This window comes from Corylus avellana, chromosome 9, assembly GCF_965113065.1.
Source record: "Corylus avellana chromosome 9, dhCorAvel1.hap1.2, whole genome shotgun sequence".
In the NCBI taxonomy this organism is placed as follows: domain Eukaryota; kingdom Viridiplantae; phylum Streptophyta; class Magnoliopsida; order Fagales; family Betulaceae; genus Corylus; species Corylus avellana.
The window spans coordinates 11419216-11491304 of NC_142498.1; the positions used below are offsets into that span (position 1 = coordinate 11419216).

The 72089-nt window shown below is 36.9% G+C and overlaps 3 protein-coding genes and 1 long non-coding RNA gene across 4 annotated transcripts; all 4 read left to right on the forward strand.

The window, feature by feature from the left end:
• The first annotated feature begins 2228 nt into the window (after positions 1-2228).
• Positions 2229-13436, forward strand: LOC132190443 (Thioredoxin superfamily protein). The gene is made up of 10 exons (XM_059605434.2): positions 2229-2523; positions 2679-2723; positions 3280-3336; positions 3661-3730; positions 4099-4140; positions 9149-9222; positions 11759-11829; positions 12011-12096; positions 12208-12317; positions 13140-13436. The coding sequence occupies exons 1-10, from the start codon at positions 2368-2370 to the stop codon at positions 13200-13202; spliced, it is 774 nt and encodes a 257-aa protein (XP_059461417.2). The 5' UTR covers positions 2229-2367; the 3' UTR covers positions 13203-13436.
• LOC132190444 (uncharacterized) lies at positions 9235-11189 on the forward strand. Its single transcript, XR_009441134.2, has 3 exons — positions 9235-9902; positions 10204-10275; positions 10393-11189. It is a non-coding gene; the product is annotated as an uncharacterized LOC132190444 (long non-coding RNA).
• Positions 13437-31892: 18456 nt separating the features above from the next.
• HB-8 (homeobox-leucine zipper protein ATHB-8) lies at positions 31893-41194 on the forward strand. Its single transcript, XM_059604052.2, has 19 exons — positions 31893-32251; positions 32357-32584; positions 32680-32839; positions 33200-33300; positions 33398-33488; positions 33932-34027; positions 34104-34217; positions 34311-34394; positions 34513-34668; positions 34759-34833; positions 34950-35056; positions 35142-35334; positions 35999-36184; positions 36370-36450; positions 36964-37098; positions 37200-37525; positions 38198-38297; positions 40135-40284; positions 40838-41194. The coding sequence occupies exons 2-19, from the start codon at positions 32367-32369 to the stop codon at positions 40982-40984; spliced, it is 2520 nt and encodes an 839-aa protein (XP_059460035.2). The 5' UTR covers positions 31893-32251; positions 32357-32366; the 3' UTR covers positions 40985-41194.
• Positions 41195-61629: 20435 nt separating this feature from the next.
• LOC132190901 (uncharacterized) lies at positions 61630-65455 on the forward strand. The gene is made up of 2 exons (XM_059605924.2): positions 61630-61804; positions 64926-65455. Exons 1-2 carry the CDS (start codon positions 61630-61632, stop codon positions 65453-65455), a joined length of 705 nt encoding a protein of 234 aa, XP_059461907.2.
• The last annotated feature ends 6634 nt before the right edge of the window (positions 65456-72089 follow it).

Genomic DNA, 72089 nt, shown 5'->3' on the forward strand with positions numbered 1-72089 from the left:
TTAAAAGAAAAAAAATACAAGTCAGACGAGTCAATCCGCGGGTCAAATGTGTTGACCCAGTTATGCTAAACCTTAACCCTATAATTTCGTGTCAAATTCGCGGATCATGTAAAAAATTGTCAGACCTATTTACAAGGTATGTGGGATAGCGTTGGTGACACATGTAGCTAGATGATCGAGATTCTTTATTTGATCTATCTTATTAAGACTCGACCTTGACATGAAACACTTTTATGGAATATTTATTTATCTTGGAGTTATTTTAACTATAGTTGATTTGAGGTTATTTTGTGAACTGTAATGTTTATTAATTTTGGAGACCTAGTTTTGCTTTGAATATTCATTGAATTATGAAATTCTTTAGCTATGCTATCTTGTAGTAAGTTTCAATTATTTCAATGTTTGTTTTATACAGAATTAAATAGTTAGATAGATTCCTTGGGACTTATTTAAGTTGTAAATGTGTATGTGGAAGGCACTCCGACTTAATTACATATGCCCACACCCATCTTCTTTCTTGTTTTATCATCTTACGCATACCAATTAGTTTTGATCACACCACAGTGAGAAACCATCCATTTTGGTACAGTTGTGTTTCGGCTACGCTCCACATTAATTTTCGCCTTTTGTTCCGCTACATAAAATTTCACCATTGATTCTATCACACTTCATACAAGTTGGGCAAGATGGGATAAATCTCCACAAAAACCATTGAATTTATGCGAAGTCATATTCTTATAGGAATTGTAGCCATTAATTCAAACTCATCTCTTCTCTAGCCTTTCTGAAAGCTCACATGCAGTTTGTAAAAAATATCCCCACCGCTGGAACACTTTAGAAAGTTTTATGCTACACTCTCCCTACATCATTAGAAGAAATCGCCAATCCAAAGTAATTGATAATTTTTGCTATTGTGATTGATTGCCATACTTGTAACCCCCTCAACATTAATTAATTTAGAGTGATACTCATAATGTCTCCTAATTAGTAATTAACCAACTTTATTACATTTAACACTAACTACTAGAGTACATTATAACAGAAAACAGAAAATAGTGAACAAGAAGAGTGATACTCATAGTGTCTCCTAATTAGTAATTAGAGTAAAATCCACTTAAACCCCTTAAACTACTACCCCAATGACAATTTATCTTCAAAACTATCAATTGTGATAATTTACTCCCCAAACTATCAAAACAATGACACTGTATCCTTAATTTTAACAAAATGACAAAATTACCCTTACTAAAATAAAAACAAAATACTTAAAATTTTTTTTTTTCAAAATTTTAAAGGTATTTTTGTCTTATTGAAAATTTTATATGGGTAATTTCTTTATTACTAGTATTGGGGGGTATATTGTCATTGTTTTGGTAGTTTGAGGGGTAATTATAGCAATTAATAGTTTGAGGGGTAATTGTCATTGTGATGATAGTTTGAAGGGTTAAGTGGACTTTACCTTAATAATTAACCAAATTTATTACACTTAACACTAGTAGCTAGAGTACATTATAACAAAAAGCAGAAAATAGTGAAGAAGAATTATATCTAGAGAGTAACACATCGACTAACTATTATAATCAACTGACTAAATGAGTTTTCTACTTGGCATCTTCATCATAGTGAAATGCTTGATCCAACACTTAGAGGTGATAAAATGAGTCGGTGGATCGACCCGTAATGACTCGTGACCTGTTTAGGATAAACCCAAACACGACCCGTTTAGCTAACGGGTCAGCCCCACCAAACCCGGACACGACACGACAATTTCATGGGTCACCCGACACAACCTGCTTAACCCGTTTAGCTAAGAAAGTGATTTTTTTTTTTTTTTTTCAATGAAAGTGATGAGTCGAGTCATAAACAGGTAATTGAACTGCTTATGACCCAAACCCGTTAAAGGTAAACAAAAAATAAATAAATAAACGGGTGTAACAGGTTACTCACAGGTGACCCGCGGGTTGACCCGTTAAGAGCAAAATAAATAGGTCAACCCGTTTATGACCCAAACCCGATAATTTCGTGTCGAGTTGTCGGGTCGTATCAAAATTGCCAACTCTACCAGCAATAGCCGTCTACCAAACTTGCTAACCTATAAAATACTGAAATGTTTTATAGTAAAAAAAAAATAACAGTGTAAATCCACGACTTATAAGTAAATTGTCAAGAAATTTATTATGCAATAAGCTTTCAAGTAGTAAAAACATATTTAATACTGGGCTTAGCTCTACACTATTCTAACCCTTATGTGCAGCCTATTTTCTCTTAGAACACAATTCTGAAGCAATTTTAGAAGAAACCATGGGACCAATGTGATCGAAACCCTAACAAAGCCAGCGTTAGAAAGCGAACCAAGATCCAGAGAAAATGGAGGAGCAGCATGGTCCGATCAAATGGCTGAACCTAATGGTCTCTGAGCCCTATTTTCTCTTCCATTTTCTCGCTTTCTTCTCCTACTTTGTCGTCCGCTGCTCCGCAACCCCCATCCTCTTTCCTCACCTCACCCATAATCTCCTTCATCGGGTACTCTCTCTCTCTCTCTCTCTCTCTCTCTCTCTCTCTCTCTCTCTCTCTCTCGCTTTAATTGAAAATTTTAGTATTTTTTTGTTAAGTTCTTTGCATTGGATTTTTGTTGATTTCGTGATGTTCCTTGTTTACTGTTCCTTTTATTTGTATAGGAAATCCAAGCGATTCTGGCATTTTCTGTGTTGACTCTTATCAAGGTATGGTTTTTCCACTGCTTTCTCTAAGAGTTTTTATATATTAATATGTAATGTAGCATTTGGTAAATTTTCAAAAATTCCCCATTTTAGTAGTTTGCTTTCTTCGAAGCCGAGCATATAGGATCCATTGTAGCATTATCTTTCGTGTGCATATACATTGACTATCATATATTGTTGAATGTAAGATTCAAGATAGGATCCTTCAAGAAATTCTATAAGGAAATAGTTCTCGTTCTTCGAATTTATTTGTTCTGAAAGGCAGTCTAGCCAATTGTGGAAAAGCGTTTTGTTAAGGAGAGAGAGTAAGGAGTGCTAATTTTACCTTTACTTCTACAGAAATTGTATGATGCACTTTGAAATGCTTTCTAAAAATTATGAGGCTGTTAAGAAAACAGATTTTGGAGGTACTGAACAAAATTTTGCATTGTGATTGGTTGAAGTAGCTAGGATTTTAGGAAAGTTTATGTGTCTGTTTTCTTTGATATATGGATTATGGAACTTTCATGTATTTTCTATTATAGGTTGTTAATTCTAGCTTTCTCTATGTTTACAACAGATGGTTAGACAAGAAACGTGGGAGGCCTTTACTGCTGATATGCTGTTTTTGGCAAAGGTGGTCATCTCACTGCCATTTCCTGGTTTTGCTATATAAGCAAGGAGATTCAATTGTTATTAGTCTGCAAGATACCTATTAGAAAAGAAAAAAGTTATTGGTTTACAAGAATGATTGTGAGTTATCTATTAAACCATGCATAATACATGCTTCTGCAGGAAGGATGAATAGTTTTTAAATGTCTGTTACCAGAAGTTAGATAAATATATATTTTTTATATAAAGTTCCTCTTTTCTTTGTATCACCTTCTTCTATTCTTATGTTTTTTGTTTCAATGTGGTGTCTTATGTTGTATTTTCTGACCTGAGATGCATTTTCTATCAGGTTTTTCTTGTCACTCTTGCGTTAGTATTGGATTACCATGTGGCTTTTTGGTACTTAGTGGTATTTGGTGGTATGTACCCTATTTCATGTCTTTTATACGATCTGTAAACTGGGAAAGTAGAATTGGAAATACTAATATTCTGATTTTCTTTGTTTATTTAAATTTATGGTTTGGCCCCTAGCCTTTCTTAAGTTTATAAAAATGTTTGAATTTAATATGATAGCAGCCTGCCTACGTTGCTTTATGATATTAATTTACTTCTCTCATTTGATAGCATGCCATTGAAAAAATTATGATGTTATTTGTTTTTCACTTAATTCTACTGAAAAACATAGCTGAATGTAGAGCTGAATATATGACGAGTCAAGGATTCTTATATATTAATAGATTTGATTGTTTGATCTTAATGCGTATCTACTGTGGTGTTCTTTATGCAGTTATATATGTTCTAACTCAACAGCCTGCCTACCAAGGACTAGGTAAGAATGAATTTGGGTTTTCCCCTCATATCATCATGATAATAATAATAAAAATAAGGTTGTAAATGAACCGAGTTGTTTATGAACAGTTGGAACTCCACTCATATAAACTCTGCTTGTGTTTGGTTTGTTTAATAGACAAACTGAGTTTGAACAAACAATTAACGAGCCTAGCTCATATAAGCATAACTTGGCCCATTTAAGCTTGTGAATTGGAGCATATACAAACTTGACTTGAGACGTTTTGAGCTTGTTGAAAGTTCGTTTTTGTACCCACACACACATAATATGCATGGTAAGCACGCTTGGGATGGCACTCTTTTGACTTGTTCATCCTAAAATACCATATATATCCCCTCGAAAACCAAAATCATCTCTCCCAAAATCCAAAGAATCCCCATTTTGTCTTCGGTTTTGTGATCGAACTTTGGTTTCCGTGAATATACTTTCCCCTTGTCATTCAATTCACCCAAACATCCTTTTACTCTACATCATCACTCCACTTTATTAATCTTATCCTTCACACCACCTGTCCACTTAAGCACATTTCTGTGCTGTGTACCTCAAGTCCTTTGACCCCTGACCCTACTTTTTCAGGTGTATAACTTGTTATGCTCTATTATCCGCCCACATCTAGTCACTGTATCTTAACTGCACACTTTTACTCTCTTTCAATCCTTGTTCTGTTTTAGAGGCGAGTTAAAATTGAAAACACTGCTCTATCCGCATTTTTTCATTTGGTCTTTTCCTTCTTTATCTTTCATTTCTTTCCCTCAGCATTTTGTATTGATTGATTGGTGCATGATAGAAACCGTGTTTTTTCTTTTTGTAAGTGAAATATTTCAAGGAAGCAAAATTGTTAAGGGAGGCGAAGAAATTGTTGTGCAAGATCAGCTTGGCTGTTGTTTGTGATTCCATCATAAATCCTAAAGACCCTCCTGCCTCCTCATTATTATTTTTTTTTTTGGTTTTCCCTATTCTCATTTTCTGTACGGTTTCCATTTATATGCCTCAAATTTGTCTTTATTCGTCTGTATAAACTGCAATTTAAAAAATTGTGTGGTCCATCTATGGATCACAAATTACTATTTTTTCTATTCCCTCCCTCTTGTCGGCGCGTGCTGACTGTATTATTTTTTTGTGTATTCTCGGTTGCTAGTGTGGTTGTAGACCACGGTGGTTGGTTATATGTGATGGGGTTCTTGAGCTGGTTTTGTGTAGATACCAACGTTTTTGAGCTTTCAGTTGCAGAAGGGGCTTCATTCTTTCGCTTGGTTGAAAAAATCTAAGGGGTTTCTCGAGCAATGCACATGGGCAAGGTGAATGTTGTATGGATGTTAACTACGGTGGAGAAGTTGGTCCAGGGAGAAGTGTCAACGAGTTTTTGAAGTTGTAGAGGGATGGGAACAAGGCCTACTTAGCATAATGATGTTCGAATAGGTCTGGCTGATATTTGGCGGCGGTGGAGTACGAGGGTGGTGGTCAGCAAGGGTTCACTACAATCCTGAAGGAGCTGAAGGATGGGATTGGAGGAGATGTGCCACCGAGGTGAGAAAGTTGGTGGCTTTTTTGGAAATGCCTTTCGGCAAGGGGAGTGGAGCTCCATGTTGACCCAATGGTGGGTTGTTATATGGTGTGGGTAGCTCTCCTTGGTGTCAATGGGGAAGACGTGAGAGAAAGGTATGTTTAGTAGGACCTATGCAGAGGTGTTAGGTATGGTAGGGCTGACTCAGGCAGGTACATCAACGCTGGCATGACAGCGATCCTAGGTCGTCAAGGGAATAGCACGGCAGGCTTTTCATCTAGCAAGGAAGGCCATGATAGGATCGTTGCAGCCGTACCACCTCAGGTACAGAAGGACACGCTAGTGGAGGTTATGCAGAGTAGAAACTGGTCCCCGTATTCATGCTGCAGCAGGAGACATGGCAGTACGAGGGAATGATTCAGGTATCAATGGGTCCCTCCGTAACTTTAAAAGACAGTTGGAGGATCTAATCGGGGAAGTGGACCGGGTTTTAGCTAAGGTGGATGAGGCCCAGATTTCTAAGGGGTTGAAGGAGTTATATAAAGTGGATTAGGCTGAAAACTGTGAAGGAAAAGCCCAATTGAACAGTGTGAACCCATTCAATTTTAAATTCAAATCCAGATTTGGATTGGGCTTTAGTTAAGGCAGATAAGGGTATGAGTTCAAAGCAGGCTCATATTGATTTAAAACCAGCTGTAGGTGTTCAAAGCCCAAATACGCAGATAAGAGCCTGCCAAGCTAGAAATAAAAAAGGCATGTATCCAAGTCAGCTGAAGCCTTCACTCCAACTTAAGCCCATGTTGAAGTGGGTGAGAAAGACGCGGGTGGGGAGATGTTTTCTTTGGGCAAAGGCCCGGGTTCAGGAGCCGGTTAGGTGGTCGAGTGCTTCACTTAGATAAGCAGTGTGCCAGTGGTTCTGCTGGCAATCCTTGATGGTGCGGCAGTTTCCTAGAATCTTTTGGAGGGCTCTGTTGGTGTGTCATTGTATGCTGGAGATCATCCGTTCACGGAGATTTGCCTCTCAACTTTCTCTCAGACTTTGCTGGTAAGAGGTTGCATTAGTTTCTCTATAAACTCTGGGCTCGTCAAGTTCGACGTTGGTGGCAAAGTGTGCAAGTTACCGGAGTTGCCTTGTTTATTTCGACAAGATGGACCTACCCAAGATAATGTGGTTGATGTTTTTTTGAGAAATGACGTGATGAGGGCCAAGTTAACTTCTGCACTGTCAGAAAACATCCATGCCCTCAGTATAGGTTCGTTAGGAGTCATCTTAGCTCCTAGTTCTGAATGGGTTATTGTTGTTAAAGAGGAGAAGTAGATTCCTTTGCCTGATTTTTCTCCTCTGCCATCCTCTCCTGAGTAGGTTCGAAGGGTAATATTAGTATAGATAAGGGGAAAGTTGTTGTATCCTTTGAGATGGATGGATGTGGGGTCTAAGTAAAATGCTAACAGCTACAGTAGATGGGGACTTTCTTTTAGGCTTTTCTATGGGGTCTAGGAACATTGGTGTGCTTCACATTTCCCATCTTCTGTTTGTGGATGACACTCCGATATTTTGTGGGGCAAACACAAAAACATGCGTTATCTACGTCCATTATTCTTATGATTTGAAGCTGAATTTGGTTTGAAGATTAATCTAGCTATGTCAAAATTGGTTCTTGTGGTTAATGTTAGTAATGTTGATGAGTTGGCCCGTATTATGTGTTGTGGGGTGTCTTCTTTGCCTTTGAAGTATATTGTCTTCCACTTGGAGCTTCTTTTAAGGTCAAATCTATTTGGAATGGTGTTATTGAAAAGATTGAGTGCCTTTTGGCGGGATGGAAGAGGATGTACTTGTTTAAGGGTGGAAGGATTACCTTAATTAAGAGCACCTTTTCCAATTTGTATACGTATTTCATGTCTCTTTTTTCTCTTCCTACTCGTGTTGGTAATCGCATAGAGAAGATATAACAAGACTTCTTATGGGGTGGGCTAGGTGATGAGTTCAAATTTCACCTGGTTAGGTGGTTCAATGTTTGTTCTCCGATTTCTAAGGGAGGGTTTGGGGTCCAAAAATTGCTTTTGTTCAACCGTGCTCTTTTGGGGAAGTGGCTTTGGTGCTATTTGCATGAGAGGCATTGTGGAGAGCCATAATTGGACACTAAATATAGTAGCTAGTAGGGCTGGTGGTATTCTAATGAGGTCCATGGGTTGTATGGGGTGGGGTGGGGTTATGGAAAAATATAAGGAACGGCTGAGGGGATTTTCTAGTCATACCAGGTTTGAGATGGGAAATGGTTCCAAGATTAGATTTTGGCATGACATATATAGTGTGGGGATTAGGTCTTTATGGAAAATTTCTTGGATTTGTATAGTGTCGCTCGCGTAAAGGTTCTTTTGTGGTAGATTACTTGTAGTTATCTAGTGATTCCCAGCGGTGGAATGTAAGCTTTATCAAAGTGGCTTACGATTGGGAAGTTGACATTTGCTTCGCTTTTTAATTTGTTGTATTCCTTTAGATTGAGACACGGAGATGAAGACAATCTATGCTAGGCCCCTTCCAATAGAGGGATGTTTAATGTTAGATCTTTCTATAACGTCCTTGCACCTCATTATAACACTCATTTTCCATGTAAATGTATTTGGAGACAAAAGGTCCCCTTGAGAGCAATGTTTTTTGCTTGGACAGCCGCCCTAGAGATCTCACCATGGATAACCTAAGGAAAAAGCACGTCTTTGTGGTTGATTGGTGTTGTATGTGTAAGAGAAGTGGGAAATTTTGTGAAGTGCTATTTTTAGTTGTGTTAAGTTAGCCTTGGGTTTTGCATAGAAGAATAGGAGGACTTTTTGCTTGTTGGAGAGGGTTGGGAGGCAGTCTTCTGAGTGCAGCTGTGTGGAAGATAGTTTTGTCCTGTTATTTGTGATGGCTTTGGAAGGAAAGAAATGGTAGAAGTTTTGAAAATTGTGAGAGGACGGTGGTGGAACTCTAAAGCCTTTCTTTTAAAAACTCTTTACCAGCGGACAACTGCTTTAGATCTTAATTTGATTAGTTTTCATGATTTTCTTGACTTGTTTTCTCTTTATAGCTAGGTGTATCTCTTATATACTCCATGTATACTTGGGTTTTTTTGCGCTTTCCAATTAAATTTCAATTACTTATAAAAAAAATTAAAATAAAAATAAAAACTGCAATTTGACTAAAACTCTAGCTTGAGCTCGATTTGTTTGGTTTATTTGGGTCAAGCTATTTTATTTAAGTTATGCTTCAACACGTTGTTAGAGCTTTGCTTGTGTTCGAGCTAAGATATAGTTTGTCGAGTCATGTTTGAGTGGCCACTATCCAACTTGACTAGGCTCAATTACATCCCAAAGTTTTTAATTATTATTTCTCTAAGGCAAGCTTCTTGTTCCTCATATGCACATCATGAATTCAAGAATCCTTTCCTCTACAATGTTATTAACTCAAAATGTTTGTTTTTTTTTTGTATTTAATTGATTCTTTAGGTAATTCAAGTAAGTTAACACCGTTGCAGTTGGAAACCTTGCTGACAGAGGGGAACACATCAAGATTCTGGCTGGTTGGTTCTAAGGACTTTTTTTCAGAATTCTTTATGTTTAATAATTTCAACTATGTTTACTTTCATCCTGATAGATGAATGCACTTGTAACCTTACAAAAAAAGGTTGATTCTCAGAGGCATCTTTGTCTGGAGAGTGATTCCAGCAAGTTTGTGATTGATTTTCTCTATAATGGTAATATTAATCGATAATATTGTGAAGTACATGAAGAATCAGTTAAATAAAAAAAGAAAACAAACATATGGAGTTAATCACATTGTAAAACAGAACATTCATGAATTCATGAAGTGCGTCTGATCAGCAAGAAGCTTGCCGATAAAAATTATAACACCAATAACAATGACAATTTCAACAACAGGTGAGTTAATCAATAATACTGTGAAATATCTAAAGAATCAATTAAATATAAAAAAAATTGTGAGTTAATCCAATTGTAAAGCAGAGGATTCTTGAATTCATGAAGTGCATTTGATCAACAAGAAAGCTTGCCCCAGAAAAAAATATAATAATGATGACAACAACGTTATGGATTGAAGAATGTTTTGCTTTACAATGTAATTAACTCAAAATGTTGTTTTTTCTAATATTTAATTGATTCTTTAGGTACTTTAAGTAGGTTTAAGAATCAATTCAGCAGCTGAAACCTTGCTGATAGAGGGAACACCTCAAGATTCTGGCTGGTTGGTTCTAAGGACTTTTTCTCAGAATTCATCAAGTTTTACAATTTCAACTATGTTTGCTTTCATCTTGTTAAATGAACAGCACTTTGTTGATTCCCTGAGGCATCTTCAGCTGGAGTGATTCCAACATTGTGAAGTACCTAATCAATCCATTAAATAGAAAAAAAATAAAAAATAAAAAAATTGAGTTAATCACATTGTAAAGCAAGCATTCTTGAATTCATGTTGTCGTTATTATTGTTATATTTTTTTCCGAAAGCTGGCTAGTTAGCATCCTGTAGTAAGAGTATTTATGGACCAGGTACTTCAAGTAAGTTAACACCGTTGCAGCTGGAAACTTTGCTGACAGGGGAACACATCAAGATTCTGGCCGGTTGGTTCTAAGGACTTTTTCTCAGAATTCATTCTGTTTAACAATTTCAACTATATCTGCTTTCATCCTGATAAATGAATGGGGATGTAGCTTTACAAAAATGTTGTTGATTCCCAGAGGCAACTTTGTCTGGAGTGATTCCAGCACTCTGTAATTGATTTTCTCTCATCAGCTAAGAGCTGATATGGTTGTTTGCCAGATCTGAAGGACATGCTCCTTTCTTGTAAGTTAATGGAGAGAAAGGGATTCTAATTCATTTCATCATCAGTTGCCACTAGTTATCCAATAACTGTATGATAAAAAAATGTTATAAAACCTTCGTGAGGAGATTGCAAAGGAGTTAACTCCAATTGAGAGTGTGGGGAAGGACTACCCCAGGTATAAGAAGGGTATATATCGGTTCTGAATATTTACCTGTTAAGAGATGAACTACATTAGGTACATGTGCGGTATATTCTTGATTTTTCTAGCTCTGGATGTTCACCCGGCTAGTGTTTGCTTGATCTAAAGAAAAACTTTAGCTTTATTCTGTTCTCTCCACACAAGGCTTGTCACCAAGCTAACTATGGACATACCCATTCTGTTACCAGCGGGCCTTTTTTCCTTGCAATTGTTTTGCAGATCTCCTAGGTGTTTGGTTGATGTGGTAAATTGTTGAAGGTAGGAATATAGTACTAGATAAATGCTTGCTTGGCCATTGAGGTACTGGCCAAGGCCATTAAATGCTTGCTTGCTACTGCTTTTTTGATATGCTTGCCCTTATGATAAGGGTGAGTACTTTCTTTTCAATTTTGAAGCAAGCAAGGTGTGTATTGTTTCTTTTGTTTTAGCATGTGTTTTGTGGTTCCCCCATTGTAACTGTTGTTGTTGCCTGGGGTGCGCCTCAGTGTAGTTATGTTCCAATGTGGTGATATTCATTTATATTCTTAATTATAAAAATGGTGTTATGTTATTTGTTATTCTTAATTATAAAAGAGGTGTTATTTATTTTCTACACGCATATATCAGTATATGCGTCCATATATATGTGTGTGTACATATATGTAGACACATCATATATAGTGAATTTCTGAGGTTTGGAAGGATAGATTCTTCTGTTGTTTATATAAATTGAATAATGGTGCATATCCTTGCATGGTTATGTATTATTTTAGGACTTGTGTATTCTATATCATTTTCTTATTTGATAGCTTGGGTGGCTCGGATTTTTATGCTTGTTCCTTGCAAACTAGCCAGTTTCCTTGATGGGGCTTCCCTTCGTGTTTTCACACCATTTTCTACAGATTCACTTGACTCCAAGTAATCATGCTTATATAAAGCCCCATGAAATATGTAGAGGACTCTAAAATGTGCTGAGGCTCATTAATGGTTAACCCCACTAGTTAATACTCATAATGATGGTATATCTTCATTTTATGTTTGACCTACTTTTTTCTTCTCATTTTTGAAGAATTTTTTATGATTAAACAACTTTATTTGGCAGGTAGAATTTCGTGCATCATGTTCACCTGCTTGCATACGCACAAGTCGGTGCTTTCCTGAGCTCTCAATTACGTATGTTTTTGCCTTACATGGGTCTTGAACTTTAAGAAAAAGACAGAAAAAACAAAAAGGAAAGAAAAGATCCTCTTCTCGGCACCTTGTGAGAGTTGTGAGCAAATGTGTTGCCTTTATTGCAATAGTCAATATAAGCTGTTATTACAGAATTTTGTCTGGTTATGCTTCCTTGTCGCAGATATTCGAACAAAAATTTGTCTTTTGGAGTAGTTGATCTTGGTCTCTTCCCAAATGCTGCCGAAAAGTTTGGAATATATCTTGGTGGTAAAAAACAATATTAGTTTTGGAAACTGTTCAATTGCATTTAGCTTCACTATTATACATTTTCTCTTTGGTTTTTGTTAAGTTATTCATATAAGGATTATTTACTTGCAGGGAGCATGGATCAACTTCCTACATATATCTTGTTTGAGAATGCAGCTGAGGTTGCACGCATTCCTCAGTTGAATCTTGAAGCAAAATCTTCTCATCCTCCCATAACTAAGGTTCTTTCTGGCACTCATCTTGTTTAATTCATGTCTAATGGTTGTTGCTTACCCTTCTTCTTGACCCCCAACATGCTATGGAACTCACTCCTGACCTCTCTTTCATAGTCGGTTGCCAATTTTTTTACTATTTTTTAAAAAAAAAAAAAAAAAAAAAAAGAAGAAAAAGACATGGGAGCTTACTTCTCATCCATATGGGAGTGAAATTCTTGCATTAAGCTGTTGCATCTCTTTCCTTTTTTGTATATAAGTAATCGAAATATCATTAAAAGCGCAAAGCGATCCTATGTATACATGAAGTATACAAGAGAAGCCACGTAACTAGTAAGGGCAAAAAGAACAAGAAACCTATGATATCTAATCGAAACCTATGATATCTAATCACTACAGGAGAAAGACAAGTTGTTGCCTCTTAAAAACACAATCTATCTGTATTGTTTAGGTAGGTTGTGAATGCCTTGCCTTAAGCTTTTGCCTATGAGAGAGACTACATCTTGGCATTTAACTTGGGAATAAAAGATTGTAGAGATGGAAAACCAAAACTTGGATTAAATCCAAAATAATATTTGGATTTTAGACAAACCATAGAATTAAGGGTTTTTTTTTTTTTTGAGCAATCAAAGAAGTGGGTTTGATTTACTAGTGGGTCCACGAGTGTTTAAATAACCAGTTGAAATATGAGCCATAATAATGTTCAACATTGAAACTATAATATCATATAGCACTATGATTTTTGTCGAGGTGAGATGAAATATCTATCGTTTTTTTCTTCTTCTGAGCCACATGAAGTAATCACTAACTCCTGAAGTATATCTGTTGCAGAAACTTCTTTCCCGATATTTTGAGCTTGATCTTCACCTCCTTGAGTATGTAAATGGTAAATAGGTAATTTAACATTGATGCCTGCAATATTATTATTAATTTCCATTTGTATTCTTAAATAGCTTTGAGAGATAAAAGGGTGTAATGAATTGTGTAATCGAGTTTTATCTGTTGTATGATTCAAGCTCGAGGAAGAGTTTAATCCAGAACCATGCATTAATGTAATTCGCAGATTTTAGGCCAAAATTCCTTTCATTTGCAATATAGCACCGTTTGGCAAAAGTTTATTCTTATTCATCCTAAAATTTAACTCGTAATATTCTTACTTTTTACATTACATCAATTATTTTTTACTATTAAAAAAAAAAAATCGCTACAAAACAAATTTTTTTTTATTTTTTTATACCAAACGTTTTTACTTTTTTCTCACATCAATCAATTTTTGACACAGTTTAGTAACCGTCCGTTGCCAAACAATTCCTATGTTATTTGGACTGGTGATGGTTTTCCTCAGAAATTGGAAAAATCGGAACTTGGTCGTAGATGTGAAGATTTGCTTAGGAACACCAGGAACAATGAATAATGGGCTTGTGACCTATGTAAGTTAGAATGATTGTAGCATATTTGTGTAAAAGGGCTCACGTGTGTAATTGTAGGACATGTTCAGAAAACCTAGAATCGAGTCAACCCAACATTGTTTTTTTCTCTAATTTTCATTTATCAATCTATACAATTTAATCTTCCATCATTAAAGGTCATCGATCATAGTTCACCATTTTCATTTTGTAAAAATTACATACAAAAAATGTTGTGAACATTACAGAAGATAGGGTTCCACCTTGGAAGAATTTGCTATGGTTTAGTTGAATCTCCATGCCCCTACCAATGGATTGATGAATTGGCAATTGACATTGAACCCATTTTAAACATCCGCGGGCCGATGTGGCAACTATGTTTGGAGGAAGATGGACACGTTTAGCGATTGGAGATACTCTTAAGGCGTGTTTGGTATTATGGGAAATAGCTATTTTGTGAATACTTTTTCATATTCATTAATTTGGTTGTAACACTGAATAAAATCCCAAGTATTATTGGTACAGTGCAATACGCAAGTGAATATAATCATATTGTAATCAAATTCAACCTCAATTTCCAACTATTTCTGCAAACCAAAAGTGTTTGGTTTCTCTGTATACCCACAAAATGCCAAAAAAAAAACCAGAAACCTCAACATTGAAGCTCAAAACAACCCTGAATTTGACTAAATCTGTTTCTTATTCTCCTCAAACTTGGCCTTGGAAGGGAATAATCAAGAACAATCAATCTTCTTGAGAGGAAAGGGGTCTGCTATTCTGTGGGCAGTGAGGGGATAAAGTGAATATTTAAAAAAATGATCCTTGGATTCCTTCAATTCCAGGCCGCTTTAAAACTATACTCCCCCCGGCTTTCCAGTGTGATATTGCAAAACAAAACCGAAGGGGTGTAGTGTAGTGTAGTGTGGGTCACGCGCTTAAAGCGGTGAGATTTGGGATAATAGGAAGGAGGTGATGGTGAGAGTGGTGGGGCCGAGTAATGGTGTTAAAAAACGGGGAAGGAGATCTGCGTCACACAAAGTGCCGCCGCCGAATATTGTGCTTTGAATTTGATAACGCCCCCCAATGAAGGCGACCGTACCAAATCAGAGCTGGGTTTCCACGCCGCCTTGTAGGCCCCTCCATTTCCTTGTCGGCCCACGCTCAGGCGACCCCTGCCACTTTTCTCACTCCCATTTACTTGTGCTTCGCGATGTACCCCTTACTTACATAAAATTAACCCTTTTTCTCTTTTTTTATATTTATTTATATGCTTTGTACTTGGCGTGCCTTACTACCCTCCTTTTTTTTACTTAATTACTTGAGTTTTCTACACGCTGCAATTGGAATGTTACATACTACGAGGGTGGGTGAATATTTTTTTCCCATTTTTTTATTATTTATTATATTTTAAAGACAAAGGCGATGATTCACTAAATCATCAATTAAGTACACAACAATTTGCCATTAGAAGTAAGCTTTCGGCTGGAAATATTTTCCATTGAAAAAAATAAAATAAAAAAAAGAAAAAGAAGAGGGAGACACAGGCGTGTCGTGTCACAGTAAAGGAGGACGAGAGGGTAAAAAGTCCGTAACGTTGACGAAACACAATGCCACGCTTTCCAAGACGAGAGAATGTCTCGTATGGCGCGGAATCTGACACGCCGAAAGATGTTGACACGCGTTCTGTTCCTAGTGGTCCCCATGTTCGCTGGAGGCAGTAGTGAGAAGCACCCTAGTGGTCCCCTTCCCCTTCCCCTTGGTAGGGTGCTTTTCTCACAACTGTAAATAGGATTCCTGAAGGACGTGTACATGAGAAAAGTGTAATTAGTGGGTTTGTGTATTACCCACATCACATGCCCCACCACACCCACCACCCTCTTCTCCATGCGCCACACATTTACAAATTTCATATCTAAACTATCATATGCAAATTGCAATTAAAACAAGTTAATCCCGACTAGATCTTCGAGACACTGTGTAAATTACTAAATTGTCCTTTTATAAGAGTTGACGGATAAAGCTTACGCTTTGCTTTCGCATGCAAATGCAAGCACAGCTCCAAAGAATTGTTTCCCATTTGAATTGAGTTGAACTTCGCACATCTAATGCTTAGCAGTTGACAAGGCCCTACATCTCAGACCCCGCTATATATCATAGGCATTAACTACGTGGAAGATAGTTAAATAATATCATTTGAGATGGAGATGCTCTAGAGATAGTCCAAGCCCTACATAAAGAAAGAATTTCTTAGAATAGATATGAACATCTGATCTGATGAGAATATCTTCTTAATATATTCCATTATTGGAGGGTGTGTCACGTCGAAAGATCTGCATAGGTTAGCAAATTCACTTTGAGAATAATTTTTATAAGGTCTTGACACAAATCAATACATTTGTGCCCTTCAATGAGGGCTTAGCAAATTAGCATGGAACACCTTAAACAAAATAAACAAAAACACGAGATATTTATATTTATATTCCTCATATGGGTCAACAAGTAATTCTATAAGTCCTTCTTGTATTCCTCTTGAGTCTCTCCAATAATGATATAGCTATTAAAATCACAATTTGATAAAAATCCAATAACGATCAATCACAATGACAATGATGAATTTAATAGCCACATCATTCTTGGAATGACTTAAGAAAGACTTGTAGCATCAACACCGGCTTAGAAATATAAATATAAAAACCGGCTCACTAGTGTTTTTATTTATTTTGCTTAACGTGTTTTATACTGATTTGTCAAGCCTTCATTGGAGAGCACAAATGTATTGGTTTATGTCAAGACCTTATAAAAGTTGTTCTCACTGGCTTTATCTCAAAGTATGAATCAAATTTGGAGAGAGGCATTTTCTTTTGTATTCATGAGATTGCACTTGCTGAGCAAGAAGTTTTTTTGAATAATGAAATTATTGAAATCCATTTTTTTTAAAAAAAAATAAAACCAACTTATCACTTGAACTCCTTAGGTTAATAATAACTTCAAAATTTAGTATAATAGCATTCCCAACAGTTTTCTTGTCATTTTTCTCAAGTTTAGGGAACCAAACTACTTTTTGTCTCTATATTCAAATGCACTCCACAATAGCTTTCATTTATAGTTCCCTATAATATTAAAATATTATTTGTGTTACTTTTGTTTTGTTTTTATATTCATTTATTTTGTATAAGAAAGTGTAAGAGTAAAAAGAATGTCATTTTATGATTATAATAAACCATGTAAATTGTTATAATTAAACATAATGTATTAGATTCAACTGTAGCAATCATAATATATAGGAATGCTGTTGTATGCGAGTTTTTGTGATTTTTAGCTTTAAGATAGCTACCGAAAATGCTCGGATAGAGTTATTTACCGTGGTGGTCCAGAACCCCTAATCCAACTGGCCTGTCTAATGCCAAGGAGAGCCAAAATAAATTTAAAAAAAAAAAGTTGGGAGGAAAGAAGTTATAAAAAAATCAGAGCACATCTGGGTGGGTGGCGAGGATCACGTTGTAAAGCAGAGGCGCAACTTCACGCGTGCGGGGGCCACACGTGGGAACCACAACAAGATATGGTCTGCTAGCGTCCACCTCACGCTTCGCAAACCAATCCTGTCACAGCCAAAAGAAAAGCGTGAGAAATTAAAAATAAATGTTGCTGGTGGCACGCTTTTCTATGCTACTGGCGCCAGTGGCCGGGTATGTGTAACCACCACTTTTGTCACCGCTGTTGACAAATTCTTTTACTATTAAAAAAAAAAAAAAAAAAAAAAAAAACTTTTTCTTTAGAGTTAGGCCATTGACGTGGCACCTTATCTTTGAAGGCAGATTAATTAGGGGATTAATAATAAAAAGACTAGGGTATGATTTGAATTAAAATAATAAGTGTGTGTTGGGTCCATCTTCGGATGCGGAACCTCCAAGAATCAAAGTCCACCATAGTTGGTCTGCCATTGATGCTTTTGAACCAATTAAAGATGGGTCTAAGTTTTTTATGAAGACGACGTTGCATTGACTTTATTATCTTTTTTGGAAAATTATCAAAAATATTGACCACCCCCCTATTCACTCTTCCAAATTCGTTTTAAAGGTGGGGTGTACCCATTTGCTACGGTCTTGTATAATTATAATTTAGGGTTACCAAAGTTCGGCATATGCTGACTTTTACTTAATCATCCTATTCCCTAGCTGAATTCTTCAAACATCCATATTGAATTTATCAAAATACTTCATTATGATTTTCAAGACATCTTGCCCCTTTAATAGTTAAAGGGTATATTTTGGTTTTTGATTTAAAATTGTAGTTAATCATTTGGTGAAATCGTTGTTCGGTCTTTAAAATCGCAATTTTATCTTTGCGTTGTCAAAAAAGCACCAAATTGCCTGAACCCAATCTTAAACGATCAAATTTCTACGATTTAGTTTGAAATTGCAGTGTCAAATGCTCTGTTTGAGACAACGTGAAAATTAAACTTGGCTTATGGTTGTCTTCGTGTAAAATGTTTTGGAAGAAATTTTTTTTTTTTTTCTCCCTCATTTTCCCTTCTTTAGTGCGAACACTAAATACTTGGTCAAATAAAATACAACTTTTGGACCAATATATGCAAAATTTGCTAATGTAGACCTAAAAGTATACTTGTTTTTCCAACACCACTCAAAGTTGGAGATAAACCTAGCTAGTTGCATTTTCTCTGAGCACCAACCCCCATTTAAAAGCATAAGAACGGAATGCATGGTTGGCATTACAAATTTTGTTATCCTAAATTAACAATTTTTTAAAATAAAAGTGACAAAAAATCTGAGGTGATAAGTGAAGTTTTTCATAATTTTCAATCTTATTTTTATGTTTTTAAATAAAAAATCAAAATTAACGATTTCACCGATCGAAATTATACCATTTTATGCTAAAACAAATGAAACATTGGTCACTTTACAATGAGCTACATAAACATCATCAAAATGCGAGTGTATATAATATTTTCAAAAAATAAATAATTATTATATGTATGCTAAAATAAATTTATTTATTAACAATAAAAAAATTATGATTTGAAATGTGTTAACGTTAGTTAGTGTTCGTGACAAGTTTGGTAAGATACTTTTGACAATTGACATCGAATTCCATGTGCTTAGTTTTCAATTAAAGTTTTCTATCAATTGAACTTAATTAGAGTGAATAGAAATAGAGAAATGCAATTTACCGTAACTTACGTTGGTCTTATAAATTCAGTGGTTAATTTTTAAGAGATGAGGTTGAAGAACAATAAGAAAATGATGAAAGAATATTAATGTTACTTTTGAAATTGCGATTTTATAGACAAAAAGTACGATTTTGAATTAAATTGTAAAAAATGATTTTGTTTGAGATTTAGTTTTTTAAAAATTGCGAATTGAAAACATATAAAATCTACGTTTTCAAATCGCATGTAATGCTTTTTTTTTGAAGATATACAATTTTAAAGACTAAACTATGATTTTTAAAATCAACTAAGCTTCCAACTTTTTTTACAGGGTTATCTTGTCCATAATCAATGGACAGATTTTGGAATTCAATGGAGGGTGTGAACTGAGAAAACGACAAACCATTTTGGTAAGTGGGATTCACCATATTGGTAATCCACCTTGAGAAAAATCTTTCTGAAAACAAAATGAATAAAATGGAGGTTTTGCTTTTAATTGCGCTCGATATATCATATCACCAACCAATCAATCCATTCCTCCCGTGAATCAACGGCCAGAAAATGTGATGTTTATGTTAATGGTAGAGTGATAATTTAGAGAACTAAAAATCACGTTTTCAAATCGCATATTTTAAAATCGTTATATTTAAAAAGGAATGCTAGATGTACCAAATCTTTTACTAAGAGTGTCTTACCAAACTAATGTATAACTCATTTATTGGAGAGGAACAAAACAATTAATTAAGAGAAATGCAACGGACATCAATGGATGAGTTACACATCAGTTTGGTAAAAGATTTGGTACTCCTAGCATTTAAATGGGTATATATCTTATAAATTCTTGAGTCAGTGTACCAAAATAGAAAACTTCCTTAACTTTTTTTTTCTCGAATTTTTACTCTCTGGTCAATCAAAAAAGAAAATTAACCACTACCGTTACATTTTTCCCCCAAATGTTTAACGTCCGTCAATTCTAACTAAACGCACCATTTTGCCACGTTAGTATATTAATTTAATTTAAAAAAAAAAAATGAAGGGGTGGCTAGAAGGCCAGAAAGCCACCCCTTCAATTTTTTTTTTAAAGATTTAATTTTTAAATTAAATTAATAAAAATAATATGCTGACATGAAAAAACGATGCGCTTAGTTGGGACTAATGGGCATTAAAAATTTGGGGAAAAATGTAACGGTATGAGTTAATTTGACTTTTCGATTAACCCAAAGAGTAAAAATTCAAAAATAAAAAAAAAAAAAAGTTCAGTGAGTTTTCTGTTTTGGGGCGTTAACTCAGGGATTTATAAAATATTTACCCTATTTAAATTACACTTTTTAAAATCACTAACCCAATAAGACTAAATAACATTTCTCATAGAAATATATAGACTCATTGGTATTTATTTATTTCTATAGTTTGAAAAGTAGTCCAACATCCTTGCTTGGGAAGCAAAATAGAATTCTATAATAAAGAAAAAGTTATGCTCAAGTAAGAATCTTTGCCCACTTATTTGATGTTATTAGGGTATAAATTTATAAACCTCAAAACAAAACAAAAAAAGGTATAAATTTATAAATTTACAATAATTAATTAAAATATTAAAAAAAATTAATGATTTTGATGGAAAAAGTTCTTTTTTAGATATGCTATTTAGATTTGGTATATAATCTCGGGTATACAATATATCATATAATTAAAATATGTAATAAAAATTATATATTACTCATAAATAATTAATTTAAAAGAGCAATCGAAATATAAAAGCTTATATAAATATTTTTATTATTTAATAATAAATTTAAAAATAAATCAGTGTAAAAATTTTATTACATACCTAAAACTTTTCAATAAAAAGAAATTATATTTAAGGGGAAGTCTACATACCTCAAACTACCATCTAATTGACAATGTCTCCCCAAACTTTCAATTGTAGCAATGTCTTCCTCCAACTACAAAAAATTGGCAATGTCCCTCACAACGACGAAAATACTATTAATAAAATTAATTTAAAAAAAAAAAAAAAAAAAACTAAAACTAAAAATGAAAAAGGAATGTAAATTTTTTATTTTTTATTTTTTTAAAAATCGTTTTTTTTTTGTAAGGGTATTTTTGTCTTATTGACAAATATTTATGATCATTTTTGTCTTTTTATTGGACTTAGGGGAAACATTGACAATTTTTGGTAGTTTACGGAGATATTGTCGCAATTAAAAAGTTTTCAGAATATTGTCAATTGTGTTGTAGTTTGAGAGGGGTGTATCCTATATTTAATTATGTGTAAACCAAAACAAACCACCTCACTTACAAAAGAAAAAAAAGAAAGCGAAACTCCCTCAGCCCACAACTCATGATGATATATTTAAGTAGACGTTAGTTTTAGTTGAGAAGAAACTAGAAAGTCAAGGTGGAGAAGAGGGTCGGGGCCAGTGGCATCAGTGAAACGTTTTTATGTGTAAAAAGCTTCGTTTGATTGATTTAAATTGTTTAAACGATACATTTTGGTAAAATAAAAATTAAAATAAAACGCTTGAACTCATTGTCTTCCTTATTCTTTTAACCTAAATTTGAAAACATAAAACATAGAAATCATAAGCAATAAAGCAAAATTTTGAGGCTCGTCGTTTTCCTTATTCTTTGCTGAATTGTTGGTAATGTCGATTGCCCCTGATGAGTGGCTGAAGATAGGCAACCAAGGCATACAAGGGAATTCTACCAAGAGTGGGAAAAAAAAAAAAAAAAATGGAGGTTGAGGGGGGCGTTTAATTCCTTTCGACACCCTTCCCTCTACCCTGTGCATTTTGTCAAACACTTGTTATACATAAAGTAAGGCAAGTGTATGAATGACCAAGGCGATAGGTAAATGAAGCCCAAGGAGTACTAAAATCTGACTTAAATGCCTACAACAGAGAGAGTTGCTAGTCCAAAAATCATGGAAGCATAAAAAGATGTAAATCTACTAAAGATTAACAACATACTTGATAGAAAAAGTCTTTGGGACATTTCGTCAAACATGATATGCAATGTCAAAAATTAAATTCCTTAAGGAACACACATATATATGCTCACTGATGAATGTACACATAAATACATAATGAATAAATCTCCATGCACAATCTCAAACCAAAATACAATAGTGATGCACAAGCCAAGAGGGTACACATTTGCGAACAAACTAAACACATATTCAGATCAAGGATTTGTTACTTATAAATCCTATGAGGAATGCGCGTAAATGAGATGGTCCATGAATGAGAACTCATGAAACATGTTTTAAACTTGAATGAATGCTGATAGAAGTTCAAACATAAACCACAATGAGACACACAAAGCCAACAAGCTAAGACAATGTCAATATGGAAACCTAATGCATCTAATATGTCCTAGAATGTAATGCCAATAAAACACAAACTCAAGGTGGAGAAAAACAAATATCCTAAAATCCCCAAGTTGAATTTGTTATTGGTGAAAATGCGGTTTGTAAAATCCACTAACCCCTTTTTTTTTAAAAAAAAAAATACGGTATTAACTGGCAGTTAGCTGTTATTAGGATATTAACTGCAAACCACTTTTAAAAATAAAAGATAAAAAAAATAAAATAAAAAAACGAAAATGATGTCGTTTCTATTATAATACGATAATACTCTACTACATACGACATTGTTTATATATATATATATATATAAACACAAAAACGATGTCATTTCATGTATATATATGTGTGTGTGCGCGCGCGTGCGCCTGGCGGTTAACGGTTTTTTCTAACCACCTTTAAAAGTGGTTAGCCGTTAGTGTGGTTAGCTGTTATTGGTTAGTTTACGGTTAATAACCACTAGCCTTTTCACCCCTAGAATTTGTAACCCTAACAATATGCAAAACATGATGAATGCAAACTTAGATTCTAAAAATCAAGAGATAAAGATGAGAAACAAGGTAAAGACCCTTAAAGCATGCAGGAATCAAACAAGCAAACAAAATGAATAAGTTTTGAGTTAATAACATATTCTTTTTTAGGAGGAGAGACCAAGATTGAGGAGTGAAAGAGTCAACTCAATTGCATTTTTCAAAATAAGTTTTCTCTTCTCTTTTCAAATACAAATACATGCCTATTTATAGACACTAACAAATACATGTTGTTGGTGCAATTTTCAGTTGTATGCAAAAAAATGTTCCGAAGCAGTCTCCGTATGGTGGGTCACTGCACGCTTTCTTACGGATTTTGGCTTTCGAGATGGGCCTGAATCGACCTTTAAGTTGATAAGGTTATGGAATGTAAATGATGATAAGAACACTGATCCAACACAATATAAGAATTAGAGTAGTTCAGCCCAAAATTAGCCTACTTCCACTAGATATCACATGTTATGATATTCTTCAAATATTGACAAGATTACAACAAAAATACCATTCCAACTCTTCCATTTTATTTCTTTTCTCTTTTTTTGGCTGCACCTTCTCCACTCTTCTTTGCCCTCTTTATAGCTTTCTTCATGTGCCCGGATGTAGCCTTTTTCAGCTCATTACCCTTTAACTTATTTATTTAATAGATAATACAACTAATACTAAGGTTAATAAAATAACTCAGGGGTTAAATGGAATAAAGGGGAAGAATCAGGGAGGGGGGGGAGGGAGGGCGGGACCCTCTATCACGCGTGTTACATAGGCCGATGCGATTTATGTTTTAATAAGTCCCTAATGATGACTTTTATTCCTTTGTCAGAATACCCACCCAACTGTCGGTTTTGTCCCGGGTATCCATAGTCTAGGTGAATGTTGTTCACAATTACCTACTTAAATTAATAGGCAAATAACTAGATGTTTTACCCGCAAATGCATGAGGTCAACATAGTAGTATAGTGTGAAAATACGAGGTCATTCCCACGAGGATTGCTGAACCTTGTCTAAAATCAATTCTCAAAGTAAAATAAAACAAAAGATTGAATTTAAGTTGATAATGATAAAAAGATAGGGCTTTGATATTCACCACTAATTATATTTAGCTAATATATCAATATGCCAATATTTTGATCATGATATAAATATTTAATGTTTGTCAACCTAAGGGCATTGGTGTCTACTCCTTAAGCTATTGATTTCCCTAAGTAATGAATTAGGCACGGCACGAGTGTCTACTCTAATTCTTTTCTTTCTTAAAGGATTTAGTATGGGTGTCTACTAAGTTGTTTTTTAAGAAAGCCTAAAACTGTGGAAATCGACAAACACATGAGACCTAGGGCATAGGTGTCTACTCCCGGTTCCCCATGTTGATTAATCCAAGAACCCGGTGTGGATTTCTTTTGTTACTTATGTTATACCCAAGACTTAGTCATCCAAATTGATTTAACTACATGCACATGTTGATCAGGCACACACATATGAGGAATTCATGAAACTAGGTATTAATCAAGTTAAACATCATAACAGGATCATTACAAATGCGCCAATATTGATTATTAACAAAACATAACTAGGGCTTCAATCTAGCCCTACTAATTAAATTAGTTACACATAAAGTTGATGTTAAACATCTTCATAAAATAAAAGAAAAGAAAAGAAAGGAAAAGAATAAACTCAAAACTTGAACTTGAAGAGCTCTAATTCTTCTCCTTCCCAAAGCATACCTATTCTAGAGGCTTAAGGGTCTATTTATAGGCTTTAGAAGTCCTTGACAAACTAGTAAACCTAGGAATTTCGTAGGGTTTCAAAACCTATTACAATTGGGAGTTGGAAAACCCTAATATGGAAATATTAGCATTCTGGCCGCCACTTGATATGTCCTCTGCGCACGGGTGCGATCGATCGCAACCCGTGTGCGCTCGATCGCACATGGCTGCTTCACACTTTGTCTTCTCTGGTACTGCGTTCGATCGTAGTTCGATCGTAGGGGACCTGCGATCGATCGCAGTGTCAGCACTGTCAGGGGCTCTAACTTTTCTCATTTTCTCTCTTTGAGCCCAAATCTTCCAATTTTACTTCAATTTCTTCCAAAAGCCTACAAAAGTATAGAAAACACAAAAATGAATTAAAATGGCCTAATTAATTAAAACCAAAGGATTAAATCATGTAAGTTAAGGGCTGAAAATATGAATATTTTAGCACTTAACAGTGAATATTCTCGAATGTAAATGGTCTCGATTTCCGGCCGGGTTGATTCCCGGGTCATTGTATACGCTTATCTATGTCCTAGGATGTAGTCTAATTTTTGGGTATTATTCTCCCGGATGAATTGATTCTTTGGGCATCCAATGCCCGAAACCATGACCAATTGTTTGGGCTGGTTTTTCGGCCCAAGTTCGTTCATTCCTCGTCTGGTCTAAGGACGGGAAACATCCCCAACTGTTGGTGCAATTTTCGATCGTATTCATAAAAGGTCCCGAAGCAATCTCCATATGGTGGGTCACTGCACGCTGTCTTGCGAATTTGAGCTTTCGTGATGGGCCTGAATTGACCTTTAAGTTGACAGTGTTATGGAATGTAAATGATGATAAGAACAGTGATCAAACACAACACAAGAATTAGAGTGGTTCAACCCAACATAAGCCTACTTCCACTAGATATCACGTGTTATGATATTCTTCAAATATTGACAAGATTACAATAAAAATACCATTCCAGCTCTTCCATGTTCTTTCTAGCTCTTTCTTTTCTCTTTTTTTGGTCGCCTCTTCTCCACTCTTATTTCCCCTCTTTATAGCCTTCTTCCTGTGCCCGGATGTAGCATTTTCCAGCTTATTACGTATTAACCTATAGATTTAATAGATAATACAACAAAGTTTAGGGTAAATAAAATAACCCTAGGGGTAAATGGAATAAAGGGGAAGAATTAGTGGGGAGGACCTCTATCACGCATGTTACATAGGCCAGTGTGATTTATGTTTTAATAATTCCCTAATGATGAATTTTATTCCTTTGTCAGAATACCCACTCAGCTGTTAGTTTTGTTCCGAGTATCCATAGCCTAGGTGAATATTCTCGAATGTAAATGGTCTCGCTTCCCAGGCAGGTTGTCTCCTAGGCCATTGTATATGCTTATCTCTACCCTAGGATGTAGTCTAATTTTCAGGTATTATTCTCCCATATGAATTGACCGTCCAAGCATCCAATACTCGGAACCATGACCAATTGTTTCGGCTAGTTTTTCGGCCTAAGTTCGTTCATTCCTTGTTTGGTCCAGGGATAAGAAATATCTCAAACTATTGATGCAATTTTTGGTCGTATGCAAAAAAAGGCCTCGAAGCAGTCTCTGTATGGTGGGTCACTGCATACTTTCTTGTGGATTTGGGCTTTCGAGATGGGCCTGAACCGACCTTTAAGTTGATAGGGTTATGGAATGTAAATGATGATAAGAACACTAATCAAACACAACACAAGAATTAGAGTGGTTCGGCCCAAAATAAGCCTACTTCCACTAGATATCACGTGTTATGATATTCTTCAAATATTCACAAGATTAAAACAAAAATACCATTCCAACTTTTCCATGTTCTTTCTATCTCTTTCTTTTCTCTCTTTTTTGCCGCACCTTCTCCACTCTTCTTTCCCCTCTTTATAGCCTTCTTTCTATGCCCAAATGTAGCATTTTCCCACTCATTACCCATTAACCTATTTATTTAATAGGGAAAAATTCACTTTACCCTATTGAAGTTTCAGGTGTTATTTAATTTGAACCCCAATATTTAAAAATTTACAATATACCCCCATAATGTTTCAAAAATTTGCAATTGAGACCATTCGTTACTAATTTCTGTCTAAGTGGATGAAAATCATCCCACGCGCGTTTCATGTGGGATTTTTATTCCTTCTGTTCCAATTTTGCTCTCAATAAAGATATCGAAATTACATGATTACCCTCCTTTAAACCCAAAGGCTTTTTTTTTTTTTTTTTTTTTTTTCACTCACGTACTGCTCCTCATTTTTCATTCCAACACCCACACACCACACACCTGAAGCACGACAACGAGAAGAAAGTTCAAGAACTCTCGTGCTCCCAGCCCAACGACAACGACGAACTCATGGAGATTTCTTCGACAGCATCATCTTCGACACACACACGACAACAGTTGAAGAGGATGCTATCGAAGAAATCTCCACGAGTTCGTCGCTATCGCTAGGCTGGGAGCACGAGAGTTCTGGAACTTTCTTCTTGTTGTTGTGCTTCAGGTGTGTGGTGTGTGGGTGTTGGAGTGAAAGGAGAAGGAGCAATACGTGAGTGAAAAAAAAAAAGCCTTTGGGTTTAAATGAGGGTAATCACGTAATTTTGATATCTTTAATCAGGATAAAATTGGAAGAAAAGGCATAAAAATCCCATATGAGACGCGCGTGGGATGATTTTCATCCACTTAGACGGAAATTAGTAATGAACGGTCTCAATTGCAAATTTTTGATACATTATGGGTGTACATTGCAAATTTTCAAACATTGAAATTCAAATTGAAAAACATATAAAACTTCATGGGGATAAAGTGATTTTTTCCCTATTTAATAGATAGTACAACTAAGTCTAGGGTTAATAAAATAACCATAAGGGGTAAATGGAATAAAGGGGAAGAATTAGTTTGGGGGGGGGACCACTATCACGCGTGTTACATAGGCCAGTGTGATTTATGTTTTAATAATTTCCTAAAGATGATTTTTATTCCTTTATCGAAATACCCACCCAACTGTCGGTTTTGTCTCGAGTATCCATAGCCTGGGTGAATATTCTCGAATGTAAATGGCCTCGCTTCCTGGGCGGGTTGACTTTTGGGCCATTGTATGCGCTTATCTCTGTCCTAGGATGTAGTCAAATTTTCAGGTATTATTCTCCCGGATGAATTGACCCTCCGAGCATCCAATGCCCAGAACCATGACCAATTGTTTGGGCTGGTTTTGTGGCCCAAGTTTGTTCATTTCTCGTATGGTCTAGGGGCGAGAATGCTTTCATCCTCATCCTCAGATGAATCAGAGTCTAAAGGAATTGGAGGCAAGTTTGGGATGACCAAGGAAGAACCATACGCGTTGAACTCGGGAATGTGAGGCATCTGATCAAGTACCATCTGGGCAAACTCATTGATGGCTTCACGAGGAATCGGAAAACTATCCTTGGTTACGGTCTCAACATTGAAGCAAAAATGTCCAAGGTTCAGTACCAGGGTTCTATAATTTTCGAAACGCCATTGGAATCCTCGGGTCCAAGCCGTCTCTCGGGGCCAAGGCACAAAGGAAAGCTGTGACAATCGGGACCAAGGCAGAAGTGCCTTAGCCTTCCAGCGCCGGTACTTCTTCATGAATCGACCACAATCCTTCCGAGAGTCCTTGAGCAGAAGGTTGACCACCACATTCTCTTTAGTCACCTATGACATCCGGGCCTCCAGGTCCTCCTCAACCTTCTAAGAAGTCTCCAAGGCCTCCTTCGCCTCCTGGAGTTCCTCAAAGGTTACCTCGTGTCCCAAAAGGTCATCCCCAAGAGACTTGATGGCAACCTTGCACCTATAAGTAGAAGTCGAGTAAGGAGATTGATGTGGACACCCGGAAGAAGGATGAGCCTTGGGTATTCGATCAACCTGTGCCTCGTCACTTGAAGAAGTAGCTCTCGGGACCTTAGTTCGGGAACCTGAAGTTGGACTAGCCTGTTTCTCGGCAGCAGAAGGAGTTAATCCCGGAGAATCTTCCCGGGAATCAGGGGCGGGAGTTTTTGGAGGATTACCTTCATCCTCGAAAAAATCAGAATCGACGCTATAAACTATCATCAGCAGAGTCACGTCCGGAATACTCTTAAACGGAAGGATATACGCAAGAGGCAGGTAAGATTTGGACATTCCCTTGATTGTGTTAGCAACTTTGTTAGCTGCATCATTTTCAGTTTTGTGCCTCTTTGAAGAAGCGGCCACCGGGGTCTGGGCCCTCTCTGCTTGCCTTTTTTTGGTTGGAAAATATCTAGTTTCTGTAGGATTCACTCCCGGATCTTCTCTAGCAGCTTGAACACTTGGTTGATGCATTGGTGGTGAAGATGGAGCGACCATTTTCTCTGACGGTGGAGGAAAGATAACTGGATTCTCCACAAGTGGAGAAAATGCACGAGGAGGTGATTCTGGAACTCTTAGAGGGGGAGATCGTGGTGAGGGAACCGGTGACACCAAGTCAAGAGGCGGAACTGGGATGGCCTCACTCGCTGGAGCCTTCTTCTTCTTCTTCTTCTTGGGCACAGAAGCTTCACCCGCCTCAGGCTCTGCGGGTACAACTGGGTCTGAGGAACCCGTGCTAGCCTTTGAACCCTTCTTTGGTTTGCCTCGCTTGTCCAAAATGATTTTATTCTCTGGGATTGTATATTCCAGTTGGTCTCGAAGGGCTTGATCAGTGACAATGACTTCGAAAAACATCTAGCAAGCGTTCTTGTGAAGGCAAGAATATGTGTGCATATTCGTCACACAGTTGTGTTGAAGCCTATTCAAAGATGGAGTTGCTTCCACCACGACAGGGAAAGGCAAAAATAAGCCAAGAAAGAAGAAGAAATATAAATAACCGGGAATGTGCAGCAACTTACCATCTTTGAGCAAAGGAAACCATGTCCTTGGAACCCTCAATTCTTGAGGTAGATCTTCAGATGGAAGGCATTCCCAATCCCTGGAGACAAAGAAGAACTCTTTGTGCCAGTCTTTGTTGTTGGAGAAGGCACCCCCAAAAGCTATGACCTGAAGCTTCTCCTGGGCAGTGAATGACCAAACCCCGGGCACCTCCTTGCAAGGCCGTGGCCGGTAGACATTCAAAAATTCCGCCACTGACATTTCAAGACTGAGGTTGATCTTGGGCCATAGAAGGTAGCAAGCCAAGAGAAAGTGTCATCCGTTGGGCACGATCTGAAAAGGGGCTAACCTAATGTAGCAAAGTAATTTCCGAGCAATCCTCGGGAGGGGGAAGCGTAGCCCGATCTTGAGCATATGCTCGTAGACGCAAACATCCTCAGGACCTTCCAGCAGTCCTGTTGTCGATGTGGGAAAGTGGAGCACCATCGAAGAAGGGATACCGTAGTTGTTTATGAAAACTCCCTCAATGGCCGGGGTAAGGACAGATCTATATTTGCCAATGGCTTCCAAGTTGACCAGGACCTCTTCGACAGCGGGGACATCACCGACAAAAGCAACCCCTACATCAGTTAGTCGGATTTCCTCAGCAGATGGGTTGGTGTTGCTGAAAATTTCGCCGAAAGGTAACAACTAGTTAGAAAGAGACAAATTTTAGAAGGGACGGAGGATTCTGATAGAAAAAAAAGGGGGAAGTTGAGAGAAAGCTAAGGCAAAAGTCGAAAATGAATGGATTGAAGAAGAAAATAAGAGGGTATTTATAGAAAAGGCTCTCGGGAAGGGGAACTGTCGCGTTTAAAGAACAAAATGATGAAGAACGGTGGACGAGACAACTAGTATGATGTTTGGGCTATTTCTTGGAAACCTAAATCCGATATCCACTAGAAAACTGACATGTCGCAAAAGTGAAAGCACGAGCCTATGTAACTGGGAAGCATGAATAGATAGACCACCGGAAAGATGACACATGGAGGTAATCATGAACAACATATAAGATTTTTAATAAATCCTCGAAAGATGAGCCTGGGCAGAAAAAAAAGAAGGAAGGATGGCACGTGTCCTGAAAGTTCGGATGGCAACACGGAAACCCGAGGACCGCCTTAAAAAGGTCAACCAATATCTAACATGTGACAAGAGTCGGGTGCATTTCTCAAGCAACACTAATTACCACCAGTCATTCCTCAAGCGTCTTTTAGAACTGTAATCATCACTTCGGCAGCTTGACTCAACAACCAAAGCACTATAATGTTATCTTCGGGAAATGTATAAAATTCCCATTACCCGAGTACCTCGGATAAAGGGTATTGGGGGGTAACTAGTAGGGATAGTTCCTGTCCCTGGACCAGAAGAGGAATGAATGAACTTGGGCTGAAAAACCAACCTAAAAAATTGCTTATGGTTCTGGGCATTGGATGCTCGGAGGGTCAATTCATTCGAAAGAATAATACCCGGAAATTAGACTAATTGTTTGGGTTGGTTTTTCGGCCCAAGTTTGTTCATTCCTCATCTGGTCTAGGGACGGGAAATATCCCTAACACATGTGACAAATTTGATCACAAACAATGTGTACAAAAATACATAAGGTTTTCACAAACATGATGGATTTTCACATACAAAGCACTTAGAAAATTGTGTTCCACAAAAGATGTTAAAATGATTTAATAATTTTAGGGTCGTTTGAGTACCAAACATTCATGCTACCATCGATGATTCAATTAAAACCCTAAGGCAATGGACGTTCGACTCAAAGAACGAACATTCGATAGGCAGTTACATGCAAATAAAATTAGACATCTTTGCGCTGTTGTTCGTTCACGTGATGATTATATATTTACTCTTTGGTCCAAAACCTTTTGGTCGTCTCTAACCTCTGAAAATCCTAGAGTGAGAGAGAGAGAAATTAAGAGAGAGATATTGTAGGATTTCATTTCTTACGCTTGAAGAGCTCTACTATTTAGGAAATAATCTTAAACTTCATCTTCAATCCTTCAATTTCAAGCATGCATTCACGTTTTAATCGCGTATTTCGTTATTCTTAACTATTTTGTTCAAACAAGGTTTGAGTATGTTCAAACGTGACACTTGATTTGAATTTTTTTGTAGTCTTTTAACCTCCGTTTTCTTACATTCCAATCACATCTCGTCCAATCTCTCTTTAATCTTGTTCTTCAAAACTTAAAACAACTCTCAAACTTTACCAAACTTTGTATGTGTATAGATATAAAAGATTAGGTACGTTAGATTTAATAAATTAGAAAATATAAGAAAATTGAAAAGTGGTATTTGTAAAGAAGGAAGGAGTGAAAAGTAGCATAGCCGAGTGGAGAGAGGTCTGGTGGGTCATAGCCGTCCAACACGCTCACATAACCCACGCGCTTGGAACCGGGGGAGTCTGGATCGCATTTTGTGTCCGTTCCATCACATTCACGAGAGAAAGAGAGAGAGAGAGTGAGTTTCATCAAGTGTTGGAAAGTGCGAAAACAAACAAAGCAGTTGAAAATAAAAAAGCAAAGGAGGCAGCCAACAGCAGCAGCAGCAAAAGGTACAGCAGCATACGCTAAGAAAACAATGATGTGAAAACAAAAATGCAGCTCTCTGCTTATTCTCATTCTGTCTGGTATTTGGGGTTTCTCTTTTAACCTTCCCGATCCATCCCAAGATATTCCCCACTCAAATCTCTATCTCCTTTTTTCTCCAAATACAAACAAACTACTAACAAAAAGCGCCAGTGAAAACTCTGTAGCAAGCTTCTGTGCGCACTATAACCTCCAATGGCTCCCCAAACCTCCTCTTGATTTCTCCTAGCCGAAGCCACACACGGTAAGCCTGTTCTTTGTGAAGTGGGTTTTCTTTTTCTTCTTCTTTTGATTAATGGGTTTTGATTTTTCTCTAATTTTGTGGTGGTTAATATATATATATATGAAGAGTGGGCGGGATGATGGCGGTGAGCTCAGGGTGCAAGGATAGCAGTAAGGATGCAATGGATAACGGTAAATACGTGCGGTACACGCCAGAGCAAGTTGAGGCGCTCGAAAGGCTCTACCATGATTGCCCCAAACCCAGCTCCATGCGCCGGCAACAGCTTATAAGGGAGTGCCCCATTCTCTCCAACATCGAGCCTAAACAGATCAAAGTTTGGTTCCAGAACCGAAGGTTCTGATTTTTTGTTTCTTTTTCCTGCATTTTCTCTGCAGGTAATCGAGTTTTTCTTACCTTTTTTTTATACACATGTTTCTGTGTTTGTACAGATGTAGGGAGAAGCAGCGAAAAGAGGCGTCACGCCTACAAGCCGTGAACAGAAAGCTGACGGCGATGAATAAACTTTTAATGGAGGAAAATGATCGCCTGCAGAAGCAGGTGTCACAGCTGGTGTATGAGAACAGTTTTTTCCGCCAACACTCACAAAATGTAGGGACTTGTATAATCGGATTTAATTTCACTTCCTCTCATTTAAATTTAGACGGTTTAAAAAACTACAAGAGATGTGCTCAGAAAATGAGATTCATCACTTAAATTTTGTTTTGTTTTGTTTTGTTTTTGTTTTTGTTTTTTTTGTTTTTTTGTTTTGTTTTTGTTTTTTGTTTTTTGTTTTTTTGTTTTTTGTTTTTTTTGTTTTGAAAAAGTGTTGTTAATGTTTCTTGTTTATAAGAAGTGAAAATAAAAGACAAAAACAATAATTTTAAGAAACAGAAGCAGCCAAAGAAAGTGTAAAGTTTCATGTAGAACTTCCAACATAACTTTGTATTATCGTGTTTCCGTGTCTTGCAGGCGACCCTTGCCACCACAGACACAAGTTGTGAGTCGGTGGTGACGAGTGGTCAACACCATTTGACTCCTCAGCATCCGCCAAGGGATGCTAGCCCTGCAGGGTTAGTGTTTCAAGTTTTTTCATTTTCCCTTCTAGTGCTTTGCAATTGCCTTGTGGGTTTTATGGCTTATTATGCGATTGTGTTGCATGTTTTGTAGACTTATGTCCATTGCAGAGGAAACTTTAGCAGAGTTTCTTTCGAAGGCCACTGGAACTGCTGTGGAGTGGGTCCAAATGCCTGGGATGAAGGTTACTACTGCTCACTTTGCTATCATTGTTCCAATTATTCTTTTTCACTGTGAAGAAAAATGAACAGAAACAGTTTAAATACCTTTTCTGATCTTCTAAGCAAAGTCTTGCATATCCAAATCTTTTATTCATTAAAATTCCCCTTTGTAACCCATCTAGTTTATTCTACAAAATCTTTCTTTGTCTTGCATTTTTATAATTATGATCAAGTAGAAAAAGAAAGGAAGTATTCATCCTAGCTTTCTTTTGAATCAGGATCCAAACAGGATAATTTGTTCCCTGGCGGGCTAGAGAGTCCATATTAGATATCCCTCATCTTCTATGATTTCTGTTTGTCCTTCCTCCAATGTAGGCTAGGCTAACTTTGACCATTGCTGAAAACTCTTCCAATTAACAAGTAGTCTCAAATTCCTGCTCCTTATTTAATCTCTTTAATCTGGCAGCCTGGTCCGGATTCCATTGGAATCGTTGCTATTTCTCATGGTTGCGCTGGAGTGGCAGCACGAGCATGCGGCCTTGTTGGTCTTGAACCTACAAGAGTAAGTTTTCTTGGTTTTAGAAATACTATTCCAGTTGGAGATTCTGGGAAAGATTAACTGACTACATTTTATACAGGTAGCCGAAATTCTCAAAGATCGGCGTTCATGGTTCCGTGGTTGCCGAGCTGTGGATGTTCTAAATGCATTGTCCACTGGAAATGGTGGAACCATTGAACTGCTTTACATGCAGGTAGGTGCTAGTATGTTTTTCGCTATTGTTTCTGATTTAGTAGATTTTATGGATTTGCTTTACAGACTTTTGGATTTCATTTTCTTCATTTAGCTGTATGCACCTACAACTTTGGCACCAGCTCGTGACTTCTGGTTGCTGCGCTACACATCTGTTTTGGAGGATGGTAGTCTTGTGGTATGTGACTTCTACTTCTTCTGTACAAGTACCATTAATCATGGTGTTTTCTTATTTTTCCCATGACTTACCCTTGTAACTTGCTAAGGTACTATTATGATTGTGTGGTGCATATTAGGTCTGTGAAAGATCACTTAACAACACTCAGAATGGTCCGAGCATGCCTTCGGTGCAACAATTCGTGAGAGCAGAAATGCTACCAAGTGGGTATCTGATTAGACCTTGTGAAGGGGGTGGATCAATTATTCATATTGTTGATCATATGGATTTAGAGGTGTGTAAATTTCTTGCTTTATATGCTGAATAAAACTCGTTTCTTTGCATGACTTACTTAATAGTTTGGCTTGCTGTTTGCTTAAACTAGCCTTGGAGTGTACCTGAGGTGTTGCGCCCGCTGTACGAGTCATCAACACTACTTGCTCAGAAGACAACGATGGCGGTAATACTTTTTCTTCCATCTCATGAATAGGAGGGGTAGGGGGGAGGGGGGAGGGGGTGTTGGAACTGTGACTTCAAAGATCTTGTCCTCTGATACAATCTTGTCATTTTTTTCAGGCATTACGCCATTTGAGGCATATCTCTCAAGAAGTTTCTCAGCCAAATGTCACTGGTTGGGGGAGGAGACCTGCAGCTCTACGTGCACTTAGCCAGAGATTGAGCAAGTAAGTTAATTTTTTTATTCAAATTGTTCCTTGGAATAATGAATTGACTTTGATCTTTGGTAATCTAACAAACTCTAATTTGCAGGGGGTTTAATGAAGCAGTTAATGGGCTTACAGATGAGGGCTGGTCTGTGTTAGAAAGTGATGGCATTGATGATGTTACCATTCTTGTGAACTCATCTCCAGCCAAGATGATGGGTGGAAATCTTTCCTATTCCAATGGATTTCCATCTATGAGCAATGCAGTTCTATGTGCCAAAGCATCCATGTTATTACAAGTAAGGATTTCATATGGATATTGAAACAGCGAGCAATTTGCTGAAACTTAAACTAAAAAACAACTTTTTCTTATTTAATGTCATGAGCTTAAACCAAAGACACCTTAGGGTAAGAAATATAGTATTATCTAAAAATATCTATATTGCTTAGTGGATAAGGTTTTTTGAATGTAGAAGTCCAACTAAAGTTGCTCAAGCAAAATTTCTTTCCGGTGAGAAGTTTTTTATTTCTTAGCATCCCATTGAATTAAGTATGATTGGCATATGAGGGAAATCATGAAGAATGGCCATTTGAATCTCAATTCTTTTTTTGAACTATGTGTTTCTGGGGATGGAGTGTGAGGTGCAAGTGAGAGTGGATTTAAGCTCTAAGAAAGGACTTCATGGCCCTGGTTAAACACTTTAGACATTCTTAAGACACTGCCATAGGTATAGGAGTTTGGTAAACAATGGTTTAGGCAGCCAATTAGTAACCTAAGTTGCAAATGTAGTTGTTAAAACCTCAAAAATCAATGGCTTTAATAATCGAGTATCTGGTCTGCATTATGTTGACTAATATAGGGGAATTTCAATGTCAATCTTAAGGACATGCCTCAGAGGCAACACACAGTTCATCACCTTCCGTTTATTAGTTCTGACTCTTACTTTCTTTCTATTCTTGTAGAATGTGCCTCCTGCAATACTTATTAGATTTCTCCGAGAACACCGATCGGAGTGGGCAGACAGCAGTATTGATGCTTACTCAGCTGCTGCTATTAAAGCTGGTCCTAGTAACTTACCAGGAATTCGAGCTGGAAGTTTTGGGGGTCAAGTTATTCTTCCGTTGGCTCACACAATTGAACATGAAGAGGCAAGTGAATCAGTATTAAATTACAGTCACTAATATTATCACCCTTCATCTCTGAAAAAAGAAAAAAAGAGAAGTAAAAACTGTTTTTTTTTTTTTTTTTTTTTGGAGTTGTTAATGTGGATTATAATGATTTGCTATTATCCTAATTCCTTTCCGATTGATGATCTTTGGTTTTTTAAAAACAGTTTATGGAGGTCATTAAGCTTGAAAGCATGGGCCACTATCGGGATGACATGATTATGGCTGGTGACATCTTCCTCTTGCAAGTGAGTACTATGTTTCTTTGATTTATCAATTTTCTCTATATTATTATCATTTAGCAGATTGCTTCCAACTCACAATAGTTCAATTTCATTGTCCTTGTTAAAGTTTGCCTTTTTTTTTTTAATTGATTAGAAGAGTAGTATTGTTAGAATATTATCAATGTGGAAGCTGTTCACCATCCATGTAATAGCTCTAGAATAAGTCTCTGTGTCAAAGGTTTCTGCTTTGCCTTTTACTTCCTAAAACAAGGAAGGGTTTAGAATTGAATATTAGGTTTTGGCCTTGATTTGCTGATGAAATTCCAGACTCGAGTCTCGAACATCTTGCTGATGGTAACATCTATAACCCACTTGGACTAGGAAGTTAGATCTCATTCTCTTTTGAAAAATGTATGGCTACACAGTTAGGCTTAATTCTTTTGTTTTTAAATATTTTGAACTCATAGTTATGTTATTGAATGCTTCTGGACTATAATAAATGCTGATTAAATTCTTTGTGGTTGCATTTATCCTCAGCTTTGTAGTGGAGTGGATGAGAATGCTGTTGGCACCTCTGCTGAACTCATCTTTGCTCCCATTGATGCCTCTTTTTCTGATGATGCACCTATTATACCTTCTGGTTTCCGCATTATTCCCCTTGATTCTGGAATTGTAAGCATTTATCTCATACGATATAATCTGTTGTCTTTTATTTTATGACTTTCCTTTTTCCATTTTGTTTGAGTTTGTATATTCATTTAAAAATAATGCAGGACTCCTCAAGTCCAAACCGTACACTTGACCTTGCCTCTGCTCTTGAAGTTGGACCTGCTGGAAACAGAGCATCAGGTGAAAATTCTGGTCACTCTGGTAGCACCAAATCTGTAATGACAATAGCATTCCAGTTCCCATTTGAAATCCACCTTCAAGACAATGTAGCAGCCATGGCTAGACAGTATGTGCGGAGTATTATAGCATCTGTGCAGAGGGTGGCATTGGCGCTCTCTCCTTCTTGTTTTGGTCCTCATACTGGTTTTCGGTCACCACCTGGCACTCCTGAGGCTCACACACTTGCCCGTTGGATCTGTCACAGCTATAGGTGTGTCAATTAACTTTTATTATGCATTCAAATACCTCATTCTCTGAAGTTCTGGACCAAGACTAATTGCTAGTTTTCTATGGAGTTTTGGACTGATGTTATACCATATCATTCATGAACAGGTAGTTTAGCTGTAATAACAATAATTAGCATATACTAATAACTGGACATACATTCTGGTTACATTTCTTGGAAAGAAACTGATTTTAGTTATATGAAATCAAGAACTTAAAATCTTTTATTTCTCAAAGAACTTCAACTTTTGATCCTTGCTTTAAAAGCTGAAGACTTGCTGTTTATTTAAAAATACTAGATAGACAAAATTTGCAATATTTTTCTCAGACTTTTTCTTGAAAACAAAAGGTTAGCTTTTAATATATAGTCCATTTTTTCATCTTTTATTGGTTCGGATAATTATGTATTACATACAAATTATGCTGTTCTGTATATTCAGTTTGGCCGTGACTCGTCAGAGTGCTTGGCTTTGTTTATCAGTTTATGATAATTCTGATATGAATATTTTTCTTTATCTTACTTTAAATTTTAACATGTTTAGTAGTGAGGCTGAAGGTCGCCTTAAGTGGGTCTTTTCCCAGATCCCTTTGCCAATTTTTTCTAATTCTGAAAATGGGAAACAAGGCCAGTGTATATTAAGTGTTATCTTATTTACAGGTGCTATCTAGGGGCTGAACTACTTAAAAGTGAAGGAAGTGAATCCATTCTCAAAACTCTTTGGCATCATTCGGATGCAATCATGTGCTGCTCTTTAAAGGTTTTTTTTTTTTTTTTCTTAATTTTTATTTTCTTATGAATCTGAAAAGTTTCCCTTTCTTTGTCTATACTCAAATTTTGCATTCGCTCTTTAGTACAATTTCTGTGCTTTTTCTTTCACAAAAGATCATTAACTCTTCAATAATTCTTTTTGATTGTTAAGTTGTTAATTAAATGACTAAACTCTTTCCTCTTAGCTTAAAATCTTAGGATCTGTGATTTATCATGGTATTAGAACAATGTTCCCAAGTTTGAACCTTAACTCTACACTATACCTATTTAAATATTTCACATGTTGGACCAGGGGTGGAACCACCCCTTTGCCCATAGGGTGGTCCCCAAAAAATTATTATTATTTTTTTAAAATATACCTTTAAAAATTAACTTTTGCCCCCCTTAAGATTTTTTTTTTATAAATTTTGCCCCCCCCCCCAAACTAAACATTCTAGTTCCGCCCTTGTGCTGGACCAACTTATTGAAAGGGAATATGAACTCACATGTGACGAAGAGTGTTACGAATATTAATCAAATGATTAGCTTCACTTTTTCTTATCAGTTTAAGCATTGAGACATTGGTGATTTAATGTGCAAGAATAATATATTAAATGATTAGACTCACCTTTAATATTTTTGGAATAATTAATGATTTATTATTGATGGATTACCTGGACGTTAAATTAAAGAGTCTGTTGTTGGTACACTCTGCCTGCCAGAATGTGTAGCAAACCTTGAAGGAACTTATGGTGTGAACTTCCACTAGAATTTGATCTCAAGTGTTAAGAACATAAGCTATGAGGAAATACATAATTGAAACTGTAGTGCCTTTCTGAGCTAATTCTTTGGAATTTAGCATCAAAATCTTGGAGAAGTGGTCCAATGCAAGTTTTTCTAGTACATAGATAGAAAGTGGTGCTAGATGTATTTATTGAAGGCTAGCTCCTACAAGAGCATATGAAGTTGCCCTCTTGACACTTTATAAATGGTAGCCCCATTAATTTTTCAAAATATTGAAATTTTGAGTTGGCGTTAGAATTTCTCTATCCCCTTTTAGGCTTAGGAGCTAAATTGAATTATTTTGTGCCTGGTGGTTTATTTAAGTACTTTAAAATTTCCGTTAAATAGCTGCTTCTATAACTACTGATATATCTTATATTAATTCTCTTTGGGCCAAAGCAGCATATAATCTTTGAGAGATGGATACCATATGAAGATGAACCAAATTATCTCTTGAGTAATTGATGTTGACAACATTTTGGATAATGATTATGTTTTTGCTGATTATTGATTTTGTACTTTTGTATTATTTGTTATTTAAGTTGGGAATGTCATGAATGGTAGATTTATGATTTGAAACTTTAGTCTTCTTTTATGATTCATAAATGCCTTACGCACTATAGTCTAAATGAAACTTGCACAAAAGAATAATATGAAATTTATGTGTTTTCACATTCAAGTTTAAGTGTAATCTTGCAAAATTCATGGTCTTGGAATCATGAGGATATCTTAGACTGTTCTTTGCTTTATGAAATTGCTGCTTTTCTTTGCCTCTCTAGCAGTTTGTTTCTAAAATCTAATAATAATAATAATCTCTTCCCACCAGCTCATATTCTTATTCAGTCACAAAGTTTAGTCTCAACCACCTAATAAACCATTTATGTTATGCGGATCGTCAATCTTTATGTCTTTTAGAATTATTTCTCTTCTTCCTTTATGTAATTGTGTTATACTTTGTTACAAATAAAAAAAGAAATTGTGTTGATGTTTAATCTAATTCTTATTCTTCTTCTTTCTCTTTGTTGATACACAAGAATTGTAATTAATTTTGTAAATTTTTGCAGGCACTGCCAGTTTTTACATTTGCCAATCAGGCAGGTCTTGACATGCTTGAGACAACCTTGGTTGCACTTCAAGACATCGCTTTGGAAAAGATTTTTGATGACAATGGAAGGAAAACCCTTTGCTCAGAGTTCCCACAGATAATGCAGCAGGTAGAGTGCTTTGAAATCCGCTGAGAAAATATGGAAAAGAGGTTCTTCTCTAATTACTAAATAAATCACCAAAAGCCAGAATTATTTCAACAAAAATTCAAAATAAATGATAATGTATGAAAAAATAAAGCTTCAAACTGTAGGGGAGATAGAAAGCAGAAAACATAGAGAAGAATTTCCTGAAAAATGAAATTGGAGGCTTTAATGTTTTTCTGTGTCTTGTTAAGCAAACCGGCACGATCTTATAGGAACCACCTTGAGAAACAAATGAGTAAACCGACACGATCTTAGGGAATAGGACAATATGTGGACAATAGAAGAAGAGGGATGTAAGTAAATCGTTTTAGCTGTGGATTAAAAATCCTGAAGAAAACCATTGATATATATACCAAACTGGCATCATTGGGAAACATATGATGGACCTAAAGAAAAAGTAAACAGCTAGATGTTTAAGAAAATGCATTCTGCATAGATTATATTTACTCTTGGTAAACCAGTTGAAGTGTTGTTACTAAAATTGGAGATGTTCTTTTTTGTTTGGCCTTGGGAGCAGGGTTTTATGTGTCTTCAAGGTGGTATTTGCTTGTCTAGCATGGGGAGGCCAGTCTCGTTTGAGAGAGCAGTGGCGTGGAAGGTGTTGAATGAAGAGGAGAATGCTCACTGTATCTGCTTCATGTTCATCAACTGGTCTTTTGTCTGAAACAACCTTGGCAACAACATAGGATGTAGAGAAAGTATAGATTAAAACAAACACATTCTCTTCTTTTTGTCCTTTTGGTTTGGAGAACCCAAAAATGCCTTTTATGCTGTTATGAGCATGCTGCACCGAAAGGCATCCGGGGTCCCATTTTTGGTTATCCTAGATTTTTCTTCATGCTATATATATATATATATCTTGATGTTCAGTGGCTGAGCTAAATCTTGGATGCGACATCACTGCTTGTAATGATCTTTATTTAATTACCTTTGGCACCTCACCCGAGAGAAGCAGGACATGCTTTGAAATGTGGGTTAGTCCTTGTATAATTTCGTAATTTTCTTTTGCCTATGCTGTTGTGATTGAGAAATTGAGCTTTTAAGTTAAAAAATGTATTTTGATAAAAGCTTTTTTATTAAGTTTTTGTTAAAAGTACGTTTTAGCTAATTTTTGGTTTTTTGGACCCTTAAAAATGCTTTCAATTTTTTTTACCAAAATTTTTTTTGAGTGTTAAACGTATTTTTAAACTCCTCAAATGTATACCTAAACAGACTCTTACTGTTTAAAAAAATGTTAACACTTCCAAATTATTCATCCAAAAAGAAAGAAAGAAAGAAAAAAAAACTCTCAAATGCTCACTTTTTAGCGTTACAGTAAAATTCATCATAAAATAAAATGAAGATTGAATGACGATTTTTATTATCACGTTAAAGAATGTACGAATGAGATTTTTATTATCACGTTAAGGAATGTACGAATGAGAGTATGTGTAACACTCCACTTTTGTTTATTATTTTAGAATATTTTAGTTGAACCCACCCACTTAGCTGCTAGTAATGCACTGTATCTACATGTTAAAGGAGCCTTTGTGCTAATTCCTTGTACTGATTCAGGCTATATATCAATTGGAACTTAGGACCCATTGACCCGCTGATTAAGCTGAATTATCCTTTTCTGACTGCTTTATCTGCATTTTTCTTGATTCTTTTTATAAAGATGGGCTACTAAAAGTAAAAAGATGGCTAAAAATCTAATCAATTCCTAATCTTCCAATTATCAAAAATTGACAGCAGATGGACTAAGTAAATGGAATTCTAGGGCTCGAGAAACAATGTCTACCTGGAATCATATCCTACGTACTGCCAAAACTTGGGATTTTTTGGTTGAAATAAACATAAACATATGTTTATAACTTTTGGGAATTGAATCTATAAAGCTTTAGACCCAGTCCTTATACAAAAAGCAAACGAACTTCATTTTTAGGGTTTCCAAGGAAAATAGATGGGATTCTATTTCTTGAGAAGAGAGGTCTATGTGCCAAAGCCTCCAATGGAGTTGTAGCAGCCAAGATTTTGATCCTCAAACGAGAACATGACAAAAGACTTAAGATTTTGTTGCTTTCAAGGGAAAACGAGAATCTATTACTCATGGATCTCCAAGGAGGAAAGGACATTTTAAAGCTCAAGAATTGATGTCTGGATGGATGCAAACCTTGATTTTTCCTATAAGCTTCATATTCCTGACATCATTAATATTACAAGTTATTAGCACTGAAAACTGAAAAGATATAGACATTGTGAGTATTCACAGCAAACTCTGTATGTGGGGTTTTCTTTTTTAAGTTTAGAAAATATGTTAAAAAAATCGCAAAAAATCACCCACAACAGACTCTTTAAATGAGCCATAAACATGAAGATCGCTATAGTGGAACTTAAAGTATAGAGTTTCACTGTAGCAATCCTCGTGATTATTAAAATAGAAAAAAAACGCTTCTCTCTCCTGAATCATTAAAGAAGTACAAAAATAAATAAGTAAAAAAATAAAGAAAAGTAAAGAAATGATATTTAATTAGTATAGAGAATGATAAATGGAAGCTATTATGGAGTATATTAAAATAGGGAAGCAAAAAGTAGTTTGAATCCTTGAGATATAGGGAAAATGACGAGCAAACTGCTAGAAATGCTCTTCAAGTTACAATAAAGCTTGTTAGAATTAAAGCAAAGAGCAGAAAATGTAGTCCAGGTTACGAAGTAATTACAAGATTGAAATCATAAATAATAATTTTACTCCCTTCACTCACATAGATCTAGATTATAGGAACTAAAGGTTCTATTCCCTTGAATCAAGCAGAAAAGGAATGAGAAGAAAGAAAGGAAAAAAGAAAATAAGCTACACAACTTAATTAACCTAATAAACTATCTCACAGATATGCTCCTTTTATATCCTTTTGTTGAGTATATATATGTGTGTTAAAAATAATAAAGTTCCATATTGAAAAAATGTAAGAAGTGTGAGTGGTTAATATAGTATTATTGGGCCTAAACTCTTATGCTTAAGCTTCTGGGTTGTGTGGTGTCTCAACATGCTATGTAATAGGCTCATTAAAAGACTCTAATATATCAATCTTCCTAGCAACTTGGATTTGGAGTTCCTATGATAGACCGACAATCTTGTCTTATAAAAGGAGATTTAAGGCAACCACATATAGTGTAGAAAACTTGTGTAAGCCACGGCAACATCAAAGGCAAAACAACAAAGAAGCATTTTGTCAATCTTATATGCCCTCTCCAAGATCACTTGTAGGCAATGTGGGTTTGCATGCGCCACTCACTTTTGTCCCCACTCCATGGACTCTCATTGTGCCTTGTGACTGTGCCATGAACCTTTTTGCTATTTTTCCAGGGACCTTCCTTCATGCTCATAGCTTGCACATTTGTTCTTACTCCATGAACCCTTTGCCCTTCACTCCAAGGATGCTCATCCATGTTCACACCTTGCACCTTTTTGTCCATACTCTAGGGACCTTTTGTTTGTGCTTGCGCCACTCCACTATACCGCACACCACCATCGGCTTTGATACCACTTGTTGGGGGGAGAAACACCAAGGGAGCCAAACAATAGTAAGTTAATATACATAAGATGAGCTTGCTTGGATATTAGCCACGTCAAAGCATCTCTTGTAATACTCCCAAATCTGGCCTTGACTATTTTGGTAGGGTTACTGACAATTCCTCTATTTGAGTTAACTAGCTAGTAACTAACTGAAGGGATCGCCTGTATAATATACTCAGAGTAAATGTAACGGAAGGTGAAAGTGACAGATCTAAGATATCTAATAATCATATAGTATGAATGTATTTACATCGATCATAGACTTGGAGCTATTAATTGATACAACTATTCTAATCAAACTTGGTATATGCAAAACAGACTCTATGCTTTCTTCTTCTAAAGTCCTCTTAAGAGATAACTTGACAAGCCCCAAATACTATGTAAGTCTAAGACTTTATAAGTAAATCTCACAGTTGAGTATGAAATGAGCTATTGGTTATATGTAGAAGTAAACATGTATTGTTGGTAAGCAAATTAGGTATTGCCTATGTTATTAAACCATAAAAGTATAGTTTTGGGTTTTTGAGATGTGTAGGTGTAATCCCAACGGCAATCGTCTATAAGTTTTAATGTAGAAAACTAATGCTTTAATAGGTTATAACGGTCATACATAGTCTATCCAAAGTATTTCCTCTTCTCAACAGGGCTTGCGCTGTCTTGAGAGACCCTACAATATCGGTGCCTTTAATATTGCACGCTACCGTTCATAACACTAGCAGCCCGACCGAGTCCAACCTCGAGTAGCCCACGTTACTAATGATGTACATCCTGTAGTGACCAGCCAATCAAACATGATTGCGCCTTTCACGAAACAACCATTGAATCCAAGGCCCATATAAACACACACACACACACACATCTAACCATATAATCAAGTCTATATAGTAAGCCCATGATTATTATATCGCAAGTACCGGTGTACTATGTTATACGATGCATCTTATTAATCAGTTATTAAGGCATTTACCAAGTTGCATAAAAGTTAATTATGCTCATAACATACGCATGCTCAGTCAGCTGACATATCACACATTTTTATGGAAAGTAGTTGTAAGTATTTACTTACCTTGTATGCTCGCTTGATTTCTCAGACATTTTAGACCCCTACTATAACGAAATATAGCTTATCATTATATGCAGTATTAGAGAACCTATTTTAAACATGTAAAACCCTAATCGAGAAGCAACTAACTAAAAGGTCATAGAACTCTAATTTTACTCATTTTGGACACTAGTCGAACATTCGGACTTGAGGTCGAAGGTTTGGTCATAATGAAGGGAACGTTCGGTTAGATGCCAGAGAACATGCAAAGCTCCTATCCTCAAATCACCATGTAACAAATCTTATTTTAGGCTCTTAATGAGTGCATGCAAACAAACTAAGCCATAATATCATGCAAACTAAGAAAACAAGACGTGTTTTTTAAAATGTTTGAAAACCATTTTCTCTTTTTAAAGAGAATAATAGCGTAAACTCACCATAGTATCTTAAGACATTGTAAAGAGCATGAAAATCACAAGAATCACATGAAAACCAGTTGAGTAGAGAAGAATTTACCTTGAAGATAGCAAACCAGTTCCAAATCTCTTCATTTTCTCTCTGAAATCTCCTCTCACTCTAGGTGCGTTTGCTAAACGGTTTTGGTCCAATACTATTCACCTTACTTTTTTTATTTTTTTATTTTTTTCAACATTATCTTTCTTTTTACATGACATCAATCACTTTTTATTATTATTCAAATAAAAAAATCACTACAATTTTTTTTTTCCTCATTTTTCCATACCAAACATTCTTACTTTTTCACTTTTCAAAAAAAAAAAAAATCTTACTTTTTTTTACATCAATCAATTTTTGCTATAGTATCGGACCAAAACCCTTTAACAAACACACCTTCTAGGATTAGGGTTTCTAGTGCATGGGTGGAGTTTGGAGTGAAGAAGAGGCTGTATTTATAGGGGGAGGGGTGTGCTTAAAGGTGGAAAGGTGGATATTTGTTAAATTACTTTTCAAACCGTCATCGAACGTTTGGTACTATGCTCGAACGTTCTGTGTACTATTGCACAATGGTTCTAGGGTTGCAAGTCAAACGTTTGGTCAATACCCAATAGTTTTCAATTTGGTCAACAAACATTTGAAGTGGTCCCTGGTTGAACGTTCGCACTAAAGGTTGGGCTCGAACGTTCGGTTGTCCCCCATTGAATGTTCGGCTAGAAGCTAGAATTGGGTCTTTGGGCTGTTTTTCAATTAAAAGGTTTTCTCTAAAAAGAGTAAGACTTTTATGGATGTATTTAAAATACTTTGAAATTAATGGAACGTTATGAATTGTTAAAACAAAGCAATTGTTTTTAATAAATTCTCATTTTAGGGTTTTAATATTTCGTAGCATCACATCTTCAACAATGTTCTCTATTTTGGCTATTCAAAAAGCAACTTCATCTATTTTAGCTACTCATTTTTTCCTATCAATCCAACAGATTCTCTATTCTTTATGATAATGTAGCACTCCACAAGGAACAGGACTCCTCTTAATACCCCAAAACTGCTTCTATCAACTGGAAGACCTTGAGACTTCCGATGGCGATACTCAATTATATTTTTTTTGAATGGGGTCAGTGACCAACTTGTCTTCTCTATGGGGGTCCTTAAAAACTAGGGTAGCCAGGGAAGTTGACAAAATATTTTCCATCCCAATAAAGTCAACTTCAGTAACCTTTGAATTCAATATGTCCCATGTGGGGTTATCATCAGGTGGTGGAGTACTTGAAATGAGAGGCATAGGCTTCAGTGGGTTTCTCCAAGATGGGGCTTCTGTTAGTATCAGGAGGGGGTCTTCAACAATTTCTACAATGCCATCCAAGAAGAAACATTCATTTTGATCAGTGTATGCTGGAAGGTAGTGAAGATGTTCAGTCTGATCTTCATATTCCCAAAAGAGATCTCTATTACTCCGGTCCGACAGTTGATGCATGCATTGGCTGTGGCTAGGAAAGGTCGCCCAAGATGACAGGAATCTACTTATCTGGATTTGGGACCGGTTCTGTGTCCAGAACTATGAAGTCAACTGGGAAGTAGAACTTGTCCACCTTGATGATGACATCTTCCACAATCCCTCAGGGTTTCTTGATAGATTGATCAGCCAGTTGTTAGACAGTAGTTATGGGTTTCAGGTCTCCTAAGCCAAGTTGCTAATACACCGAGTACGGGAGCAGATTCACACCAGCTCCTAAGTCGAGGAGAGTTTTCTCAATCTCGGTGTTTTTTATGATGCATGAAATTGTAAGAGCTTCAGGGTCCTTAAACTTTGGAGGAGTGCTATGCTGAATCAGAGAGCTCACTTGCTTGGTGAGAAGGACTTTCTTGGGAATGTGATTCTGGTTTTTCTTTTTTGAGTGCACAAGTCCTTGAGAAATTTCGCATAGCCCGAAATTTGCCGGATGGCATCAAGGAGTGGGATGTTGATTTTGACTAGCTTAAAGACCTCTATCATGTCTTGTATTTTCTCTACTTGTTTCCTGAAGTGAGAGGGTGCCTTGAGACGTTCTGAGAATGGGACCCGGGGCTGATATGGTATTTCAGGAATAGGAGCAGATGATGAAGACACCTTAGTGCTTACTTGCTTACCTTTGTCTTGATGCAGATTCTGTGGGACCTCAGACAACTCATCTATCCTTTCTTCCACATGGTTGTCGACCACTTTTCCACTCCTCAGTGTTGAGACAGCTTGGACTTGCTCAAGATGAGAAGAATTCCCCTCTACTATGTAAAGTCCCCTAGGCTTGGTCATTGGCTGACTTGGAAGCTTCACTTCTTCCATCTTGTTGAGGGTATTAGCCATTTGTCCTAGTTGAGCCTCTATCTTGGCAATGACTTGAGTGTGAGAGTTCACCGTCTCCTATTAAGATTTCATAGTATGACTCATCTCACTCATAAGTTGCAACATCTAATCTTTAAAGTCAGAATTCGATAGAGGAAATGGTGTGGCCTGATACTGCTGCTGTGGAGGCCGGTATGTGGAAGAAGGTTGGTAGGGTTGGCCGGTGGATTGAGCTTGATTGTGCAGTCTTGGAGCTGAGTTGCCTGAAGCTTGAGCCTTCCATGAGAAGTTCGGATGATTTCTCCACCCCGGGTTATAAGTATTGGAATATAGGTCATTACCCGGCTGTGAGAATGCTATATTGACCTGCTCATTAGAAACATCAGCAAAATTTCCAGTAGTAGGACAATCATTTATATGATGCATAGGACTAGAATAGAATGAACATGGTTCGGGCTGTGTGTGCATGTGAGCAGAATTAAGAGCAAAACTAGCAACCATCAATTGATCTAACTTCCTAGTGATAGCATCAACTACTTGGGTAGCTACATCCGAGGAATGTCCTACTTTAAAAAGACCGTCGGTCTTTGGTGCTTTAGGTGTAGGTGCCCTACGTCTAGTAGAAGCATGCTAAACATAATTATTACTAAAATTTTCAAACAAGGTCCATGCTTCATCCTCACTTTTCATCATAAACGTCCCCTTGCAAGTCCTTATTATTAGCCTCGGTCAAGCCTTCATAGAAGCTTTGCACCAGCTGCCATTTCGGGACAGCGTGGTGCGGGCATGATCTAAGCAAGTCCTTAAGTCTTTCCTAGGTCTCATATAATTGTTCTCCCTCGTATTGGGAGATACTAATGATAGCTCTCCTGATGTCATTGGGCTTTCCTATAGGGAAGTACTTTTTAAGGAATTCTTGTTGCAATTGAGCCCAAGAAGTAATGAAATTGGGTGCTAAGGAATGAAATCAATGGTTGGGTCTTTCCTTGAGGGAGAAGGGAAAGAGACGCATCTTTAGGGCGTCCTTAGTGAATCCGGTCAATTTAATTGTAGAACATATTGCTAGGAATTCATAGAGGAAGTCGTAAGAGTTTTCAGTACTAAGCCCTATAAAAGATGGTAAACTCTGAATAGTACTAGGCTTAATCTCATAGTGAGCTGCCATAATGTCCGGTACCTTGGGACATGTGGGGGAAGTGTATGTGGTAGGGAGATAGTGATCTCTCAAAGCCACAAGGTTATCGTCGCCCATGGTCTCAGTGGGACGCTCTCTTAGCCAATTAGAATTCATTTCGGCTTTAAGTTGTCTAAGAATGCGTTCAAGGTCGGGGTCACAAGTAATTAAAGGTAAAGATAAAGAACGGCGAACCAACATAAAGAAAAAGGAAATGAAAATAAAAACAGGAACTAAAAGCTCACAAACGGCCTGTAGGAGTGTTAAAATTCAGGTGCTGCAGCTGTTAGAATCAGGCAAATTGGCGCTGGTGTGCTCGATCGCATTGATGGCAGGAAGGGGCTTGAGCCCAGGGATGATGAGCTCGAGCGTAGCTTGCTGGAAAACTTGGCAACGACGGACCTGTGTGAGAAAAAAAAAAAACCAAAAATAAAAACAAAAACCAAAATTAAGATTAGAAAACAAAAATAAAGAAAACCAGAAAATAATTAAGGTAGATTTAATATTTAAAACTTAATAACGTAACCGTTAAGCAGTCCCCGGCAATGGCGTCAAAAATTGATGTGGTCTTTTTAAAGCAAAAATATATCAATAATAAAATTTCACTCGCAATAATACGAATACTAGTAGGATAGCTATATTGAGGGTGTCGACCCTCAAGGACTGTAAGGAATTGTTATCAAGTTCTTCAAGATTAAAAGTAACCGAAGAAAAGAGTTTGTTGATTTGTTTTGCAACTAAAGTGCATAAAAGTAAAAGAAAATTGAAATATAAGAGAGAGAGAGAGAGTAGGGTATTGATTTCACCGCTATCTGCACATCAATGGTTAATCGTATTTAATCAAAGAAATTCATTCTATACATGTTATAAATAAACAAGAAAATACCTTATTAAAGAATAAGTATAAGGCATCTTCGGTTGGCACGGACCATCCACCTAACCACTAAGATACGGTACGACTAGTCTTTCCCAGGTATGGATTGTCTAATTCTTTAATAGGATACATACAATCAAGGAAATAGTATAACCCATCTTCAGTTGGCATAGACCGTCTACCTAAATTACACTAAACTAGGGTGTAGTACGATCTGTCTTTCCTAGGTATGGCCATATGTCAATTAAAACCATTGTATAATCATCATCCTTATAATCACAGAAAAATAAGAATGACTTGAGTTCAATAAAGGTAAAAATCTTTCTAAGACAAGATAAGGATTTCACCAATATTGATATTGAATTTAAGAACAATTGCATTAAAACATTAAGAACAAAATCAAATTGTAGCAATTCTCATAATTATACAACCAACATGCAAACTGAAAATCTATAAATTAAGATACAATCAAACCATTGTACTTGTATAAGGTTACATCAATACCCCACGAAGGGTTTTAGCCGTTCATGACTCTGCTAAGCCTTCAATAACTATTTGCTGACTTTTTGCTCTAGGTAGCAATGTGTCTTTCTTCAATGTTTAGAGGCCTATTTATAGGGATTAGGAGAACCCCAGAAGCCCTAGAAACTCTAGGAAAATCCTAGGTCAGTCTCCTAGTCCAAGTAGGAGACTAAAAACCTAATCCAAGGTGGACAAGGACTGTTGCCATGTATTGTATGCTCGAATGCGCTTGATCCCAAGGGAAGTGTGCTTGAGTGCATGTGCGCTCGAGCTTAGGCAATGATACGCTCGAGCACATGTGCGCTCTAGCCTAGCTAGTGGTGCGCTCATGCGCATATGCGCTCAAGCCCTTGTCTAGTGTGCTCGATCCCATGGCTGCCAGTATGCATCCAAAGTGCCCTTTAAGTCCAATTTCCACTTGAATTCTTGCATCTGTCATAAAAAACCATGAAACACAAAACAAAATAAAAAATTAAACAAATAAAAACGCTAAGGAATTAATATATGCGAGTTAAGGGGCTTGAATGTGCAACATTCGGCGCTTATCACATGTGATGGGAGTGAAGAATGAAGCTATTGGTTTCTCATCAGCAACTGCATCAAGATGAGGATGTGATGGGAGCAGAAGTTGGACTCTCTGATTTCTCGTTAGGAACGGCGTGAACACGAAGATGTGACTAGAGCAGAAGGTGGATTCCCTAGTTTCTCGTCATGAAGCTTGTTAGAACGGGACATGTGACAAGTGCAAAATTGAAGCCTCTATTTTGTCGTCAAGAACCCTGTCAGGACAGGACATGTAACGGGACCAAAGTTGGACTCGCTAGTTTCCCATCAGCTGATGCATTAAGATGGGACATGTGACGAAGAGGAGACTTTTGTTCTTCGCGCCATAACGGACTTACTTTCTCGTTAAGACGTGGAATTCTCAAATCTATGAATCTGTTCTTTCTGTCATAAAGGGAAAGTGTTCCGTTAGGACGTGATGAAGAAAATGGGTCTCATATAAATAGTCTCTCAGTCAATGTTCACTTTTTAGACTTTGGAAATTTATTTTGTTGAGCTCTCTCTTCACTAAAGTCTCTTTTCTCCATTAGCACTGGGTCCTGGTGGTATCGATATTCAAGAGGGGACGTGATATATCTTGAAGCTGCCCTTTTCTCTTGTTTGGCGTCTCAGCCTTTGGCATGTTGCCTTGTTTACTTACTCATGATAAAGATGGTCACTTTGGAGGTTTGTTGAAGAAAGTCTACTGAAGGGTCGGTAAAGGAGATGCACTAATTGAAGATGGTCACGATGGATACAAGCTGAGAGGTTTGTCGTTCTTATTAAGTTTAGAGGTGCTCAAGGGTATGGGTATCATTTATTTTGTAACTGTGAATCTTCTTTTAGTGATTTCCTGGGTTTGGCTGCCTCAGAGTAATTTTTACCTTGAGGTGCTCAAGGGTTTTCCACTTCGTAAATGATGAGTGCCAAATATTGCATATTTGGGTCCCTTAATTTGCATTTGTTAATTCTTTAGCTTCATTATGTTATGATATTTTGTGTTAGTTTTGTGTTTTTAGTGTTTTGTAGGTTTATAAAGGAAAACTATTGATTTAAGATGAGAAGTGTAGAGTTTTGAAGAAAGGAAAAGCAGCACCTGTTCGGACAGGGGAAAAGCCTATCCAGATAGGCGTGCGCTTGAGCACACTAATCACGCACTCGAGCACACTCAGGAGAAGCATGTGTCCAGGCATAGAGAAGGCCTGTCCGGACAACCCACTTATCAGACGTACGCCTAGCGTCGTTTTTACCCCCAAAACCCAAAAAATAAGATATAAAAAGAAAAACTAAAAGAGAAGAAAGGGGGGGATGCTTAGCGCAATTTTCTAGAGGAGAGAGACAGAAGTCTAGATTTTTCCTTGCTTTTGGTGCTCTCAATTTTGAGAGTTTTATTTTGTAAGATTTTCTTTTTTCTTCTTCTTTTTTTCCCCTGTTTTGCAGTTTTTGCTGCTGCTCCATCCATACACCAACGCAAGTGCGACCGAGCGTAGTCCTACTAGCATAGTCTTACTACGCTCTAGCATAGTCTTACTATGCTCTAGCGTACCCATGGCCAAGGCAATAGCTGGTTCAGTTGTGCGTGCCTGTGCTCGACAACCCTCAGTGCAATCTCAAGCGCACCAGAAGGATTTGCGCACCTGCGCTCGATCCTAACCACTCTGTACTCGAGCGCACTCGTGCAACAGACAACACTAGCAGAGGAGCTCACGTACACAGTCGCAACATCACTGACGGATCTGCGCTACTGCGCTCAATTAGTCCTACCCTAAGCTCGAGCGCACCTTCGCAGGGTGCACTAAGATGGATCAGTACCTGAAATTTTGCCAAATTTATTTTTGGTCCGTTTTGTGAGTTTTTGAGTCTCAGTTTTTAACTTTTTGGTATTTTTGTTTAGTTTTTTGCTAATGTGTTAATTTTCATTTTTGATTTTATAATACTTATTTTTGTTTATTTTATTTTCTCAAAAAAAAAAAAATGATTACTGTTTTATGTGGGTTATTTGCATGCTAAAGAGTGAGGATAAAACATGAATTTTCCGTTTGATGTACAACATGCATCTCATAGTTGTAGGACGCTAGCTCCTACGAACTACCCTCAATTTCTTTACCCACTTGGACCATGTTCATACTACTCCAATCCTTATCACAGTTCTAGTAATTGTCCATTATGTGGGCAATTTTTTCAATTTTTCATATGAGCAGATGAATACCAATTTCTCCAGCCTGGGGTTTGAAACAAATTCCAATTTCTACACCCTAGATTGGAGCAATCATTCTGATTTCTTGTGGTAAGCTCATGCTACGGGAAATTATGCTCCCCAATCTCATGAATTGCACCATCCTGAATATCCACATTTTGACAACCAATCTTCCATGCTTTCATCTAGCAATTATCCTCCTCAAGAATCATTAGTGTAAGATTTTCTAAATTCCCATGTCGATGACTTAGAGGAGAGAGTAAACCAACTCATGGTAGCTAGGCGTGCCCATACCTAGCCTCCTCACACTCACGCACCTCATAAGTCATGTTCATATTGTTATCATCCTTCTTATCGGATTGACGATTGTCCATTCATTAACCATTACATGATTGATGAGGATGATACTAACAAGTCTTCACATGAATATGTCCAAACCACCACCATACTTGGGAGTGAGGAAATTGGAGAGAACATCAAGGTGGAAGAAGAAGATGAGTAAATTGAGCCCCCGTCAACTCCAAAGTTGTCCAATGACAAGGAAGTGAGTATTGAAGCTCATTCCTTCATCATAATCCCTCTTAAGACACAACATGAATCACAAGCTTCAGTTCCTTAATGTCTCGAAGAGCAATCGTATGCCAAAGCTCTCAAGGATTTATGCAAACAAGCGTGAAGATCTAGGAATCATCGTCATAAGAAAATCCTTCAAAGCAAGCAAGTTGGCTACCTAAGATCGCGAAACATGCTTCCAGAGGGCTATCAAATTCTAAAGAAGAAAGGGTTTAGGGATGGATTGGTTGGACATGATGAGTGCCAAATATTGCATTTTTGGGCCCCTTAATTTGCATTAGTTAATCCTATAGTTGTGTCGTTATCTAATGTTTTGTTTTAGTTTTGTGTTTTTAGTACTTTATAGGTCGTTGAAGAAAAACTACAGCTTTAAAGGAAAATTTGTAAAGTCTAAAGAAAGTCAAAAAAAAGAGTAATCTAGAGGCTTAGGATCGAGTGCACAACCACGAGCTCGAGTGCATCTACGCTAGATCGTAGATGGGTTGCGCTCAAGTGCACCCACGCCCACAAGCCAATACCAGCACACAGCGCTGCGCCGCAGAGGAAGAATTCGCATGCACAAGTGTGATTGATCGCACTGGCCATGCGATTGAGCGCACTCACGTCTCACAGCTCGCAGCCAAACTCCTTTTCCAAACCAAAATGGGTTTTCAGTCTTATTTTGAGACTAGGAGAGAGACTTCCAAATTATCTAGGTTTACTAGGGCTTCTAGGACTCTCCTAAGCCCTATAAACATATCTCTAAGCCTTCAAGAAAAGTAGATAAGTTTGGAGAACAAAATTTCACAGCTTTTCTCTCTTTAGTTTAGTTTTTCTTTAGGTTTAGGTTTAGATTTTATTTTTATGTGGAGCTAAATTCCCAACTAAGGTTGGGGATGAAGCCTCACCGATGAACATTAACACTTTTATGTAAGTCTTTATTTATCTGATTTTATTGGGTTTAATATTTCAATCGTTTTACTTATTTTCAATGTGTTGAATGATTCTTGGTTATATTTTGTGATTCGAGGATATTTCTGATGATTTGGGATAGTTTCACATAATTGATTGCTTGGTTTTAATTGCTTAAATAATTGGATATCCTTTGTGATTTGCTCTATGGATACATATGGTGTTTCAATTGAAATTTGATTCCTTTTGTGATTTGTGCATTGAATGGATACATGGGGTGGTTTTAATTAATTGTTTGAAGCATAGTAAAATATATCTAAGATTTTAATTGTGAGAAGTTCAGATTAATATTGATGAATATGGAAGTATGTTGTTATGATTTGGTGAGTATGGATTCTCAAACCTTAGTATTTTATCTCTTAGTTTATTTTACTTAGTTCATGTTTTGTCTTTTTATTTTTGAAAACCCCAAATCAAACTCTTTTTGGAACTAGGATAGGATAAAATTAGTTTAGATATAAGTTGTTCTTTCAAAAACACAATTCCCTGTAGGTTCGACCTCACACTTGCAAAACATCATATTGTAAACGGTTCATGCACTTACGAGTATATTAATATTTGCACAACAAGTCTAGGTTCATGCTGCTGAGCACGATTTTCCAGAGGAGAGAGACGAAAGTCTAGGTTTTTCCTTGCTTATGGTGCTCTCAATTTTAAGGGTTTTATTTTGTAAGCTTCTAGCACTCTATGGATTTATATTTGCTTGTATTATCTTTCAATTCCATGAGAGGCTAAACCCCCAACTAAGGTTGATGATGAAGCCTCACAAATGATTAGCAACAGACAGATTTCATGTAAATTGATACTTTTCAATGTTACGAATTATATTCCTCATTATTCTATTTATATTTCAGTTAATTGTTAATCACTTTTAATTGACTGCTTGTTTTATTTGCTTAAATATTGGATATCCATTGTCATTTGTTCAACGGATACATCGGATCATTCGGTTTAAGTTGGATATCCATTGTGATTTTTGCAAAGCACAGATACATTGGATGATTTAATTAAAATCGGGTATCCTTTGTGATTTGTACAAAGAACTGATACTTTGCATGATTTAATAAATCTTTTTAGCAAAAATAAAACATACATAAAATGTGCTTTGGAAACTTTGGAAAATATTGATGAATGTGAAAGTTGTTGGTATGACTTGTGAAGGCTGATTCCAAAACCTTAGTATTTGTCCATAGATTAATTTTATTTTGTTTCAGTTTATGTTTGTTTATTTTCAATTTAAAAATCATTCAATTTTTGGGACTAGGTTAAAATAAAATTAGTTTGGATAGAAATTTGTTTTCACAACACAATTCCTTGTGGATTCGACCTCGCACTTGCAGAAGCTCTATTGCAAACGACTTGTGCACTTACGAGTAACATTAAAACTCACAACAGTAAACAAACCTTGTGTTGTGGCTGTGTTTGATTTATACTTCCGCTGTGCATGTTTTGTGTTTGATGATATGGCTTAGTTATTTACCGTTGAATATTTTGGTTGTAAGAGGTAGAACACAATTCGTATAAACTTTCACCTAATGTGGGAGTCATACCCTTACCGAATAGGTTGGCAAAGATAACCTCTACTAGTGGTATAACTCAACTGCATTACTTTTATTGTTCAACCATGCGTAATTTGACCCCCTAATTTCTCCTTCTTTTTTATTTCTTAAAATTATTCGAGGGCATGCACATTCCTTTAGTAGTTTTTTTTTTTTTTTTTTTTTTTTTTTTTTTTTTTTTAATTTTTTAATTTTTGGTATGTAAGCTTTGTAGAGTTACATTCATGTTGACTTAACGTTAGAGAATATTTGAGCTTGTCCCACATTGCTTATGTATGAGAGTCTCTCTCCTTTTGGCTTCTATATATTGAGGCCTCCTATGTACTATCAAATCATTCAATAAAATCAAGATGTAGCCTATAGGGCTTTAGTGTGTGGATGTGGGCTATATGCCAATCCTGATTATTAGATTATGGATTTCAATTTTTAGTTTTGTTTCTTAGCATTTGGTTTGGATTGTTCTCGCAATCATAAAACCCCTTATTTCTTTTACCTTTGTTTTTACCATAAGCTTGTTAGATTTTGTTACTATAATACCTCGAAAAAAAACATCTGTTTTAAAAAGGTTAATAATTTATTACGAAGCGGCTAATGTTTTCATAAAATAAGGTTTTATAAACCAAAAGACCTAAACCCTTTATGAGTAGCCCAACTCCTTGAGCCTTTTTAAGCAAAACCCAAAAACCACCCACTCACTTACCGAACGTACGCTAAGGGGACCACCCGAACGTACGCCCTTGACCTAGAGTGCGAGCATACGCTAAGAGGACCGCCACGAGCGTTTGTTGACCAATTTTTGAACCACTAGGTAATACCCCAGAACAAACGCCTGAACCCTTTTATCCATTGTACAATAGTACACGAATGTTTGCCCAAATAGTACCTGAACGTTTGCTGACAACTCTAAAAAGTAATTTTAACCCATTCTTCATATTTTCAGAACCAGGCACACCTCCACCCCTTATAAAAACCCTCCCCTTCGACCCTCAACCTCTCCCAACCCCAGAAAACCCTAATCCTAGTGTAAGGAGTGACTTGGAGAGAGAAAGAGGAGATCTTGGTGCTTTTGCTATCTTCTAAGGTAACTTATTGTCCAAACATCTAGTACTTTTAAGCTCCTTATTTTGTGTCCATACAAGCTTTAAAGATGCTTTGACAAGTTTTTGTACCTATTTTCTTACATAGACCAAGAATGTTTTTAAAAGAACTTTAAACCCGCCTTTTATTGCTTTGAGTTTGCATGATGTGTTACTTTGTATGTGTCTATTAGGAGCCTAGGATGAGATTTACCACACCCTAGAAGCATAAGACCATGTTTGTGGCTTCTGGCCAAGAGTTTCCACTCTCTGGTTGAACGTACGCCCACGGGGCTAAGCGTTTGCCAGAGAGAAGGATGCACGCCCAGTGACCCAAATATGTGAGTTTAGGGTTTTGACGACCCCTTTCGCTAGGAAGGAACTTAGTGTGTCACTCAGAGACTTCTTCAGTACTTTCTTATAACGATGTATCGTATTTCATTATAGCAGGGATTTGTGATGTTGGAGGACTCAAGCGAGCGCACAAGGTAGGTAAACACTTACAACCCCTGATTGAGCACGCATATGATATATAACTTGATAACTATCTTAATAACTGGTTGATAAGATGCATAGTATGACATGATACACCGGTACGTGTAGTATACTGACCATGAGCTTACTATGTAAACTTAATTCTATAGTCAAATGTGTGTGTGGATGTGATATATGAGCCTTGGATCAAATGGTTATTTCATGACCGGCGTAGCCTTAACGGGCAGGTCACTTCAAGATGTACATCATTAGTAGCGTAGGCCACCTGAGGTCGGACTCGGTCAGGCTACTAGTGGTGGTACTGTACAATGGTCTGGCTACCAGCATTGTATTACAAGTCCCTTGGGACAGCGACAACCCTGCTGAGAATGGGTAATATCTCGGGTAGACCATATATGATAGTTGTGACATATAAAGCATTAGTTTTCTACATTAAAATACTTAGGCAATTATCGTTGGAAATATACCTCTTCCTCTCAATAAAACAATATTTTATTGTTGTATTAACAGAGACAACACTTCTTGCAAACCTTTGTCAAAATGCACGTTTATTTATGCTCATTAATAACTGGCTCATGTTATACCAAATTTTGAAGTTTCCTTAGTAAGTCGTTAGACTTACGTGATTATTACATCTTGTAGGAATCCTATTTCTAGAAAGAGAAGAGTGGCAAGGTTGCCACTATGAACTTTGCTTAAGATTAAGATCTTCAAATTGTTACCAGGTTTGACCAACTTATTATTTCCACTAATTGCTCCGTGTCTATGTTTTGAGGTTAATATGTACTTCCCTTATGGTTATTAGACTATCTCAGATTTACTTCACTTTTCTATGCATTAACTATGATGATGCTTGGAGGGGCGGTTCCCCATTTAGCTACCATTTAACTACCAGTTAGCTAAACTGGGTAATTGTCAGTAACCCTACCAGGTTGGTCGAGGACAGATTTGGGGGCATTACAGCTACTGTCTTGGCATTTTCTTTGCCATATTTTATTTCTTTGGGTGTTGGTACCACTCATTTTTGACAGTCAAAACGTGTGGGCTGATTTCCACCCCTCACAATGGTTCCCATTTCTAGTTAGATCTTGAAAAATAATTCCAGAATTTGTCCATTCCTTCATTGCAGCCTAATATAGAAAAATAATTTCAGAAACAAGCTTGCGAGGCTCAAATCTACCATTCTATGGAAGATACGTCACCAACAACCACCATATGCATCGCAATGCGCTGCCTAGTTTTTCTGTAACGCGCCTCATGCACCACTGCAGGCCACCACTCATCGGTGACGACAACCAATTTATAGACAGACCACCAGATCCCGGATCAGAGGCTGCCTATCTCCACAACCCCAGCAGAATTAGCCAATTCCGTCATTTGACGCACCCTCATGTGTCGCGCCCTCTCAAACTGTTCTTGGTAAACCACCACTAATCCGCTCCGTTTGAAAACCATGGCCGCCGTCCTGCCTCTTTCGAACTCACCTTGCCGCATCGCGCCTCCCAAAACCTCCATCAATAGTTCACTGCATCCCGCAAGGTTGGGACCCAGAAATGCCGCCGCTCCAGCATCAGTCCATCGCCCAAAACGGCTACTCAACCACACCATTTGCCTCCCAATCGCTGTAGCACCAAAGATCTCTCTCCATTTGTCTCGCTCTCCCACTTCATTCTCTGTTTTAGACAAAGTGAAGGTGAGAAAAGAAAAGAGAAAGAAGTGTTGTCGGTGTGGGAGAAGAGAAAAGAAGAAAGAAGGGCAAAAAAAAGAGAAAAATAATGGGAACAGGTAGCCGAAAGGAAGAGAGAGGATTGGGAAAAGAAAAGAGGGGGAGACTTTGGGTCCCCTCTTTTTTTTGCATATGCCTAAGAAAAAAAACATAAGGGTTAGCATCGAGTCAACCCACCTGGATCCAACATTTTAACCCAGTCCATCAGGTTCAGTTTACTTTTGGGTCAAAATGACCCAGCCCACACTCAGTGGCCCAATCCACTTCAGCCATGCTCCAACCCAAATTCATGGCCTAGTTCACAAGCCCAGCTACAAGCACCAGCCACTGCTACCTTCAGCTGCCACCTCTGGCCACCGCCTGCCATCTTTTCTGCCGTCAATCTACGAGGAATTTTTTGGTCACTTTCTGACCGAAAAAGGGGGGGGGGGGAGGGAGGAATTTCACTTTAGATCTCTGAATTACCGCGCATTTTGAGAAGACCCCCCCCCCCCCACCAAAGTTCAAAAACTCTCAATTTACACTCCTAAACTTTCAATTTCAATCAATTTACCCATCTTCGTCAAATTTAGCCTTTAACTTCAAACGGCCATGCCTACCGTGGGTCCCTTGTGACCCATGGGTCAGACCAGATCCACACGGGTCTGGCCATGACACACGCTGGGTCTCGTCGAGAGACCCGCCATGGGTCAACAGAACTGCGGCTAGGTCTAGCCTCGACCCAGCCGTGGGTCAACCCGTGACCCACGCTAGGTCGCGGCCATGACCATGTCATGGGTGGATTGAAGGAAGATGAAGATAGTAAGAAGCTGGGTTCTTTTAGTGTTGCAGAGGAAATGAAGCATAAGGAAGAGAAAGTCAACAAACAAGGAAGAGAAAGTCAACAAACAAGGAAGAGACAAGGATGTGTGGGATAAGGCAGACCACTCAATTAAAGAGAGGGGACACTTGGAAGCCGTAGAATGTTGCAAGTATGGTGTGTTACAGCTGTATTCAGCTGGGGTTTTAATCAAGCAAGTGTAAAGCAAGCTTCTAGAAGAATAACAGATTAATTCATATTATATTGTAATTGATTAAACAAGTTCTGTAACTAATTAGCCTTAGTGTAATAAGCCATATATAAGGCTGATTAAGTGCAAATTAGAGACTACGAAGAGAATTGCCTGAATCTAGTTATGGAGATTAGCCATCTCAAACTAGGTCTTCAATAGTCAATAAACAAGAAACACAGTATTATTCATACAATTTAGTTGTTCTCTTTCATTTCAATCCTCAAAAATACAAATTCTCTTCTATTTAGATTTGTTGCAGATCAAGAACGAAATCAGACAAATACTGGCAGATTTGATAGCTAGAGATGAACACTATCGATCTATCCATGAGGCTATGAACACTAGGAATGAAATCAACAGGAGGAACCAAGAGGATCAGTACAACACCATACTGAAGAACATCTAGGAGCTAACAAAGTTACCAAAACAGAAAGATAAGCATGTAGCTTATGGTAATATGTAGAATAATTTCAGTTCAACTTCTCAGGGAGGAAATAATGCTGGTGATGGATTTCACACTAAGTTTATAAGATTATATTTTTCAAAGTTTGATGGTGGTGATCCGTTAAATTGGTGTTACAAGGCTGTGTAGTTTTTTGAACACTACTCTACCCCAGATTTTTAGAGGCTAAAAACTGCTTCATTTCATATGGAAGGTACTGCTTTGATTTGGTTTCAAGAATTACATAAATCAAATTCTTTCTCCTCTTGCTAGGGCAATGCAAACTAGGTTTGGTATGGGATCTTGTGATGATCCTATGGAAACTTTGCCTAAATTGCAACAAGGGGGAACCTTAGAGGACTATAAAAAACAGTTTGAAATTTTACCCAATAGAGTAGCTGATTTACCAGAAGCACACAAACTGAGTTGTCCGATGGGGACGAGGGGGGGGGGGGTGCTTAAAGATGAAATTCAATTAGGGGTTAAGATGTTTAAACCTTAGGCTTTAATTGATGCATATTCCTTAGCAAAAATTCAAGAAGATTATTTGTTCAATTTCAGAAAAAGTACTAAGCCACAATGGAATATAAATTCTTGTAGTCATACTGCCATAAATTTTGTGAGAGAGAATAAAACTAGTTGTTATGTTGGAGGAAAAACTAGTTTCTTTCGGCAGCAAAAGAATTATGAGAATGCTAACAGTGTAGATAGTCAAAATAAGTCTAGTCTCCTTGCATATGGTAAGGCAGTGCTGCCAATGCAGAAAATCTCCAATGCTGGGATGATGGATAGGAGAAAAAAAGGCTTGTTCTATAACTGTGATGCTAAATGGAGCCGTGACCATGTATGTGCTTCACCAAGATTATTTCTTATTGAGGAGATTGAGGAAAACGTGAACATGCTGAAGGAAGTTGAGGAGGAATTTGATCTAGGTGAGTTTCTCTTAGAAGAATTTCCTGAAATTTTTTTAAATGCTATTATTGGAAACCCTACTTGTAAGACTATGAGGATTGTAGGCATGATTAGAAACCACAAAATAATAATCTTGATTGATTCTAGGAGTACACATAATTTTTTAGATCAAGAAATGGCTAAGGTAATGGGAATTCAGCTTATGGTTTAAGAATCTATCAAAGTTAAAGTGACTAATGGTGATGAAATTATATGTCCAGGGTAATGTAGAAATACAAAGGTTAAGCTGAAGGTTATACTTTCATGGTTGATCTTTATATTTTAGTTTTGGCTAGTTGTGACATGGTCCTTGGAATTCAGTGGTTATGCACTTTAGGACCTATTTTGTGCGATTTTCTCAAGCTAACTATGCAGTTTGTGTATGGAGAAAGGAAGTGTTTGTTGGAAGGGTTGGCCTCCAACACAAATTTCAGTTTAGAGGATGATAAAACCTTTAAGCTAGCCCGTGGAGAGAACAAGGGATTTTTATTATAGCTTATTAGTGGTAATATAACTACGATACAATAGAATGAAGAAAGGGGTGAGAAGGAGAAGAGGGATGGTCCTTTAGCCCAAATTTTGGAGGACTATGCTGATATTTTTGTGGGAAAAATACATTTTACCCCCCTGAACTATCCACCCATTTGCACTTTGACCTCCAATGCTTAGAAAGTGACACTTGACCCCCCCTCCCCCCCTAAACTTTCAAATTGTTGCAATTCGACCATTCTAACTTTTTTTTTTCCCAAAATGCCCCCATCCCAAGTTAAAAAATTAAGGGGTGTTCGGTCTGGGGTGGCTTCTAGGCCCAACTAGGGTAGCCGGCCACCCCTTAATTTTTAAATTTTTTTTAAAATTTTTATTATTATTATTTTTCTATTTAACTTGGGATGGGAGGGCATTTGGAAAAACAAAAAAAAAGTCAGAAGGGTCGAATTGCAAATGGGTGGATAGTTTAGGGGGGTAAAATGTATTTTTTCCTATTTTTGTAGAACCTAAAGAGTTGCCTTCTAATAGGTCACATGATCATGCAATTACTCTTAAAGAGAATGCACAACCAGTTTCAGTTAGGCCATATAGATACCATTTTTACCAAAAGGAAGAGATAGAAAAGATTGTAAAGGAGTTGCTATAGTCATGGGTTATTAAAATCAGTCAAAGCCCTTTTTCTTTCCCAGCTCTACTTGTATGAAAAGCGAATGGCAGCTGGAGGATATGTATAGACTATAGAGCTCTAAATCAAGTAACAATCTAGGACAAGTTTCCTATACTGGTTGTATGAGTTACTTGATGAATTATGGGGAGCTAAGATGTTTTCTAAGCTGGATTTAAGATCTGGCTATCACCAGATCAGAGTAGTGGAGAATGATATTCCTAAAACTGCATTTCACACTCATGATGGCCATTATGAATTCCTAGTAATACCTTTTGGGCTTACTAATGCCCCCCATCTACTTTCCAAAGCCTTATGAATCAAGTTTTTAGACCTTTTTTTTTTTTAAGGAAATTCATCTTAGTTTTTTATTTTATTTATTTATTTTTTAATGATATTTTGGTTTTTAGTAAGGATTTGGAGACTTATAAGCAACATTTAAAGACCCTAGAGATACTAAGATATAATAGGCTGTATGCTAAAATGTCCAAGTGCAGATTTGGTTATGTGGAGGTGGAGTATCTAGGGCATCTAATTTCTGCTTCAGTGGTAAAGGCTAATCCTGAAAAAATTAAAGCTATGGTGTAGTCGTCTTTTCCTAAAACTCTTAAGTCTTTGAGAGGTTTTCTAGGATTAACGGGCTATTATTAGCAGTTCAAAAAATAATATGGTTCTATTTCTGCCCCATTAACAGAATGTTGAGGAAAAATTCTTTTTCTTGGGATGAATCAGCCATTGAGGCATTTAATAGCCACAAATTTGCAATGATAGCCACAAATTCAACCATTTGTGATTGAGTGTGATGCAAGTGGTGTGGGAATTGGAGCAGTTTTAAAGCAGTTCAGAAGACCTATAGCTTTCTTGAGTAAAGCTCTTAAGGGTAAAGCTATTCACATGTCAACATATGAGAAATAATTGTTTTCCTTAGTGACAACAATCCAGAAGTGGAGGCTTGGCTTACTTGTTAGGTAAACCATTCATTGTAAAGACAAACCATCAGAGTTTGAAATTCCTCTTGAAACAGAAGGTTGGTACATCTTTCCAATAGAAATGGATCACTAACTTGATTGGATATGATTTTACAATAGAACACAAGAAAGGAGTGGATAGTAGGGTGGTAGATGCCCTATCTAGAAGGGAGGATTGGGAATTAGAGGTTACTCTCTCTCTTTTATCTATACCCACTGTTAGTTGGGTTAAGGATTTAAAATACGAGTACCAAATAGATTTAAATTTGAAGACCTTATTGGCGTAATGGCATAAGGGTGAGTTGGATTCAGAGAAGTTTTCTCTCAAAGATAATCTGCTTTTTTATAAACAGAGAATTTACATTGGGAGATCTCAAACCATCAAAACACAAGTGTTACAGTTTGTTCATAGTGACCCTATGGTAGGACATTCAGGGTTTGAAAAAACTTTACATAGGGCTAAGAGAGATTTCTATTTGAAAGGAATGGCTAAAGATCTAAAGAAGTTTATAAGGGAATGTGAAGTCTGTCAACAATCTAAGTATGAAAATATGTCTCCTGCTGGACTACTTCAATCTCTTCCAATCCCTAATAGAATCTGGTCTAATGTGTCTGTGGATTTTATTGAAGGATTGCAACTTTCTCAAGGGCAATTAGTGGTTTTTTATCGACTGTATAAATTTAGTCATTTTATATCTCTATCACATCCTTACACAACCATTAAAATAGCTCAACTATTTGTTAACAACATTATCAAATTGCATGAGATGCCTACTTCTATAGCCTCAGATCATGATCCTATTTTTACTATTGTTTTTTTGGAATGAGCTATTCAAACTTCAAGGTACTACTCTGAAGTTTAGCACTAGTTATCACCCTCAAACTGATGGGCAGACTGAGATTGTTAACAAGTGTTTAGAGACTTATTTGAGGTGTTTTGTGCAAGATAGACTTAAGTAGTTTCTTGGTTACCATGGGCAGAGTATTGGTATAATGCTACATGGTATGCATCTACTAAAATAACACCTTATGAAGCTGTGTATGACTTACTTCCTCCCCAGTTGCTTACCTATATACCGGGGACTACAAAGCTAGAAGCGGTAGATGAGACTCTTCATTCTAGAGAGCAGATTCTGTCTTTGTTACTGCATAATCTGCAGCAGGCACAACAAATGATGAAAAAGTATGCTGATTTAAGGATATCAGAAAGGAAATTTGAAGTGGGTCACATGGTTTACCTTTGGCTTCAACCATATCGACAACAATCAGTGGTTACATGTAAGTCATTGAAGTTGTCTCGTTTATTTTATGGATCATTCCAAATCATTTGCAAGGTTGGAGAGGTGGCTTATGATTTGGATCTGCCGATTGAAGCTCGTTTCCATCCTATTTTTCATGTGTCTCAATTGAAGCTTAAGTTGGGCACGACAAACTATCTTCTCCCAAAACTTCCACCAGTTGATCTTCATGGTGTTTTACAACCAGAACCTTTGAAGATTTTGGCCAGATGAAGCAGAAAGAAGGACAATCGGGCTATAACTGAAGTTTTGGTTCAATGGGTAGGGCAAACAAAGGGTGATGGGAAGATATGTTTTCTTTGAAACACTCTTATCTACACCTTCTGGGCAAGGTGCTTTAAAGGAGTGGGCTATGTCACGGGTGGATTGAAGGAAGGTCTTGGGTGGATTGAAGGAAGATGAAGATAGTAAGAAGCTGGGTTCTTTAGTGTTGCAGAGGAAAGGAAGCATAAGGAAGGGAAAGTCAACAAACAAGGAAGAGACAAAGATGCGTGGTGTTAGTTCTTGTGTTAGCTTAATTCAGTTCCAAAATGCGGAGGCTACTGTTCATAGGCTCAAACATTGATATCGAATGCTCAGAATCCAATCTCCACCGTTCATAATGTAGATTCATATGTCATGAACGTCACTGCAAAATTTCAGCTCAATCGGACCATAAACGCCCATCGATTGGAGCTGTTAATCAAGACTGGACAGCATTTCCAGAATGGCTGTCCGGACCGCCAGAAGCTGGGTCTGGACCCAAGTTCCAGAAAGCTGCAATTGAGAGTCAGGTCTGGACCGTCAGAAGCTAGGTCCAGACCCAATTTCCAGCAAGTCCATTTTATATAGCCTGTTCGGACACAAGACTTGGATGTCCGGACACCACGTGGTTACGCATATGTAACCCTAGTTGTGTTCGGACACCCACTTATCCCTGTCTGAACATGGCCGCTAAATTGTTGTTTATTTTCTATTTAAACAAACTGTTTTGCCTATTATACATACGTATTTGGGGAACAAAAACAGAGAGCTTAGAGAGAGATATTGTTCTAGTTTATGTGAGTAAAGATTAAATACGTGAACCTAATCGGAGTTCCGGTGAAAGGAAATCTTATAGAAGAATTGTGCCAGATGTTCTGGAAAGGACTACTACGGTAGAAGTCAAGTGGGTCGCTTGTCGTGTACAAGGAAGAGTAAATTGCAAAGGTTTTGTAATTCTTCTTGTATTCCTTATTCTTCTTATAGTGGATTGATTTTCTAGGTTTGGCTGCCCCGGAGAGGTTTTACATTTAGAGAGTTCTCCAAATGGTTTCCTCTTCGTAACCAAATATCTGTGTTCTTGTTTTTCATTACATATCTGTATTTGGTTGATTGTTAATTGTTAGGTCAGATCTTATTCTGCTTAATATTTGTGAATCACCTAGACATTTTGAATAGGTGTCGTTTGGAGTCGTATTATAGATTTTTCAATTGGTATTAGAGGGGGTTCACTCTGTCAAAGGATTAAATTCCTAAGTGTGATCCTATATACTTTCTAGATGTCCCAAACTCTTGATTATTTTGAAACTATTATGTCTTCTGATAAACAGTATTATTCTGATAATGAAATTGATCTTCAGGAGATTTATAATTTGTTGTTTGTGAAATTCTCTAAGCTACAAGTTATTAATTCCAAGAATCTAAAGAAACTCAGAGAGGCTGAACATGATAAAGATGAGCTAATTGGTGAATTGAGTGATTCTCTTGATTTGTGTAAAACATTGAAATTTGAAAATCATGATCTTGCTAATAAAGTTGAGTCATTAGAGAATGAATTAAAGGAGTCCAAAACTCTATTGGAAAAATTCTTTAATGATAATCTTGACAAAATTTTGCATACCCAAAAATCTACTTGTGATAAACCTGGGATTTATTTTGACAAGATTATTGCTCATTCCTCTAACCTTGCTTCTTCTTCCAAGAAAGTTTTTGTTGAAACAGAAAACTTGGAAGAGCCATTGGATAAAGATAAGCTAGTTGCTGTTCACTCCTCAAGAAGAAGAGGAAAAGTAGTCTTAAAGAAAAAGAAGAAAACAGCTACTGCGACCTCAAGAGGTAAGAAGGGTAAGAAAGGTAAGTACTCTCGTGTTGAGCACTTTTTCCCTAGAAGCAACTCCAACTTTGTTTACCTTGCAAGGAACCAACCTTCTCAAAGGTTCATTCCTACATGTCATCATTGTGGTAAGATTTGGAATATTCGCTCTAACTGTTTTCAGTAGAATAATCATGAGTCAAAAAGAGATTATTTTCGTTTTAGGAATAGTCATGAGAAATTATTCAACATGCTAAGGGGTGTTATCACCCAGTTAAATGATTTGGACAAGAGTCGCACATTTGTCCCCAATATGAAGAAAGTTTGGATTAAGAAGGTTGATACCATTAACTTATTGAGGGGGAGCGATAGTGATCTCACCTAAATTTAGGTGAGTAAATAACATGTCTAGGAATTGTTGTTTTGCTTATTTTTGAAAATCCTAGAGCATGTTGTTTTTCTTTGCTTTGCATTTTTTTTTTTTTGTTTTTCGCTTTCTAGTTTATGCATTGCAATTTTTTTTGTTACACTTTTTGTGTGAAGAGTGTATAAATGTTTGTTTGGAGATTCTTGTTATGAGACATATTCATAAAGGACTTTTCAAGAAATTCATATGTTATGATCTTTGAAAGGCTTATAGATGAGATGTTGTGTACGGACCACCAAGATTTTTGTCTACTTGCTAATTAAGTGTTCATGAATGTGTAATGTCTTGTGAAGACCTAGAAGTAGTTATTAAACCAAATCATTATTTTGTAATGGGACCTATAAGATGTAATGAAAATTTAATGCTAAAGGACATTCATGTATTGCCTGTTGTAATCTCAATTCAAGCATGTTGTTTTTTCTTTATGCATTGCATTTTTGTTTGTTTTGCATTTGTTTTCGTTCATGTGCATTTCTTTTGTGAAAAAATTCAAAAAGACAAAAATATGTTACTTTGATTGTTTTCTTTTCTTTCTTTTGTCTTATGTACCTAGATAGTCCATTAATTTCTCATGTTGCTTTTTATGGATTTAATTCCTTGCGTCTCGGAATGTTCTTAATATGCATGAGATGAAAATTTGTGTCAATGGACTTGTGTTTGTGGTTACCTAAAGCCTAAGCTTATGTGGTACATTTTGCCTATGCTTTATCTCTTGTGCACATTTAAGCTTAAATTGAGGTTTTATTTCACTTTATTTGTGAGGTCTGTTAGGTAACCATATGAGGTTTTTGACTAGTCATATTTTTCAAATTGACTATATGCTAGTTGAACCTAGGGCTTAAAAATTTCTGCTTTCTCTTTTATGATAAGCACTACAAGTTTAAGGACATTTTCTTAAAGAGAAAAATAAACAAGATAGTAAAACAAATAAAATCAAAAGATCATATTCCAAAAGGAATTTATTTCACTGTGTCAAACTTGTGCAAAATGTATTACAAAGAGAAATGTATAGGATGAGAGTGGCTAGGCCCTAGTATGATAATGTTTGACTTTTGATTTGATATGCTTGTCAAAACCTCATGGTGGTGAAACTTTCTCCTCATTTTGTAAGTTGAAAATTTTTCTCTTTGGATGACTTACACACACACCACACAAGCATGGGTTGAATGGAACATTTTTCTTTGTTTGGGTTAAGCAATATGAGTTTCTTGCAATTTCTAGTCTCATGTATATTTTGCATATTTGGAGCATGTTTGGGATATTCATTGTGCGATACATGAGTCATTGATGTGTGTATCATGTGTGTTCATTTGACTTTTGAGGGGGAGAAACATGTTTTGCTTTTTTAGCTTCTCGTTGATTATTGAGTCATATGTTGAGGGGGAGTTTTTGGTGATCTTTGTTCATGATCTTGCATTCTACGTCATTTTTTTTTATCATGAGTTTTATTTCTGTATTCCTGTTCCACATATGCCTTGATATATTTTGTGAAGTGTTTCAGGAAATATGAAGACCTTTTGTCATTCTGAGACAAAAAGGGGGAGTAAATATGGGGAGATGATGGGATTGGCTCGGCATTTTGGTTTTGTCATTGAATTGCCAAAGGGAGAGTTTGTTAGTTCTTGTGTTGGCTTAATTCAGTTCCAAAATGCAGAGGCTACTGTTCATAGGCTCAAACACTGATATAGAATACTCAGAATCCAATCTCCACCGTTCATAAGGTAGATTCGTGTGTCATGAACGTCCCTGCAAAATTTCAGCTCAATCGAACCACAAACGCCCATCGATCGGAGCTGTTGATCAAGACTGGATAGCATTTCTAGAATGGCTGTCCGGACCGCCAGAAGCTGGGTCAGGACCCAAGTTCCAGAAAGCTGCAATTGAGAGTTAGGTCCGGACCGTCAGAAGCTGGGTCCGGACCCAATTTCCAGCAAGTCCATTTTATATGGCCTGTCCGGACACAAGACTTGGATGTCCGGACACCACGTGGTTACGCATATGTAACCCTAGCTGTTCCCGGACACCCACTTATCCCTGTCCGGACACGGCCGCTAAATTGCTGTTTATTTTCTATTTAAACAAGCTGTTTTGCCTATTATACGTACGTATTTTGGGGAATAAAAACAGAGAGCTTAGAGAGAGATATTGTTCTAGTTTATGTGAGTAAAGATTAAATACATGAAGCCAATCGGAGTTCCGGTGAAAGGAAATCTTATAGAATAATTGTGCCAGATGTTCTGGAAAGGGCTACTGTGGTAGAAGTCAAGTGGGTCGCTTGTCGTGTACAAGCAAAGGTTTTGTAATTCTTCTTGTATTCCTTATTCTTCTTATAGTAGATTGATTTCTTGGGTTTGGCTGCCTCGGAGAGGTTTTACATTTAGAGAGTTCTCTAAATGGTTTCCTTTTTGTAACCAAATATCCGTGCTCTTGTTTTTCATTACATATCTGTATTTGGTTGATTGTTAATTGTTAGGTCAGATCTTAGTCCGATTAATATTTGTGAATCACCTAGACATTTGAATAGGTATCGTTTGGAGTCGTATTATAGATTTTTCACGTGGGATAAAGCAGACTATTCAATTAAAAAGAAGGGACAGCTGTAGCATGACGTTGCGAGTATGGTGTGTTACAGCTGTATTCAACTAGGGTTTTTTAATCAAGCACGTGTAAAGAAAGCTTCTAGAAGAATAACAGATTAATTCATATTATGTTGTAATTGATTAAACCAATTCTGTAACTAATTGGCGTTAGTGTAATAAGCTATATATAAGGCTGATTAAGTGCAAATTAGAGACTACAAAGAGAATTGCCAGAATCTGATTATGGAGATTAGCCATCTCGAATTAGGCCTTCAATAGTCAATAAACAAGAAACATAGTATTATTCATACAATTTAGTTGTTGTCTTTCATTTCAATTCTCAAAAATACAAATTTTCTTCCATTTTCTTGTTTTCTAGTAACTATCATGTTACAGACCCATGTGGGTCACGGCCAGACCCACGTGGGTATCTTGACCCCACGCTTGGTCACGGCTTGCTGACCCATAGCCGGGTCGCGGCAAAACCCAGCCGTGGGTCTCTGGCCGAGACCCATGTGGGTCACCATGGTTTTTTATTTTATTTTAATTTTTAATTTTTATAACTTAATTTTTTTAATTTGGAATTATGGGTAAATTTGGCATTTTATAAAAAAGTCAGGGGTATAAACGTCATTATATCACACTTTTAACGTTTAAAATATGACGAAATGGGGTAAATTGATTGAAATTGAAAGTTCAAGGGTGCTAATTAAGAGTTTTTTTTAATTTTGGTGGTCTTTTCAAAACGCGCAATAATTCAGGAATCTAAAATGAAGTTTTCATAAAAAAATAAAAAAAAAAACAAAAAACATCAAAAGAAGCCACAGTTGCTTGTATCCTTTTGGCCATTTGTTGGCCTCATTCATTTGGTTTTTTGTTGGTCCTTTGTTGACCTAGACCAATTTTTGGCCCATTGTTGGCCCATTGTTTGGTGGACTATTGTGGTTACGTTTGACATAAACTCATATTTTGGCCCTTGTGGTATTGGTTAAAATTCATACCCGACATTTGTAGTATTGTTTAAAACCTACGCCCTTTTTAGCCTATAGTTGACTTCTTTGAAAGGCCCACAGCTGGCCCATTCCGACCAAAAGTTGCCGATGTTCAAAATTCCGGCCATAGTAGCTAAAGTTCATGTTCAAGAGCTGCCGATGTTTCAAAATCCGACACCATCAACTCCAGTCACCTCCCTCGGCTGCAATTGACTCTATCGCGTTTTTGGAAACCATCTCGGCCTCTGTTGCCGATCAAGAAATAAACTCAAGATTTCACAAGTCTCCACCTAGGGTTTGAGAGAGAATATTAGAGAATATATGAACTTGTTCCACATTGCTTATGTATGAGAGTCTCTCGCTTTGGCTTTTATATATCGATGCCTCTTATGTACTATCAAATCATTTGATAAAAACAAGATGTAATCTATAGGGTTTTAGTGTGTGAATGTAGGATATATGCCGAACTACCTTGATATCTTTTGTCTCTTTCTGTTCTCTTGTTTATTATTCCATATTTTATACTTATCACATTTTGAGTTCTTGCAGATACTACATTTGCGTGCAAGTGAGACTGCAATAATTAAATTGTTTACACAAATCAAGAAAGGTCGAACTTTAGACCTAATGTTTTTTAAGATTTCAAACCAAGTAATTTATCATTCGACTGAACTCATTAGAATTATCCTACACTAATAATTATTATTTAGTCTATACAAATATGTCTATAAGAGAGAGAGACAGTAGAGAAAAAGCTGTAATTCATATAATGGCATTTAGTATATCTACATTTCTA

Excerpts from the sequence above, each read along its gene's own strand:
- LOC132190443 (XM_059605434.2), top strand. The coding sequence starts at position 2,368 with ATGGAGGAGCAGCATGGTCCGATCAAATGGCTGAACCTAATGGTCTCT. Across the intron at positions 2,724-3,279 it reads CTGTGTTGACTCTTATCAAG|ATGGTTAGACAAGAAACGTG; the intron begins GTATGGTTTTTC and ends TGTTTACAACAG. Across the intron at positions 4,141-9,148 it reads GCCTGCCTACCAAGGACTAG|GTAATTCAAGTAAGTTAACA; the intron begins GTAAGAATGAAT and ends TTGATTCTTTAG.
- HB-8 (XM_059604052.2), top strand. The coding sequence starts at position 32,367 with ATGATGGCGGTGAGCTCAGGGTGCAAGGATAGCAGTAAGGATGCAATG. Across the intron at positions 33,489-33,931 it reads TCCAAATGCCTGGGATGAAG|CCTGGTCCGGATTCCATTGG; the intron begins GTTACTACTGCT and ends TTAATCTGGCAG. Across the intron at positions 35,335-35,998 it reads AAGCATCCATGTTATTACAA|AATGTGCCTCCTGCAATACT; the intron begins GTAAGGATTTCA and ends CTATTCTTGTAG.
- LOC132190901 (XM_059605924.2), top strand. The coding sequence starts at position 61,630 with ATGCAGAAAATCTCCAATGCTGGGATGATGGATAGGAGAAAAAAAGGC. Across the intron at positions 61,805-64,925 it reads TGAGGAGGAATTTGATCTAG|AGTATTGGTATAATGCTACA; the intron begins GTGAGTTTCTCT and ends TACCATGGGCAG.